Raw genomic sequence first — 72,089 nt, 5'->3', positions numbered from 1 at the left:
AATATGTTGGGCTAGTGCCTACAGTGAGTGCAAAACACCAAAGCAATGACTGCTTATCATCAAAGGTGTCGCCAAAAATCAGGAAAAACAAGAATCTCGCGAATTATCACTTTAATGAAAATGAATGCTCACACCACACCCTGCAATTTGGCATTTGAACCAAAATCCCTCATCTCTTTCACTCTTCAGTTCTAACTATGTCTTCCTTTAATCATGCTGCACACCTGAATAACCCATGTAGGTATGGCCCTAAGTTAATATGCATAAACCATTAAAATACCAAAAAGCCTGATAGTTATTATGAACCTCTTGAATACTAAAACAGGCACAACAAAAACATGCCTATAGTAGTGCAACACAACAAGTACAAACCACCCCTAGGTGCAAATACAGGATATAAGAGAGAAATCATATTCACTGTAACAACTAAATGCACCAGTACAGTCTAGTATGCTCATGGATCTCACTGGCCCCTCTCTGTGTCACTCAAATCCACATCATCGTCATCGTCATCGTCATCATCATCATCATCATCATCATCATCATCATCATCATCACTGTCATTGTCACACTCTTTTCTCAGTGCATCTCTATCGCTTTAATTTGGTCAGAAGGCACAGTAGTCCAGCATATGTCCTTCATCATTTCCTCCTCTTCCTTGTTAAACGACCCATTCCACAGCTTCCAGTGGTCTGACCTGCCTTTCCCACCTTATCAACTGGAAAACATCACCATGGGGAAAATCCACCAGGCGGAATTATGAAACAGTCACCTCCTATTCAGTAAATATGCCCCAGCAGCTCTCGTTTGAACCTTTTTCCGTCCCGATTTTCCTTCTTCTCGGGAAGCTTAGGAGGCTGAGCTTAGGGGGCAGGGAGTGACCGTCGAGCAGGGGCAAGAGTCCCGAGTCCTGTTGTAATAGGAGAGGTCCGCGGGTGACACCCTAAGGTGCGATCAGGAGAGCTCGGTGTAACAGTGTCTGTCCCAGGCTTGGAGCTCCCCGCCTTCTGCACACACCAGCAGGTATGACTCACTGCTCACCTGTGGCAAGCGAACCTGGAAGGGAAAGGAGAGATTATTCTCCCATAGGTGGGAGGTGGAGAAAAATTGGTTTTGAAAATTTGAGGCAGTCATGGAAAAACAGAAAAATAGAGAATAAGAAGGGTTTTTTTTCTCTTGATTAGGGATATACAATCCGGTATATGTGGCCAACTTTGGCCTTTCATTAAAAATCAGGTACTGGCCGGATATTCAGTGTTGTCCATCTCTGATATGATGGATATGATGCATGTACAACAAGACATTTTAATCATATTCTACAGGTATGCATGAATATGTACTATCATTATTATTATTGCTATGGGTTTCAATGGAACGTTTTAGTGTCCCACCTTGAAAAGAATACAATTCTGGGGGAAACACTTTATCACTTATTACATGAAAATGCTGATATTTAAATTGAATATCAGCACAAAATATAGGCATTATTGGAAAAATATTCACATGATCTGCGTCAAAAAGCATCAACATTGGTACTGGTGTTGGCCTGCAAATCATTTGAACCAACTCTGTAGCCAAATTTTGAATTTCATCTCAATTTCATTAGTTGTGTCCATACCCTGTGAAACAGGAGCAGGTGGCGGTGTAGTGGAATCACCAGCGGGTAATGGCAGGCAGGGGGCGCTCTCTCCCTCTGTAACACATTTAAGTCAGGCCAGTGAACAGTCACCGGCTTAGCAGCAACATAAATAGAGGCTGGCCTGTTGGGTAAGGGCTTGGCCTACAGTTGCACACCTCTATTTTCATGACATACATAGAAATTCTCTGTTTGCTTCCTTAGCAAGCCTGGCCTTGGTTACTAACACAACAGTGACAAAGCTTCTGCAAATGAATTAGACAATCAAACAGGTTAAAAGTGTGTTTTTTTTCTCCATCTCAGGCAGAAAAAGAGAATATTGAAAGTGGAGTAAAGAGAGGCTTACATCCCCTGGTGTGTCCATACAGTAGGCAGGCAGAGCAAGAGATGCTGGGCAGATACTCAGCTCTGTGATTGGAGGAGAGAGAGGAACATCAGAGCCCGTGACGCGCGGCGGCATTCAGCCTTGGGGGTGCACTGCTGGGGCCAGCCAGATTTTGCGATAACAAAAAAAGAAAAAGACAGAACCAAAAAAAAAAAAACCAAAACAACACATTTGCGGTGATGAAAGGCATGATCGCGTGAGTCAGTGGGTGAGTGAGTGAGTGTGAAAGGGGAGAGAGAAAGAGCGATGAGGCAGGGGGTGATTGAGGTAAGCCGCCGACTTTCGTGTTGCGGAGCGAGGTACGTGCTTTTTGTTTTCCCCCATGCGGTTGCGTTAAAACGGGAGTTGCGCTCGTTACTCATAACTTTCATCCATCAGTCCGGCGGCAGGAAGACCCTCAACGCTGCATCTTTAAAAAGCTCATGACACTGTATTGATTTATGGAAATGGGCAACCAAGCTCCTGCATACCAAGGCTATTCTTAGAGTGGATATTTATCACCGTGTTCTGACTGAGGGCTCCAACATAAGCAGATGCTGCTGGAGCTGTGCGGCGCTGTGTTTATTCAGAGTGGCTCATATTGTCTGGAACTCATTCCACCTCCCATTTATGTTGTTCTTAAGAGAGCGAGGGCCGTAAAGTAGTCCTTGTGGTTGTGTGGATGTCTGCGCGATTAGGTCATGTTACACAAATACCTGGCATTCTGAAAACAGCGGTATTTTTTTTTTATCAAGTGGGTCAAACTGGTAATGGCAAAATGGAAAAGAAGCCACATCCCTACCTCTATATGGCCTTGGCTCTCTGTGTTTGCCTATGGATTCACTGCTTTTTCATGAATTCACATGGGCATTTGGTGATTCTTAGGCTAAAAACACCCATTTGATTGTTGATTGTTGCACCTTGGCATGCCATAGAGGTTTACTGTAATATTATGAGGAACTATTGTCAGGTTATGCCCATCATAGTACCACGATTGTTCTCTTAATTATCTCACAATGACACTTTCTATGGTGCCACAGTATCAGCTATATTGCCAGATTTATGACAAAACTTATCAGGTCGGTTGTAGCTTGTCATAAATGTGCCATGACACATTCATAAAACATGGCATAACTGCACGTGATAAAAAGTGAAATGGAGGGGAACAATCCAGGCTGCATAGGATAAATGACTATGAGAGGACTGATGGTGATGATGATGGTGATGCAATGAGGAAGCACAGGTGTTAATCCCTTGCCTGTCTCCTTGGGGGCCCTCCAATCCTGGATCTCCCCCTTCAGTCTCTCCATCTCTTTTTCCAGCTCGCAGTATCTCCTCTCTGCTTCCTGTAACCGTCTGGTGAAGAAAGAGGGAAAGAATGTGAGGTTTCAAAGGTTCATCATATCTTCTTGTTGTTGCTTTACTTTACAGCCAAGTGTGGTGAAATGGGAATGATGCAACATGATCGCAATCCACTCTAACTTCATCTATACACATACAGAATTTGCCTGTTTACTATATGGAGCACGTATGATTCTCCCCAAAGCAAGACCCAAGAGACTATAGTGCAACAGAATGAGAGTGACTGACTTAAAATATAACATCGGGGCCACTTTTAGCCTTGTCTCACGTGAACAACATTTATACACTGAGGTTTTATTTTGCTTACAAGTATGCCAAATGTCCACTCTAGTGCTGCCTTCAAGTGACCCAGGAATTTGACTTCAAAGGCCTCGTTCCGCAGAGGGTTGGCACCATTACATTCCCAACTTTCCCCGCAGAAACCTTCCCATAGTTTCATGTGGGACGATTCTTACTGCCATATACTTTCAGAGCTGGTAATAGCAGGTAATAGCATTGTTTGAAAGGATTTATATGTGATTTTGAGAGTAATTATATGTGTATGAGAGTAAACAGACAAATCTCTGGTGTGAAAAGTTTTTGGATGTCCAAAGATCAGGCTTCACTTGTTATTTGTTTCTAGAAATCCAGATTCTACAAACCCTGAACCTTTCCTTTAAGTTTGAATATTAAGAGTTGTGCTATTAAGTAAATATTTGCAAAATCTTAATTTTTAATGATCTACTATTCTGACATGGCATTGCTTTTTTATGTGTGCATTTTGTGGTGTGGAATACATTTCCATTTGGATATGGCTAGTGGATTCATTTAAGGCCAGATTAGATACAAAATGAAAGGCCAAACATCTTCAAATGAGTTGCCTCAGCCCAAAGGAGGTGTCTTTTCACCTCTCTTTTTCAACCACTGTCATTGTAGAAAAATGAAAAAAAAAAAGAATTACGTTTTAAGGCTATATCCAAAAATCCATTAGTGTGGATTTTCCCTTTAGAGCAAGCCTTTCAGACGCTACCTGTGCAAGTCTTCATCAAGTCCTGATATTTGGTCGGTCTCCTCCTCCTCCTCTGTGGTGGTGTGGGTGGATGCCGTAGTGCCTTGCTCCAGGGTTAGAGGGAGCTCCAGCAGGGCGGGCAGGTCAACTGGCAGAGTGGCTCTGAGCTGCCACACTTGACTCTGAAACCCACACCACACTTAGATATCAGGCACAGCGTCAGTGTAATTGGAAGGAACACATATCACAAGCATACATAGCTGTCTAACTAATGCTACACATCATATATTCAAGACATGACACCTGACAAATGGACATATGGAGTCTCTTGACTAGTATACACTCTTTGGGCTAATAATGGCCTTCTCACCAGCTTCTCCGGGGAATAAAGCCTCTCACACTCCCTAAGCCTTCTGTGGTCAATCTGCATCATGATGTCTCGACTGCGGTCGATGGCACCCGTCTGGCTATAAGAGAAAGACCGATTAAACAATACTCATGATGATTCTATGTAAAAGTTAACCTCAGTGGTTTGGGATGGACATGAAACACGTGATACATGAATTTAAGATCACCTGGTGGCTGTGTAAGAGTATCCAACAAAAGCCAAGTGGACGCCAATCGGAGCCCTGTCCATTACATCAGACAGCGTCTCCTGCAGGACACAACACAACATTGCAAATTCATGTGCCTAATTTTCATACCAACAACCACCAGTCAATGTGTCAAGGGCATGTTAAGTGAGTGACCTAAATGGTTCCCATGCTGGCACACTGCGAGCAACACGATCAACAAGTTACCAGAAGTCCATTCATTTCCTACAGAGTTGGTGAGAGAGTTGCATGGTCGACAAGCTTGTCAGCTGAGAAAAGTTGGCCTTGGCTGAACTTTTCATGGTCATCGGCCATCAAGAGCCAATCAGATTTCCGTGGTTCCTTGTTTCCCCACCGATGTGGTTTCATTTCATGTACAATAGTTCTGCCTGGCAAGTGCGTTTCAAAGCTTCCCAGTTCTCTACAACTTTAATTTGAAAGAGTACAGGAATAAAAGTCTCAAAAACGATGCTTGGAGAGCGGTTGCATCCTTTGTTGGGATCCATGGTAAGCTCTGAAGTCATTTTGAGTTGTTTGTTTATTTTTGATCAATGCTACCTAATTTCTGCTTGCTATTTAGCTATGTTAAAGATGCAATTTCATGAAAGGCGATACCAAAGCAGCAAAAATTACATAATTTGTATAAAAACATAGCTTATTTTTCTTGGTCAGAACTTTGTAGCTGCAGACCACTGCATAAATGCAGTTGGGGCCTCTTGCACTGCCCACAATATGTCAAAATAGAGCGACCATCAACCAAGTTGCTCGTAGTGTGTACAAGCAGTTCTTTCCCTTAAGGCACAACTTAGGCTCTATCATGTGTGCATCACATGCAGAGCTGCATTCTCTAAAGGCAATACCATTTCACTCAGACAGTCGTCCAGAACGTCGAAGTTGGAGGTGTCGGTTGCGTTAGATACTTCAGGCAGGAAGGGGGCAGGGTGTTTATGCAGGGAACCCCAGTCTAGTCCACAGAAGAAGGGATGGCTCCTGAAATCACTGGAACCTTTGGTCCCCAGACGAACTTCTCTCTCACAGATGAGGCCAGTGATGAAGGAGCGAGCCTCGTCTGAAATCTCTGGGCCAGATGGAGGGAACTCAAAATACTCCTGGGGATTACAAAAAAAGGACCAAAAATGTTCCTTGAGTTTGGATAAATATATTACATGGCTGCTGTCTATACAACTACTACTCCTTTATATTCTCAAATCCCCAGCATTCTCATTTCAATCGCTTGTTTGTCGACTCTGTATCGGTGTGAGCACAAACCTGAAAGTGGATGATCTTGGCATATGTCTCAGAGATGGACTCTGCAAAGAAGGGCGTGGTCCCCAGCAGCATCTCATAGGCACAGATGCCCAGAGCCCACCAGTCACATTCAGGACCGTAGCCTCCCCCTCCCTCTACTGCCCTCAAAATCTCTGGAGACAAATAGTCAGGGGTCCCGACTGCCAGGGATGAGTGAACCTGCAAAGAAGTCAGTAGAAACATGGATTTTCAAAAGTAGGCCTTTGAATTTAGGGAATGCATGTATTGTTCCATATATCTAGCATTTATTCAATATATATAGTATGTTGTGGATGTGATAGTAATAGCTGATAAAGATGGTTAAAGTAATATACTAAAGTTTTTGGGAGATTGTCCCGTTGGTTTCAACTTTCAACTTTCACATGGGGTGATGAGAACATCACACTAACAATCTACCGGGGACACATGGATGATTTTGGTGTCTATGTTCTCATCTTTGGTGTCTATGTTCTCATCATGAATAATTTTGACCAATGGGCCAATCTCCCAAAACGTTGGTATGAAATACAAAAGTGAAAACAACAAATATGAAGAGATTGAGATTGAGATCCATGACAGTTTGACACTAAGCACAACAATGGTATCTATGTAAATGATTCTATGGGACATATGATATTGACATACATGTTAATACATGGTTTGTTGCAAGTTTTGGCACAGTCTGCTTTTATTGTATTGTATATTGTAGTTTTTCATTAATAATATGAGTCAATGCGGCCCTCAGGGACCCCTCACCATCCCGTCCTCTAGGACCCTCAGACAGGAACCGAAGTCCCCCAGTCTGATATGTCCCTCCGATGTCAGCAGGATGTTGTCTGGTTTGATGTCTCTGTGGAAAATACAGGGGGAGGGGAGTGTTTGCATCTCCAGAGTTCAAATTTCACTAGTTAAGAAGAACATAGCATAGGATTTCTGTAGTTACTAGTTAGTTATTACTCCCTGGGAGCAGTAACTGTTTACACTACTTGTTGTATTACTTTTCCATTACACCCCCAAATGAATCAGCAGATGGGGGCGGGAATTCTCTAAGAAGTAACATCTAAGCTCTTTTCCTATGTGGCGGTCTACCTGTGCACGTAACCCAGCCTGTGGACGGAGTCAATGGCCATGACCATCTCAGCCAGGTAGAACTGAGCCATGTCCTCGGGGATCCGGTCTCCAAACTTACTGAGCAGTGTCAGCAGGTCGCCCCCCACATAGTAGTCCATCACCAAGTACTGAGGGAGCAGGGGACGGACAGGTGAGGAGAAAGAGAAAGAGAAATGAGCTAGAGCTGATGTCGTAGACCTACAGGACATTTTTCCAAGTACATGGCATAACTGATTGGTTCATATATACCAGGTAGTTGTCGTCCTGAAAGGCGTAGTGCAACTCAGTGATCCAACGTCTATCACCCTTCAGCAAAACTTCCCTTTCCTCCTGGTAACACGCTGTCTACGCACAACACAGACAGAAAGACAAATGGATAGCAGCAACAAAAAGGACAGATACAACACTAACGAAGCTGGAAACAAGCTCAAGCACAGTGCGTTCCTTCTGAATTCTGCATACAATAAACCTTGCTGCTTCAATCTTGTGAACTGGATTGTAAGTGTATGTATTTGAGTTTGCGTGTGTTTACCTCTCCTCGCCTCAGCATATCCCACTTGTTCATGATCTTCAGAGCGTACACTTGTTGCGTGCTTAGCATCCTCGCTACAGCAACCTGCAAGTAAGGCAACAAAGAGACATAAGAAGATAAAATCCACAAGAGACATATAGATATAGATATAGCATGGATAAAGCATGCATGCATATCAAAATGATACATTCTTGAATATCAGTGACAGTGAATGAGACATAATTGATGGATATTACTAAGGCCAAGAGTGGTTTGCACAGATTCTCAGGAAGAGGAGGGCAAAAATAATATAGAGGGAAGAGATTTTTCATAAAACAAACAAAAAAAAAAAAGTTTTTTTATTTGTATTTTCTATTCTTCAAATAATTCTTATTATAATTATTTTTTAAATTATTTTTATTCTATTGTTATTTTTAGGTTTTTTTTAAATGATTTTTTATGGCATTTGTGCTTTAACAGAGAGCACAAAGTATAGAGAGTGACAGGAAAAATTAGTGAGAGAAAATGAAATGCAACACGGGTCATGAGCCCAAATCCAAATCAAAACATTGCAAACACATACAGTAGCTAGCTGGCGTCCTACAAGGATGACCCTGAAAAAGAAGCTTTAAAAAATAAACTCTGGTATGTTGGACTCTGCTGACTGACAGAAAGATGATGATTATTTAATAAGGCCTTGAGGAAACAATCCTTAATCCAAATGTAAACAAATGGGTTGCAGAGGCACAGAAAACGACACAAAAATCAACATTTTTTTGGTCTCAAATTGACAGACAGAGGTCATAGTGCAGGATGATTTAAAGCTATTGTGTAAGGACGAGTGCCAATGCAGTCATGTCCAACTACAACAGATTAACTGCAGACAGTATGAAACATGGCTTATAATAAATAAATGAATTGATTTGATTGTTTAAAAAGCCCAGATCAAATATTTTTGTCAATAAAAGAACATTTCCTACATCCTACAATCTGTTTTTGTTGGTAAGCCGTTAATAAAAACGTTCTTTCACAAGTTTTATACAACTGGTGTGAACCCGCTCTCACCTCACTGAAAGTGCCTCGACCAATCACCTTCAGGATGTGAAAGTCGTCTCTGTTGATGCGAGTCTTCTTCACCTGCCTCACCAGGGGCTCCGCTGGGACCGGAAGGGAGGAGAGAGAGATTGTGACTGAAACAAAATTGGACAGTTTTTTTTTACCAACTTCCTTTGATAGGCATCTCTTACGGGACAGTTGAGGTGGAACGGAAGTGAGTTGAACGTGATTAAAACCACTTTGATTATGCAGCACCTACAGCATGTGACTTTCCTGGCCTCTAGAGGGTGCTATATTGTAGTCTTAACTGCAAAATGTGACCGGAAGGTTGCCGGTACAAATCCCTGGACCAGCTGGGAAAATATGGGTTGGGAAAGTGAATGAAAATCTTGTTACGTTCTTAAGTTTCTTAAGGTTTTTTTTCCCCTTCACCAGCACACCCAGACAGTTGTTTTCTCTGGAAGAACAGCACCCGCTTTCTGTTTTGTGCCATAAAGCAATCCAGCAGATTTCCCTCCAAATTCGACCCAGTGGCACACAATGTAAAATGCAAAGTAGAGGCCGATAGAGGCCGACAATCTTCTCGCCGATGGTCTGTTTTGTTTACGATAATTATACAAATGTCTCAAAATGAATGTGGTAATGATTTATTGATATCAAAATACTACACATAGCACCTTTAAGATATGTCACAGACACCTCCTGTAGATAGTAGTAGACTTTCTGCTTGTAAATGCCTCCATACACTGTTAACATTACAGCTTTTGACATTTTGAATAGAAAAAAACTTCAAAACTCTTACAAAAAAAGTCAAGACATGGGCATTCCCATTAAAAACCCATAGCCAGGATGTAGCTCATTGCTCGGTCTGCTCACTTCTGTCCAAATGAATAAACTTTCTGAATTCCCAGAAGTCTCAGAAAGTGAAATGTCTTGCTGCACTTCCTTTCTCAGATATGGCCCTTCCATTTCCCTTTGCCAAACAAACACTTCCATGTACCAGAGCTTTCCGGCCTCCAATAAAATAAAACACGGGTCATGAACATGAACCCGTCAATGTATGCCTTCGGATAAATACTGTAGAAGATCCTACTCACCACACAGATTTCCTCTTTAACAGAGCGACTGTCTGAATTTGAGTCACTCTGCACATCTAAAAATAGCAGCTACCATTTATGAATTGAGGCAAGTTTTCCAGTCCTTTATTTTTATTTTCATTCCCCCACCTCCTCTCACACTGAGAGGAATGCAAGTGAGACAGAGGCAAAGTGTAAACTGTTTTTAGATGGGGAGAGTGAGCAACTTGCAGACACACTTCGTTGCTTGGGACCTTAAAAGCTTCCTAAAGCAACAAGACAATCCTGTGAATAGGATCCTTTATAGACTCCTACTGTGGAGTCCTAATGGGAGAGTAGACTGCAACTGACATGTGACTTGCATTTATCATTAACATTTTACATAGCAAAACATAGATCACAGCAATTTGAGGCCATGCAGACCACTGACCTCTGTCACACGACCACACAAGTCATTTAGTCTCATATTCAGTTTTAAAATCTTATTTTTCTTAAAACAAGTGATACATTCTGCCAGTAAAGTGAGCTAACGCCACTTGTCTCCAGTGCAGTTTCACTTGCTTCAGAAATTTCCTAGAAATTGTCTTGAAACAAGGCAGAATAAGGCAAATCACTCCACTAGGGTCAAGAAAATGACACTTGATCCAATAAAATTCTTGTGTTGCAAGTTGATTTGCATTGGAAACACTTGAAATGATTTAATCCCATCTTCATCATCATCAGCATCATCAATCCAGGTTAGGGGCTTCCCAATGACAAAAAGTGTAGTATTGACATATTATACAATACATATACAATCGAACAAACTACACATATCAGATCAGAGGTGGACCAACATCAGCCCCCTATATCTGCAAACAGATATATCTGCTAATCCTAATGCCAGCGTTCTTCCCTGTGACTCTGGCAACACAAGACTAAGTATCAGGTGGCCCTATATTAAAACCACTTCTACTCTAATGTCCCTCATGTGGGACCATCATTACAAACACATGTTTCACAGCCAAGCTTTGTTCAAACCCACAGAACTTTATTTAAAATTCTAGTCAAGATCCCAAGGTTTCCAAAGATATCAAACATGTCATGCAGTGCAAGGGGCCAACAGCGCTTAGTGGCTCCCCCTAGTGGTTCCCCATTGGGGCCCCTAGATGTTTGCAATGCACAACATCGATAAATCACTCACTCTTGGGCAAAGCTTCAATTAGAGTGACATCACTATTATACCAGGCTGCAGCCTCCAGTAAACATCCCAACACTGGGGGAGAAATGTACCATAGTGTTTGTTTCTGTGCAGGATAGGGACATTTCAGCCCATCCTGTTCTCTGTGCTTCCTGCAGCTGTATCCTCCCCCCCAAAAAGAGCAAGGTCTGTGTGGAAAGGTGTGTGTCTGTGTGTGTATATGTGTGTGTAGGTAGAGGCTATCCTGCGCCTGTGCCTGCACGTGTTTATTCAAGACGATCACCATTAGCGCCCTGCCAACCCCTCTGCCAGCCTCCTAGCTTCACGAACGGAAATTCCTCCCCTCCGTGAAGAAGGGCAGGGGGCAAAGAGAGGAAAATCAAGATGGAGAATGGCTTTTGTCATGGCGATCAGTTAGAAATGAATTTACTGTGGCGTTGGACAGTCGTGCCCTTTCTGGTGACATACACTGAGATGAGAAGCGGCAGATAGACATACAGATGAGAGCAAGAGTGCACATTTAATGTCTCTGTACATAGTTTCCTCCTGGTGTTTCCAACTGTTATTCACATAATGTGCCTCCAGCATGTGGAAAGCTCTAGGGAGTATGAAAAGATTCTCAATGGGACGTAAAAGGATTAGAAACAGATCTGAATAGCTGAAGTGTGTCTTGTGATCGGATCTTATGACTACACTGCAAACTCACATGCTGATGACTAATACCATTCAGAAAATTTGCTCCAATATCTTGTTCTTTATGACTTTAAAATCCTGCAGCTCTCTATTGGATGAGATCAATCCTCATTCCTGGTCAACAGATGTTAAGTTGTGTATGAAACCATGGAAAATACACAGGTTGCTGCTATTTCATTACGTTTCTTGGGGTATTTATTGAGGACTGCAAAGCAATATTAAACACTCAAAGAAACGGTGAATTTAACTGCTTGTCAGTGCAAGTGATAATCATGAGTTGTGCAATACTGAATTCTGTCGGTGTGAGAAATTGGGGCAGCTGAAAGGTGTAAAGCAACAGCAACAACATAAAACAGGAATGAAGTTCAGCATCATCTGAGTGTCTCAAATTCACACACATTTTATGATGTGTGAACTTTTACCAATTCTAGGTTGTTGTTTTTTTGCAGCCAATGATTTTCGCTGTTTTCTGCAACCCTTCACACACACTTTCACTTTTGCAATCAGACACACTGGATACAAGATGTGTCACTAATAGTCAAGAGGCCTTTTAACAATGATAGTATTGTAGGAACTCATTCCAACTAGATATTTCAGTTGGCTTTCAGCCTTTTTCATTGATCATCTTCCTATTTTTATATGATGGCATATAGTAATATAATCAGAATTTAAACCCCTTATTAGTCCAAGTATGTCAGCTGGCAGCACTGGGCCACTGCATGAGATGTCTTAGTTTGAATCATGCCATCATGTTTGCCCTCTGCACATCATTTCAACAATACCTAAGCAGATGAACTGATATCTCCAAGCAAGAATCTGCTTGCATGCCTATCCCCAAATTAACTTCTGAGTCGTCCGATCCAAAATGAGATTGTGTCACTACCTTGTTTAACACACCAGGGCACATAAACTGTCAACTCTATTGGCACTTGCTGTTACTAATGATATCTTTGAGGCCATAACATGGCAAAGAGGAAAAACAGTGATGGAGTCATGGCTAGATCCTGTGAATGTTGACTCTGGCTTTGTACCCATCGGCTGCTTGTCCTGTTTGGAAAGCCATGTAGGGAGTGACAAGACCGTGAGCGACCCAGGCAGAGCGAGCGAGGGAGGAGGGGAGGGATTGACAGAGAGGAAAGGTACATGGAAACACAAGAGTGAAATTGGGAAGTTGGTGAGGATAAGAGTTCGAGGGATTCATATTTGTTTCTAGGATCCTAAGATACTCAAGTTTGTTGACTTGAGCTCAGTGTTCAGCACCGTCATCCCAGAAATGCATCTTCCCTGAGTCTGGCTCAGCTCAAAGTCTCCCATTTAATCCGCCAGAGGATTTCAGACTTCCTCTCATAGTAGATTCTGAACTAGGTTGACCTGGGCCTACGCACTGACCTTCACAATATAGCCCACAACAAAGGTAATCATTGTAAAAGCTTTTTTCCCCACATTAAAATAACAATAAATAAATAAGATATATTATTGTTGTCTGTCTATGACCCTGTGTTTGCGCTTGACTCCCTTCATTTGCCTGAAATTGGCTTTTCAATGATGTTGGGTCATTTTGGGGCGCAGAGCATTCGCTGTGAAAAAAAGGCGGAACACAGTAAGAAACGGAAGTACAGTGAAGCTAAACGTGCAGCAGACGAGACCCGACAAAAGCTCAGTGAACATCGGCAATTATTTTCCCATCAGAAGGTGGGGAAAGGGCTGAGGAGCGACGCAGAGCTAGCTCGTACACCGCTGGACAGGTAGGATGCTAACCAGTTAGCTTTCCTACGTAGCAAGATAGCAGTGCTAGATTATCCCACAGAGTTCAAACCAGGATTATCCGCCAGGCTATGTTAACCAGTGTGATAGATGGTAGTGATGAGATCATATTCGCTTTAGCATAAACTAAACTGTAGAACTTTGCAGGCAGCTCCCTAACATGTTTCTTGAATTGTAATAGTTATGAAAAAGGTCCACCAGGGTCTACACCAGGCAAGCGTTTGTCTGTCTTTCTGGTACCAGCTGCATCAAGTATTGGCACAAACATTGTGTTTGTGGTTGAATGTTTCAGGCTAGATGCCATTTCAAGGAAGACAGCTCATCAAGAACAAGTGTTGGGGCGTGAACCTCTCCCAACTGATGGGGCAGAGGGCAGGACTTTTGCCTTGCTGCCTCAAGGCAAAAAAGTCCCATATTGTAGCATAAAGAAACAAGCATCATATTCCCCATTCATCCCCTGCCTATGATGCTTTTGTGATCCCCGCTAGCTGTGCTAAGCAGATTTGCTCTAAATCTCAGGCCTCCAGTCCGGCTAAACCCAGGAACCTGCTTCATCACCAGTCGGCCGGCCAACTCCCGACACCGGATCCTCATCCCCGGACACATGCTGTGGTTAAATTTGGAAAGTCCCATCACTGGGGACATATGATACCTCCCTTGGCCTCTGGACAATACATGAGTACACACACAGTCACGGTCACATGCATGGACAGATACTGTCAATAGAGAAGAGAGGGAGCGAGCGAGGATTGGATGGGGGTGAAAGTTGAGGGGTTGAGACGTGACAACAGAGGGACACACAGAGCGATGGCAGGCAGCCAGTAGCGCTACAATGGGCATCATTTATGAGCCATTCGATGTGTGTGTGTGTGTGTGTGTGTGTATTTGCCCATAAATTACATAAATGATAGGCATGGCGGGATGACATCAGCTGAAATAGGAGGCTGTGTGCATGTAGTAAGAATGTGTCACTTCTGTTCACGCATCTGTGTGGATTATTGTCCATACATGTATATTTCACATTTGTATGGAGGTGACTCATGGTGGTCTTGGCAAGATGACACCAGTTGAAAACCCCCCAGGGGGTTCTGGAGGGTTGGCAGAAAGTCAGGAGAGGAGTGTTGGCTTACATGACCTTGTGTTGGTCTTCCATTTCTCATAAGCACAGTGTATTCTGGGCCATATCGCTGAGATTGACCCGGGAGGTGTCTAACCTCTGGGCTGCAATGCATCCTGTGCCAAAAACGAAGGGATTTATTTTAGAACCTTTCAGAGCGCTGTAATCCCTAAGAAATGTTGACCTTGTCTGTCTGGTCAGCCAGTGGTTTGAATTGGAATCAATGAGGATCTAAATAGATAGGAGTCATATGCAGGTTAATCGTAATATTACGGCCATCACTTTTTTATTTGTGCCTCATATTACATAATAATATATTGTAGTCAATCGTCATGTATATAGGCCAACACATATTATTTATTTATTTATATTATTTATTTTTTATGCCACATATAGATTCTGCTACAGAACAATTTAAAACATATTTTTTGTTTGGGAACTACAAGATGTGATCAAAATGAAATAAAAAATGTAGAAAATTGTGAGAAGGTATAAAAGTCAAAAGAAAAACGTGTGTCAAATTATCTCTTGTTATTGGGTTAAATGGACTCACTGGTAAATATTTGACGAATACTTCATATCATATATTACTCAGCATATTTGACTCAGACCTCATATCTATTTTGTACTTATGGGCGCTGACTATACTACAATACTCTTGTCAAAACTGTTTTAATTTCATCAATCATTGATTGACATCAGGTCCCTTCAGTGCATGTCACTGGGAGTTTAGGGTTTAAGATGGTCTCTAATTCAGAAAACATGCACACATGGTGGAATCTGTGGTTCACTTAGGAATGGCATTAGAGTGCCGGGCCTGAGGCTTAAAGGATAAAATAAATGATCTCCCTTCTACTTTGTGAAAATACCAAGGGGTAGCTTCTTTTGTTTAATTTACTATGGAAAATTATATTCTATTTTCATCTTTCTATATTTATCTCAGAACTGGACTTCAGTGTGATCCATTAGTGAACCCATGTGCTACACAGTGTTTATGTACTCTGATGGAGAGTCCACTTTACACCCTAAAATCCAATTGACACATGATGGAAAAACCCATTGTCGTAAGAAATGGAGAACTACAGTAATCTTGAAATAAAAGATCATCCAAAGCCTTTAGCTACACCAGCAGGGTGGTCTAGGGGTTAAAGAGGTTGTCTTTCAGCTGAGTGACCCCGGCTCAAGCCTTGTGTCAGCAAACATCCACCCTGCTGAAGTGTCCTTGGGCAAGACACTGAATGAGCCTGACCTCTGACCTCTGACCTCCCTGTGGAGGGCGGCAAGAGAAATGAGAATTTCCCCTACAGGGAGCAATAACGCATCAGATTGTAAATATAAACAGAGAAAGTCATGCTAACTTTTTGTACATGTTACCTGGAAAGCCACGAGAAGCACATACTTTTCATTTTTTCCATCATAGTAATTAAACAGCCAAACAGCTCTCTCTCCCCCGTCTTCCTCTTGTAAGAGTGAGGCAGTTTTGCTCTTGCAGAGTTTATTATCTCTGCTGTCATCCCTTCAGTATGCAAGTGATCAGCTCTGACATTTCGGTCGCTACCTCCTACTTATTGTGTTAATGCAAAATGCAAATGCTTACATACGGTAGGCTACACATACAAATGTGCTTCTCTTAAAAAACTGAGCTAAATTGCCTGCCACTTACTGTCTATTGTTGAGATTGTGAATTCATGATTGAGGTAGAAATGAATCAACAAATGAACACACTCAGATTTATATAACGTAAAGCTTCACTGACCATTTATAGGCAATACAATACGCAGCCGAATGCCAATGTTTAGAAAAAAAATCAATCTAACAGCAGACTAATCGTGCTGACATTTTTAAATCAATCCGCTTCGTTTGGCAACCTGTGGTTAGAGGCCTGTTTCAACTGAAATGGGTGAAACAGCAGAAGTCACTATTGTGTTCAGAGTTCCTTTCATGCTCTCTGGTGTAAACCTCGGGTGGCATAGTTTGAAGCCACTCACGGCCGTGGTTCACAGTGATTTTAGAACAGCTGAGAGGTCTTGTGAGAGGTGTTCTTCCTATTAAAATCCAACCATGACCTGAAGTGGCTTATTGCATTTATAAACCAAGCGTTACACACCATTGTAGCAAAAAGGAAAAACAAAGGTTCAAGAATTTTTTTATTTCTTTAAATGCTGTTTTTCTGCACAGGAATTTAGTTCTTAAACAGCAGCTAAACAAAGTGGATGCAAACTCACACATATCAGTATGAGTGGTATTTTTTGGTCAGTGGATTAATTGATTGTTCTTGAACAGCAGCTAAACAAGTTGCTAAGCGACATGTAAGTATGTACGTATGAGTGGTCAAAGGTGTGGACTCAGCCAATCAGAACTAAGGACTGGAACTATCTGGCATTATATATAAAAAAAAAACCCCATTTCAACACACACACACAAATACACACATATACCCCTGAAAAACAAGAGGAGAGTGCTCACCCCACTGCAGGAAGCCCGACACGTACTTCTCCCTCGCCAGGTGCGAGGCGCAGAACTCCTGGTAGACGCCCACCAGCAGGTCCAGCAGGGTCTGGAGGCCCACGGGCCCCGTGCCCTGGGGGTCCTCGGCCAGGCCCGGCTCCCCGAGGCCGGGGCCCGTCGACATGACGCCCGGCGGGTGAGGAAGGGGGGGGGCCTCTCGCGGGTTCAGCGCCCCGGCGAAACCCCGGTGAACTCCATGGTGCCCGGCGGGCGTCTGGAGCTCCAGTCTTGGGGTTTTTTTTTTTTTTTACGGTAAACGGGCCGAGCTGGATCTCCTCCGAGCCTTTTGGGGTTTACAGTTGCTCCGGGTTTGGGTCTCTCGCACTCTATCACACTTACAGTAACAGCCCACCCTCCCCTATCTTTTTTGGACTGCTCCCCTCGTCCCCCCCCACCCCCTCCCCACCACCTCCCTCTCTGGCTAACCGACCCCTCCCTCCCTCCCTCCTGACCTGTCTTTTCTCTGCACCTACTCCTGCCTGATCACTGTGTACAGTATGGGAGGGTGTGTTTCCCTACGCGTGCATCCTCTTTTTTTTTTTTAACATTTCAGGTTCCCCTTTGGTTTGTCTCTTCTTCTTCCCTTTGCCGTCCACTCTCCTGTCACTCCTGTTTTTCTTTTATCTCTCTATTTGTCTTTATATGTCTGTCCTCTCTCTCTCTCTCTCTGTCTCTCTCTCTCTCTCTCTCTCCTTATTCTTCTCCCCCCATGGCTGTGCAGCATCTGTCAAGCCTGCAATTTCTCTCCAGCGCTGACTCCAGACCTTTTTTGGTGTTTGAGTCTCTCTCAGCCTCTCTCCCTCTCTCTCTTCCCTCTCTTCCCACTCCCCTCTATTCAAAAGTGGCTCCAAACTTTTGACTACAACAATGGAGCCCAGTGGAGAAACTTGTGCTACATGTGTATAGGCTTCAAAGTCTCACTCTTTTCCCCCCTTGAATCAGTTAATTATTATTTTTCATAACCTTGTTTGCTTTTTCTTTTTTTTTCTTCTTTTTTTCTCGTTCTTTTACTTCCCCCCCCCCTGTTACAGAACAAACAGGAACCACTGACCTGAATCAGTGGTAGCCGTTGCTGTGACAGTCATGTTTTGAAGAGCGCAAATCTCTTATTTTGTCAACTGTCCAAAAGGATCTTTTTCGGTGCCTTGATTTTTTTTTTTTTTTTTTTTTTTGGGTCCCCCCCCCCCACACCGTCTCTCACTTTTGTCACCCTCTGCCGCCTCACACCCCCCCTCCCACCCTCCAACTTTATGTCTTCCTCTCCCACCCACACTCACTCACTCACTCACTCTTTTCCAGAGATGCAGCAGTCACCGTCTCCTCTCGCCCAGTTCGCTGCTTCTTAAAAAATCCTCCACTCTCCCGTCTGTCTCTTCATCCGTTTATTCTCTCTGTCCCCCCTTCTCTCCTCTTCTCCTCCTGCGGTGTCTCTCGCTCGCTGGGTCTGTGCTCACTCTCTCTCTCTGTCTCTCTCTCTCTCTCTCTCGTCCCAAACTTTTCTGTTTTGACTTTTCGAGTGAACTGCCTCCTTCCTCTTCTCTCTTTATAAATACACCACAGCTGTCACACAGCACCGCCTCACATTTTCTCTTTCTTTGTCAATCTCTCCGTTTCATTGCATTTAAAACTGCATATTTCTACATCAAACTTTATACAAGCTGTACTTTATGGGAGTATGATTGTGTTTCGTTCAAGCCAGTGAGTGGAACATACACTGACACACATGGAAACATAAGCGTGTGTGTGTGTGTGTGTGTGTGTTTTGTTGGTGTATTTCTGAATCAATGGGCAGTGTGTCCTTGCTTTTATGCAGTTTTTGAGTCACAGATTGTATGAGAGGATACAGTAATCTGACTACAAATAATTGGTCATTTTCATGTTAATGCGAAAAAAGCAGTAATAAGATTAGAATTACTTTTAAGAAAATTGGTTGGATTTGTTGGATGCTTCATAAACATATGAAATGAAAAAAGCCACTTTGATTGTGATATTATAGACCAAAAAAAACATGTTACACAACTTGAAATAATGGATTTAACATGGTTTTGGATGATGATACTAACGCTATTCAAATCATAGCATGGAAAAGTATTTTCAGAAGTGACTGAACACGCATTACATTACTTTGGAGTAACACTCTGTATTAGTGATTACAATTTCAAGCAGGGAGTTAGAAATCGATCATGTATTGCATTTCCCCAACTTTGCATGCAAGTATGAGCACTATGGACGGGTTTGTGCTTTATTATTCCCATGAATACTGATGCACACTCCATACACTGGGGTTTGTGTGGTCCAGACACTGTTTGGCGGAATGATTTGCTATGAAACTGGTGGCTTGGCCGAACTACAGGATTCAACCCTGGGCGCTTTCACCCTGCCAACCACTGATGCATGCCAGGAGAGTAGCATAGGCAAATAATGGAAGAATAATAGACTCTGGAATCACTTCAGTTGTATATTTGTGGCTCATATTATTCAGGTGGATATGTGATCATCAACAAAATGCATTAATATTGCTAGTATTTTCACTTGAAGGCATTCAGAATGTAGATCCCAGCATGATGAGAAACAGTGGTTAGACTTGTATTCATTATAGCTATTTAAAAAAGAGCCATTTTGAATGATTTACCCACAATTTTATTGTTATTTTGACTTGTTCCAGTCTGAACCTAAATCAGCTGTTACAAGATTAAATCAAGTTTACAAGGAAACAGCTTGTGAACAACACTCAAAAAAGTTACAGTACTGTGCAAAAGTCTTAGGCACCCTAGATCTTTTTTAATATAAATGTTGTCTTAGATGTAGACTGCTCTTTATACTTGTGGATATTTAGAAACTTTTCATTTCATCATTTCATTATTTTTGAAAGCACCTTTGCTTTACAGATTTTAATTTTTTTTTTGCACAGTGCTGTAGATCACCTCACATGTGTTCTTTTACTTTTCTCTTGCTTTGCTCGTTGAATTAAAGTAGCTCAGCTGGTGCTGTCAAATAATATTAAGGTCCCATCACACATGATGTCTGAACTGGCTGGATGTCAAGGAAACTTGATTTAAGGTATCTAAATCACCTCAACACCCCCCAGTCTTGACTTGTTTTGGTCTTTTTTTAGTCTCTACTGAGGTCATTTTGTAAGTTTCCCTCATTGTTTTAGCCCCACCGCCTTTTTTTTTTTTTTTTGCTCCACCTGTCTACTGTTCTTACTTTTGTTATTTCAACTTTACCCCACTCTCTAGAAAACCATGGTAATCGGTTATGATTTAACACTTTAATCATTTCTCTTGCCCCCCTCCACAGGGAGGTCAGAGGTCAGGCTCAGCTACAGAACAGCAGCCCTGGAGCTGGTAGGGGGTCAGTGTCTTGCTCCAGGACACTTCAGCAGGGCGGGTGCTTGGCCAACACAGGAACTTGAAACTGGGTCATCCTGTTAAAAGATGCTCATTCAGACCACTAGGCCGAATTAGCAGCAGCATAGCAGAATTTATCCACACTGCCATTTTGAATTTTACTTACTCCTTTTGTTGTACACTAGACATTTGTAAAATGGTAGAAATAAGTTTCTCCTGTACACTTGACCTAACAGTTTCCCTAAAAATACCATGTTAGCATGGTTAGTATTCCTCACGAGAACCAGCTGCTGCTGTCACTTGGTTTCAATGAGGAATGTAAACAACAGTTTTAGGGAAACTGAAGGACAACTGAAGTAACTTTTTGCCACAATGAGAGGTTAGTGTTAGTTGAAGACAAAAAACCCCAACAAAATTCAAAATATTCCTTTAAATAAAAAAGCTTTTTGTTTTATTGGCCAGTATCTAGGGCTTTAAGTAATGGTCAAGCTGTGAAATCAGTTCCAGCTCAGACCAAAGAAATTGAACATACTGATGAATACACTTTTTGTTGTTGCCTGTTCATGTGACCCACCCAGTGTCGGATGGCAAAATCCAGTCCAGTACATGGAAACAATACTGCCCCAAACTGTGCCAGCACCTCCCTGTGGTTGGAACAGAAAATGCCTCTTTGTATCGGCCTACTGAGCATCCCAAATATAAACAGACAGACAGTTAAATTTAATTTAAGTGTCAGTGTGGGTGTGTGTAAAAATAACTAGCATGTAGGCGATTCTCAAGTAGTGTGGTAGAATTTATCCTGGCCTATTTGTACCCACACATCCCCTCAGTTCTGATCCCAGAATATCCCACAAAGACCTGTTTTCGCCCTCAAACCGTGTTGATTGGAAACTCGCTACCTACAATCCTCTTTGATGCCCTATAAGGAAGCCTCTTCCGCGAATCTCATAATCTACTGTGGCATCAACAACTGCGCTGAATGACGGGCAGTTTAGTCCGAGCTATTTCGGGGAGAGCCCTTGGCATTACGTTATGATGCAAAATAATCTGCAAAATGTGATGTATCTGTACAGCCATGACAGCTCACCTGGTAATCTGTATTTATGAGGCCCCGTGTTGCTGCACACTCACATGTTATGTCATGGCTTTGTCTCTAATTGAAGGTGACGCTAAGCCCGTCGGTCTGGAAAGCTGGTTCGCACGTCTATCTGAATGTGCCGTCGTGTGCGTCACTGAATGAGACGCTGTGGGAAAACAGAGGGAGGGGAGGATGGGAGGAGGGGGGAGAGGTTGCTGATGAGAAGCGAGCCGAACCTGTGAGAGGGTTGAGAAAGAGAAAGGTAGAGGACGAGAAAGAGTGTCTGACTTTGATTGGGGAAAAAGTCAATTTCCTCAGCCACTTCCTTTTTTTTGGAGGGAACACGTTTGGACTACCTTCCTATTTTGGTCCACTGGGTCCTTGCCTTTAGGTCCCAGCAAAGATGAGCTGTATTCCTGCCTCACACAGGTAAGCTATAGGTAGTTCAACTCTAGAGAAGTGAAAAGCCAGTCTGGTACAGAATTGGCTTTGATTTAATTCCTATTATATTCTTAACATAATGTAACTACTTGCTCAAACCGCCATAGTGGTGAGAAATTGTAAAGTGTACAATATTGTATTATACTAGTAGAGTACAATGGTAGAAATACAGTCTGATATAACGAAGATACTGTATTTCCCTTCATGGTGAAGGTCTGGGTGACAAAAGTAGATTCAACAAGCTACCAACAAGATTAACGTTTCAAGAGGTTTCCTATACCTGAAACTAAATTTATCAGAACCTCAAATCGGAAATGGGATTACACACCAACAGCTCACCCACTTTGATGGGATAAGCGTCTTGCCAATCATACAGTAGCTCCAATTTCAACAGCGCAGTACACACTTCAAGTCAATACTGCAACTAGAACTAGAACTGTGTGATGCAGAAGTGGATGCAAAAACTCCCCATCGACCCCAGTTAAGCCCATCTTTAAGGAATGCACCAGGGTTATGGCAGATTGGTGAACATAGACACCAAAATCATCCATGTGTCCCCGGTAGATTGTTTGCTCCGGTGCTCCATACTAACACATTAGCATAAACTATGTTAAGCGATAATATGCAACTTAGCTTTATCTCAAAAGTGAGAAAACGGGAGCGTGTAGCAGCTCTAAAGCTAAATTGTAAGCATTTTATACAGCTAAGTCTAGCAGTTTTGTGTAGTTAGTAAAATTTACACAAAATATGATAATACTTTATACTTTTTTGAAATAGCGGGGAGTGCTTTGCCCGTTTCCACATGAAGTGAAAGTAGGCAACGTGTACCGCTAAAAATCACTACGCAGCAGCTGAAATAGTTCCAAAATTAAGCCTGGCTACATCAGCTATATTGAGTTAATGAGATTTCAAGTTTTTAAATTTATGAATCTACAGGCCATATAATAACAAGCAATCTCCCCAAAAACTTGGTGTATTCCTTTACCACCAATCAGAGAGCCCAATGTTCTCTTAATTGCTTCTTCATCATTATCATCCCATCCCATACCCTCTTTTCTTTTCCTTCTCCCTCCCTTCCTCCATCCTACTAGTTGAGGAGTCACTTGTTGTTCAAGCCTGTTATGTCATTAAGTTCTTATTCTTACTTGCAGATTAGCGCAGCGGGGAAAAACGCTTGCCCTGCCCTTCCCCTGCTGCTCTTAACACGTTTAGTCCATGCTACCCAGTTTCTTGCATTGGAACGTGTCTCTGTGGACTTGAGCTAAGTTTATAATCCCTCTGAGATGATGCTGCCTGATCTTAGGTCACGTTTTATGAGACTTTTATATCTGTGAAGCTACGCAGGTTGTAAAAACTCTAAGCAGACCCTGGGTTGGGGGTCAGGAGGGTGGGAACTTTTGAACTTTCGATGGGGCAGCGAAGACTCAAGAGGGATTGCAGCTTGCTGACGTGCAGCATAATTAATAATAATACAGATAATGCAAATGTGGAGTCCTCAATCCAGTTTTGCATAGCAGAGGTTCTCAAAGGTTTTCATGTCACGGACCCCAAATGACTCACACATTCAGTCACGGACCCATATTTGATAAAACTTTGTCCCAGTGACCCAGATTTTTGTTGTTGATGATTTAGTATTGAATTGTCTAACTGTCTACACTGCATGTGGGGACATAATAGTGGTGAGATTGAAATGATTAGAGTAATTGGGATAATTTCTACTGAATTAAATTATTGTAAAATTCAACTATTCCTCGTGTTGCTTGGGAGTCCCTGGGTCCCCCACAATTACTTTCATTGTTCAATGATGTTTTGTCTAAATTAATTCTTCATTTAAAGGCAGTAATCTATTTCAGTTTCAGAGTTTCCCTGCTATTGAATAATGGGGGAGGTGGGTTACAGAGCTGAGCCTGAAAGAATTTCATTAGTCTGGGTTTCAATGGAGAGTTTTAGTGTCCCATGATGGTCTAAATGCTGTTTCAGAGGCTTTTCCAACCTGATAAGAATAAAATTCAGGGGGAAACACTGAATACTCGTAATTTTTTTTTACATGAAAATGATCAAATTTGAAGATATTGAATATTAGCGCATAATATTGGTTATAAAATATTATAATATTGGTATCAATATCAGTCTTCAAAAAGCCATATTGGGCGAACCCCAGTCCTATGTTATAGGACTCATATAGGCCACTCTCTCTCTCTTCAATGTAGCTTGTGTTTTGCTGTAAAATCATTTCAAGGATTAGGCTCAGAGAAGCGATTCATTTTTTCCTGAGAAGGTTCATCTCAAATGTACGTATTACAGATAGCATTTTTGTAATGTTAATCCGCTATTTTTTTTTTTCTGTGTGTTTGTGTGCAGTATCATCACGGTGCTCAGCCAAGTGGATTCGCCCATGGAGGAGAGTCCAGTTCAGAGAAGAGGGAGCAGAGCCTACCAGGTACAATTCACTTCCTGAATCAAGTGTCATTTTCCTGATACTGGAGTGATCTGTCTGATTCTGCCACGTTTCAGGACACTGATGTTGATTTGTATTGGAAACAAGTGGAATTGTCTCACTCCAGTGGCACAATTATTCACTTATTTTAAGAAAAATATGATTTAAAGACTAAATACTAGATTAAATGACTTTGGTGTGGAACTCGCCATACCCTATATAAGACGCAGGGACTTCTCACTAAATTGACAGTCCTCATTTCACATGACAGCTGCCTATTGATCTCTTTCCTCCCCCTCCCCCATCCAGATCTTCCCTGAATGTAACATGGACACAGAGTCGGACACCAGCTCCTATCCCGAGGACTTTCTCTACCGCAGAGAGCGTCTTCCCTCCATTGTCGTGGAGCCCACGGAGCAGAGCGAGCTGGAGAGCGGGGAGCTGCGCTGGCCTCCGCGATGCTACAGGGGCAGTAATGTGGAGGAGGAGCAGGACAGCGCCACTGATCAGACAGAGGGCTCTGTGGATGGGGAGCAGCAGGAGGACATGGAGGACGGGTAAGAACAAGGGTGTTATTACCTCACCCTGCACCCCCATCGCCTCTTACCCTCCCCAGGGTCTCTACTAGGATTTGACCGATACAGGTTTTTGAAGGCTGATACCAATATTTTTGGATTGAAGCTACCGAAAGCCGATATTAGCTTCATTAGCTTTGAATAATGAAGAGGAGGACTTAAATCTGAGGGAGGTGAAGACATAAACAACAGAAGTCAAAATGGAGAAAATGGAGAATTGAATTTTAGTTGTGTCAGAACACCCTTGGTTGTATGATCAGACAAATTTCTGGGAAAAAACTAGCAGAATGTAGAGGGAAGTAATTAGCCTCTTACAGTTTCTGGATGAGTAACATTAACTTTAGCTACATCCTCCATATCAGAATGGGCTCCTCATCCTTTTCTTCAAGCAAAATCAGAGAAAAAATTCGCCAATCCAAATTTTGCTGCCCATTTTCATTTTCAACAATTTTGGTACTTCAGATTAGCTAGCTAACGCTAATTAGAACCTATGTGATTACTATAGGGCCTCAAGGCAATAAAAACTAGAAATTTTAATTTGAAAGTGCAAACTTTTGATATCCACTATAGTGTTATGAATATCCACTTATCCACCTGACTGTATCTTTCCCTTTTCATTGGTGCAGCACTGTTATCAGGAAGGCTTCTATTGGACCGGCCAGTCAAATGTCGTTGTCCCGGCTGACCCCGCCTCCTTCTCCCACCCCCCCTGAGGCCGCCCCACCCTGCCTGAGGAGCTGAACCAGCACCACCCGCATGGACCGGCACCGCCCCCAGATCACTTGAACTGTTGAACACCACAGTCTCTGATGCATGGATTACTGTATGTGTAACTTTTGCATGTCTGACTGCCCCCATACAAGGGATACCTTTTGGGAAGGTTAAGGTGTAAATAATGACCAAATAAGGTCCATTCAAAAAAGTGACCAAAAATGATATTTTTGGATTGATGCTGCTAATAGCCGGTATTTTGTGCCGACATTCAATATCTTTAAATTTGACCATTCACATATGCAGTGTGTTTCCCCCTTAATTTTATTCTTGCATGGTGGAAAAGCCTCTGAAACAGCATTTAGACCATGAGACTCCTTGAATTAAAACCCAGGATACTCCTACAACTACTATTACTACTATTGCTAATAATAATAATTTTATAATAATAATTTTGTACAAATGTGATTTGAGAATATCTATGTAAGGGACAGGGAATTTCCTTCTGGGACTATATGTAAATAGGATCTACAATTTGAAGTTACATGATACCTCTAGTTTTCATTTCAGTATTTGTTGTAAACTACTGCACTTTGCTGCTGTCTGACAGTGTAGAAAGAAGGTAACAAGACTAACTGTAGATACAACTTCCAGTACTTGAGGGTACATTTTTTCCTTTGTGACGCAAATCTCATCCCTCACCAAATGAGCATTTGATGAATGAGTATCTGGGCCAGTTTACTAAACAGTAGCATGTCAGCCTGGCCTGGGCCCAAAATATCTGTTATGGCTGTTACTGTAGTAATGAGAGCCCCAACTGTGTCATGGAACAATGTGGTCATGACGTTACTGGACCAAGTGAAACGAGGACATCTCCATAATTTCCACAGAGTGTAGTTGTCCTGGCCTGTGGAATACAACTTTTTGGGAGATTGGCCCATTGGTCAACTTACATGTTAAGTGGTGAGAACATAGACACTAAAATTATTGTGTCCCCGATTGTTGACTCCATGCTAACAGTTTAGCATATTGAGTGGGTAGCAGTCCCTGCTAGTTCACAACGTTAGATTAGGCCATATTACATATTTTGCGAGAATTTGACAAATCTCCTCTACAAAACTGCCAGACTTAGCAATATCATTTAAAAATTACTTTTATTTACTTTGTAGCTGCTACAAGTTCTCATTTTCTCACTTTTGAGGTAATGCTAGGTAATGCTAGCCGCTAAAGTGTTAGCATGTTAGCAATCTCCCTGATACTTGGTGCTTTCCTTTAAGATAAAAGGAATGAATCATTTCGAGTGTCTGAACTTTTTGGACAGATATGGGTTTTTGAGTTGCTCAATGCATAAATTTTGTGTGCAATTATGTCTACGCATTATGCCTGCTTTGTTCATACATTTTTGTGTGGATTCTTTGATATGCTGAAGATTTATAAAACAGTATTGTGAGTTGGACTATAGTCCCAGGTGGCCAAAACTGAATAAAAATTTAATGCAGAACTCCTTTTCTCTATAGGCCTGGAGCATTAAAATTAGAAACTACTCCTATATTATGTTTCTATATAATCATAATCAACTGTGACGATAACAGTAGGACTATGCACCTTAACTCTATGCACTGCCAAGTCAGTCTAGAGAGCTATTGTTCAAGAATAAAGCCATTTTATTTCCATTTGGCTCTGCTTCATTACCTTTCAAATCTTGCTCGGACTGTGTGGAGAGATCCCGAGAAGCAAAGATACCTACAGTAAATCAACAGTAACCTGAATCAACCATCCACTAGCTCGCACGAGCACTAGCTCCCAGGTGCTGCTCGCCTCGAATTCAAAACACTGATGTTAGCCTACAAAGTGACCAAGATCGGAACGGAGCATCATCTTTGCTTTCTTGTTTAATGTGGCACTCCGAATTATCTGTATCTAGCTACTTACCCTGTTGATGCTTGAGGAATATTCAGTTATTTTACTGTTGCACTAATTGCAAGTCGCTCTGGATAAGAGCGTCTGCTAAATTGTAGCCTAAATTGAAATTCAAAGTACATGAACTGGAGATCTGGCCGGGCCTGAAACTGAAGCCTAGCCTGACCTGCGACGTTCAGGCCGTACGCTGAAGCCCGAGAGCTACTGATTCAAGCCTATCCGTAATATGCAAGTGCATAGGCAGACAATCAATTGAGTTTACACAATGTTTACGTGAATATCAGCTGTAAAAAGTAACAGTACACATGGACCAATATTTAACTTGTAAAAAGGAGACCTGAGCCTTACCCGAGGCCCATAAGTTTATGAGGAAATAAGCCCGAACCCGGCCCTTATCTGCTAATAGCTGAAGGTCCTAACAGACTTCTAACATCCATAAATTATTCCCCAAATGTGTTCAGTATATTTATTCTAACGCTAGATGTATACAGTCACAGAAGTGAGTTTTCCGTAGCAGCAACAACATGCAATTTCATTGTTCTGTTTCTTGACAGGCATGAAAAGGTACAATTTTTTAAAGGGTTAAAAAAAAGCATGTTTTTCTCTGTAAATTAGGGTTAAATTAGAGATTTTACAGAATGAAATATGAAATGGAAAACAGCTAAATTCCATCGCTGTTTGCTACTTCAGCTGCCATGCTGAAGTAGCAAACTTGTATAAATTGTCAGCACAAAGATGACACCTGCTGTTATGCAGCTAGACTGACAACTGAATTTTGAGGGATTTTATTTTAGTGCAGATGGCGTCACATTCATACACACCAATACAGAAATACAGACATCTATCAATCGATTAATTTATTTACTTACATATTTAGCCTACTTATGTGTTTGTTTATTTATTTTATTTTTTATTTAATTGTATTTACTTTCAGTGCATTTATTTGCATCTAATTTATTATTTTTTATTTTCATAACTATTATTTATTTTTATTTATGAGCTTGGAAAATAAGCTTTGCAAAACAATATTGACTGAGACATAATAGCTTTTTTCTCTCCTTTCCCTCTTGACTCTCTCAGCTTGTTTTCGATGATTGATGACTTGACAAGTCTAACAGGTCCATGGTCATTAATTTCACACAGGCGTTAAATGTGGGTGCCATAAAAACCACATGGAGATGGCCTTATTAAGTTACACCACTGACCATGTGATTACAGCAGCTAACCTCAAGGGGGAAGCAGCATAACACATACAGTGTGCAGCTCAGTAACTGTTTTGAAGGTGTCTGACTTGAATAAATTTAACTGAAAGTATTTGGCTTGCATTAACTACAGTATAATATTAGCTTTTGCATGTATGGATTGTTTGGCTAAATCTGTTGGCTGCTCTGATTCTATTTCACATGATGATAACCACCTTAAAAAATATCTAAATAAGGGGAGTGCACACTTCAACAGACATCTCCAAGTAAGTTTTACTTGTTATAATACTGACTAGTCCATACCCGGGGATGCGCATGCCACAACTCCGCAGACTTGCCAAAAATGCGCATAAACAGCGTAAATTTGGGAAAATGGAAGAATCAGCTTCATCAGTCCCTGCCTATGCCAATGCTCAATGCCCATATGCAGTTTCAGATTGATTGGCCAACCCACTGAGGAGCAAAATGGATGCAGACAGACAGACGGACAGATGGACAGAGTTTTCCTCATTTTATAGTAGGATATGATGTGATAATATCATACTGATTTCCAATGGCTCATCTTTAAGGGCTGTTACACCCCACCCTTGGTCGGCCCTATGGGGCAAACAACACTCCACCACTGACCCAAAATAAAACTCTACCGACACCTTTTAAAATACCCAAACCACGGGATTTATTAACATAAAGACATACAAAACAACCAAGAAACTAAATCAAGACTACAAACAACTATCAAAAGACAACGACACTAAATAGAATCCCAGGCTGAGAGACAGCAAGACTAGCAGTCCGCAAACCAGAAGCCTCTCCCTGGAACAGGAGCATTTAACCACTTCCTTTCCTGGGCCAGGTGCACCTCATTGAGGACTGATCAGGTGTAAAAGACCTGGGTGGAGCTATAGAGACAGGAGAGGAAAAGGGACAAACAGCACAGGGAACACATACAGCCGTAACAAGGGCTACACTGATACCCAATATGTGTCAACCAAAATCATCTCTGTGTCTCCAGTAGAAAGTTCTGACCGGTATGCATGCTAACACTTAAGCATACTGTATGCTAAGTAATCATAGTTGACTAGTATTATCCAAAGTTGGTATTGGTTTTCATTCTATGGCCCGTAAATTCATAACTTCTAAAAAACAAAATCTCAATCTTCATCATTAGTGAAGTCCATTACAAATCAACAGCTCAAAAAACTTTAGCTGTCTGGCTAACTCACTTCCTGTGTAAACAAACAAGTTACGCTGGAAGTCTCGCCGGGAAGAGAGATCTCCTGCATTCTTTTTGTTGAATGTGTTTGTTTATGTCTGTTTTATGTCTGTTGTGATTGAAATGAACTAGCCATCCAGCCTTAGAGCTGCTAAAAGATTTCATTTTCTCACTTTTGGGATAACGCTAGTGGTCTATGATCACTTAGCATACTGTATGCTAAAGAGAGAGAGATGATTTTGGTGTCAATCCTCTCGTCACATGTTGGGTAAGGTGACCAATAGGCCAAACTCCCAAAAAGTCACTGTAGTGCAGTGTAGTGTAGTGTCCTTTAATAATTCAATTCTTTAATAATTCATAATATGCCACAGATAGTAGCCTTTATTCTGTCAGTCTTTGCAGCTATGATAAATATTAATCTTGAGAAGATTAGTTTCAGATAAGAATTCAGTGTATCAAATTTCATTTATTCTGTTTATTGTGTGCCCCTATTTGTTCTGAGGGATACCAAGCAGTTACATGAGGTTTAAAACTTCGTCAGCAGCCTAGATGTTTGTGAATTATGATTTGTTTTCTTTCTCTCATACCAAAAAAAAAATAATCAAAGGACACATTTGGGCCTTTGTGCACCAATAGACCAAGGCATACTGTACAGGCCAGACCTCTGGTCAACCCATCAGATGGCAGGCAGTTGACAGGCAGCTGCAAATGCAGTTTTTTAGTCATGCTGACAACGTCCTCCTTCATCGCTCCAGCAAGAAAGTAGAGTTTTGCAAAAAACTTGGCTGAAACAGCATTACAGTACCTGATCCAAAAACTGATCAATGAGCACATTCAGGGTGTCTGCGGGTTTCAGAAAGCAAAATTTAAGACTTTAAAAGACCTTTTTAATGCTACCTGTGAACTGAATTTAAAACCAATTTAAAAACCCAAATATAGAAACAAAGCTGGCAAAAACACACTATTTCTGTTTTATTTCTGTTTGAGAAAGTTCTTAAAGAATGAATGGACATTATAAGAAACACAACATCAGAAAATTATTAAGGGACATGAAGTCCAATTGTGTTTAGTAAAGCAGATAGGATACATATTGTAGCATACTGCTAACCCTGTTCTAAACGAGTGAGTGGACATGCAGTGCAAAGAATCCTGTCATTGCAAATAAGACATTACAAATAAGTAATCTAATAACTGTCTTTAAGACATTCTAATACTTTTTAAATTTAGATAATTTGAGGCTTTTTCAGACTGTTTAAGGACTCTACAGATACCCTGACATTACCATCACCAAGGGGCAGTTCAGGGTTCAGACATAGTCAGCATGGTTTATACATAACATTGCTTGACATTTCAGTCTTTACTTTTCCCTGCAGGACTACATGCTGACACATTCATGGTCAGAATAAGTTACTGTACGCAGCAGAAAACATTTGCTTCATAAATTAAGAAACCCTGACAGGCTACAATGCTGGGAGCAAACTGGCTGAAATTGTTAAAAAAAAAAAAAAAAAGTTTCAGTCTGTTTTCCTCAACAGCAGCTAGAGACAGACTACTCGACTGTTACAGCTACATGAAATGTCTGACATTGGAGCAATTAATGTTGAAGATAATCTGTCCATGTTTCATAAACACTGTGCAGTGCAGTCATGATGTGTGATATACGTAAACTCTTCTCGTTCTCTCTCACATTTTTCAAATTGACTTGAATTTACAGGGGTAGTGGGGGGTGGGGGGTCCCTGGGGAGAAGCTGTCGGAGACTGGGTGACATTTCCCAGGGAGTGGAGAAACGCTGGGCCTCTCTGGCACCAAACCACATTCACAGTTTTGTCTCTTTTTCAAACTTTCGCTCTCTGCGTCCTTTGATGGTTCTGTCTTTCCTTCAGGACTTTCATGGCTGTTACATTAATCCTAGACTAAACATCAGACCCAACTACTCCAATCACAAGACTGCTACGCAATGCCTGACCCTGAGGCTCTGACTTTTCTACAATGTTTAGTAATAATAGTGCAAAGAGTTATACGTTATTATGGGATGCCAACATACACCAATCCAAACGTCAAGCTATGCTAGGCAAGATTTCTATCTATTATCTACCAAAATTACAAACTCAGGTTGCAATAGAGAAGAGCATCCTATCCCTGTTAATTGAGACCCCACAGATTCGCTCTATTTGCCCAAATTAAATGAATAAATGAAATGAATGGTGTCGAATGGTGTCTACTCAGAAGTGACAAATCAAAACTTAACAGCAGAATCAAAAAGTGTCTCCTAAACAGCAGTGAGTGAGTAAGCTCCATCCAGAGAAGGCTAGACTCACCAACAATGGCTGAACCTCTTCACCACCTCCACCCTACCGGACACTAAGAAGAAGAAGACATTTAGGTCCGAGGAGTGCAGTTTACTGATGTCACCCTACATGATTTTTTGGGTAATGAAGTCCTTCAAACTTTCAAAACTTGAAACAGTTATCTCTTGCTGCCACTTGGGGCCGCCAAAGTGTGATGCTGCCCAATGCAGCTTTACATTTTTGTCTGTTACATGTGTGCTAAATTTGATTAAATGTACTTGGCCAGATTAAGAGATGCATTTTTTAGCCATTTGTGGTGCCTCCTAATCATCATCTCTAAAGTGCCTCAGCAGACATGGTTCCCTAGTTGTACTCAACATATAGATCAAATTTCATAATGATGATGATGCATGGAAACTGTCATAGACTTATGGCCAAATGTGATGGATCCCAATCTTTCTCAAGGTAATTGGTTAATGGCAGCCATAATGTTTATCCAACTGGACCAGTTTATTCACCCTCTGTTGCTAGGTAACAATGTTGGCCAGCTTGTTGCTATAGGAATTTTGATAGCACAATCACAGACAAGTACATCATTTTAGACGTCTTGAAACCATGGACTTAGAAGAAGATAATGCTGTTCAACTTATACCTTTTTGAATAAAATAATCATAATCATCATCATCATAATAAAATAACCCTAACCCTAACCCATTTATCTTCTGTTAATTTGAGTATGTATATGTGCAAACAAGTGAGAGGCGACTGTATGTGCAGACGAGTGAGAGGCGACTAGAACAAAGAGAAAGAAAATCCCCCCAAAAATGGAGTGGACCACACCTTAAATTGCCTGCCTGCTGCTTTGTCTGCTGAGGCGCCGGTCTGAAAAAGTAGCTTCAACAGATTTGAGATGTGAATGAAGTGAGCAGAAATAAGAAAACATCAGAAAGGAAGGGGAAAAAATGGGTCAATCACTCTATATCCCCAAAAGTGCCAAAAATAAAAGCCCCTCTGTCTCCCCTCTCTCACCATCACCCTCTCTGTCTCGCTAATCAAAGCCAGATGTATGCGCACGAGGCCTTCATTCAACCTCTTTCTCTTTTTTCTTTCCTCTCTCTCTCTCTCTCTCTCCCCCTCCGTTGCTCTGTTTCTCTTTCTCGGTGTGGGTTTCCTCCTTGGGCTCAGTGCTTCTCTGTTCTCCCCTTCGTCTCCTCCTCCTCCTCCTCCTCCTCTCTTGCCTCTCTCCCCCTCGCTCCCTGGCAAAGCAGGAAATACTCCAGGTTCCTGGCCCTGAAGGGAGCATGTTTCTTCTAACCACTAACAGATGGAGGGATGAGGGAGGGAAGGCAGAGACATGAGAGGGAAAGGATGGAGGCTGGGAAAATGTCTGCGACACAGAGAAAGATTGCGAGATGATAAAGAGCTTTAAATTTTTCAGAAGTGTGACATTTCGTTCTTTCCCCTCAGACCCTTGGTGGCTCACATTAGGCGTTCCTGCTCTCCTTTCCTGTCCTGTTTTCCTCTTCTGTTTCCTCCTTTTCTACTTTAATGAACCGAGGCAGCTGGAACTGAATCTTAATGTCATAAAACAGCCCAACCCCTAGACACTGGTGTACCTCAGCACAACTACTGTACCCATACACCCTTGCTGACACACACACACACACACACACACACACACACACACACTCACACACACACACACACACACTCACGCACACACACACACACATGCGTCCCCTCTTCACCCACTCAATAGGCCTCTTTTTAGAAACAAGACTATGAGGTGAGTGACTTTCTACATGTGAGTGGGCTTGAGTGTGATGGATGAGTGGGCTATGAGGGTGTCTGCTGATTAAGGGTGTTACTGTGTGTGTGTGTGTGTGTGTGTGTGTGTGTGTGCGTCAGCAAGGGTGTGTGGGTACAGTAGTTGTACTGAGGTACATTAGAGACTGAAAGAAGCAGAGAGCTTGTTTATATTATTATTATTAGTAGTAGTACTAGTAGTATTAGTAGTAGTGGTGGTGGTATTAGAAGTAGTGGTATTAGTAGTAGTAGTAATAGGAATAGTAGTGATAATAGTACTGGTGGTGGTAGTAGTACAACTGGTAGCAGTAGTAGTAGTAATATTAGTACTATTAGTAGTATTAGTACTATTAGTAGTATTAGTAATAGCAGTACTAGTACTAGTAAAGGCACTATCACTATTACCACTACTGGTAGTAGTAGAAGTAGCAGTAGTACTAGTAGTAGTGGTAGTAGTGCTTGTAGTAACAATAGTACTAGTAATATAAATATTAGCAGTAGCCATATTAGCACATATGCAATATATAGTAGCCTAGTGACAGCAGTAGTAGTACAGTTAATTCCATTGGTCTGGGTAATATTGAATTTGAAGCAGCCTTAAAGACAAAAATGCCCATCCCATGGATCATGAAATTCAGACTAAACAAAAACAGAGTGAAAACTGAATTAGCTATTCATTGGGTTTTAATCCACTCTTCTGTCCTTTTGGTAACATGCAAGAATGGAAAAATAGACCAACATGGCCACAAACCAACATTGGCATCTTTACCCTTAAACCAACAACCCAACGCTGCCTTCATGACCATAACTTTCCACTTTAATCCCACCTCTTTCTGTCACCTCCCCCATTCCCCCATTCCCTTTCTGCCACACTTCTCAATCATTCAGCACTTCCATCACCAACACCAGGGCTGCTAACTGCTGTGTGTGTGTGTGTGTGTGTGTGTGTGTGTGTGTGTGTGTTTCTCTACCTGTCTCATTGTGTGTGGTCTTCCTGCTGTGTCAGTGTGGGGACAACATGGCCTGGCCATTTGGTAACACCTAGCATGGTGGATAAGGCAGTTTTTCCATGTCAGCAGGTCAAGCCAAACTAATTTTTGGAACATAAGATAGAAGACGAAGAATTTAAATCACTGATTAGTGCAATGGTGAGGCCAGCACAGGCCATACTTGCATTCAATTTTCCAAAGTCCACTAGCAGCTCTTTTTTATATATAATATAGAATATAATAATAAATGACATTATAAGTAAATCAGAACATTAAGGCAATGTCTCAGAAAGGGTTGGTTTAAGCAAGTTGAGAAAGTCGATGCATTGATGAAACCTCCAAAAAAAATAGCTATTGGTTGATTTCATTTTCCAATGTTTTAATTTTAAAGAAACACAAGTATCTTTATGGTACTTTTTTAATAGAAACCTTTTAATTTCATACACTGCATTTTGTCAAATCTAGTACAAAGGAGGAGCTAATAGTAAGTTGGCTAGTGCACTTTAAATGATAATACTGTCAATTACTTACTCAAAGTGACAATGTAACATTAAATACATTCTTTGGGCTAGCAAATTCTTATTAGTCAGCAAGTAGCCTATTATTATATTACTATTATAGCAAAAACTGTAATTTGTTATTCAACTTTTTATACCATGTCATTGTAGAATACTCAGTTGCTCTGTGGGTGGGAGATTTGATCTCTCTAACCATTTCAAAAGATGGTTTGAATCTTGCTACTGCAGTATCTTGCTGGTTTGTGTCTACTGCTACAATATAATGTCAAAGCTTTACATAGTTCTTCGCCACAAATTGTCAGTTCTATCTCCAGTGAGATTTATCTCAGCCACAAATTCTTCAAGAAATGTCTTAGCAGGCCCTTGTACCTAGTGCTAACAATCCACTCCATCACAACTAGTCATTATATTTTCTGTGGTCAGATTTTCACGTTGGCCAAGAAAAATTATTTCCACCCAGAATACTTTTAATAGCTGCATCTTTATGGAGACAAACACAAGCACATACCTTTTCAGGCCCCCTTCAGTAGAAAGTAGACTAACTTTTGGTTACTCAGGTTATATCATTGGATTTCATTATAATAATTCCATAACAACACACCATTTTAGCAAGAACAGTGGATTTCACAGTCCAAACATAAGGAAAGTATGGACCATTTCAGCATTGTAGGCTACTATTTCCAATAATAAGTTCTCAAAGTGCACAGTAATTGTTGCTAATAATAATAGTAATTGATCCTAAAGTTAGAGGGAAACCAGTAGGGGAATGTTGGAGGCATTTAAGCAGATGTAATTCGGCCTTCGTGTCACCCACTGACTAACATGACATTTGCATACAACATTCATAAATACATGAGTATGCTCCCACGTGTGCAGGTGGGTATATGTACACACACTTAAAGGTATATTCAACCAAAAATGTAAGCTGTTCTAATGCAGAACATTAGATCACATTGTCCCTTAGTATGCAAGATATTTTTTGGGTTAACTTGTGTCTGGCAAACAAATGAAAATCGTGAAACACAACTCACTGTGACAGCAAAGACAATGCTATCATGGTCTATGGCATCATGGTCTATCTATCAGGGTGTGGGTGGGTGGGACTTCAAGGGGCCAATATGGCCACTTTAGAGCACCTTATGTCAAAACAAGAGTCATGAGACTTTTAGTAAAACTTAACACTTTATGTACAATTTTTAATCCCATTGTTTGTATTGGTATGCCAACAAAAAGGCTGTACTGATTTAGGGACACTGGAATTTCTTCATTACTTTTTAGGGCTGACCTAAGACCATCCTATCAATTAGGGTAGGCCTAGATAATAGCATTTTAATGTACACTGATTGTTGTATTCACTGTACATTGTAATCCATCACTCTACATAGTCCATAGCAATGTAGCTTATGCTCCTTGATGGGAACCATATAAAACAGGGGGTCTCATAGCCGCCCCGATTTTCTTTACATCCCCTGCCACGACCACATAGTGTCCAGTCTTGCCAGTGTTCCACTTTATACGGTGGTCATTACTTTCAGCGAACCAGTGCGGAAGCGCAGGATCTTCTTCTTAAGGGCATGTGAAGCCTTAATCTTGACAAAGGCCTTGGGCTGCAGAGGGGCTCCTGGTGGGGCAGGGGGTGATGGGAGCGAAAGTTGGGGGGGCAGTTGTTGGGGCCAAACCAGACCCCCACTTTCGTCTGAGTCACTGGACAAAGAGCTGGAATCCGGAGAGTCAGCTTCACTCATGCTGGACTCAGACTCACCCTGACCCGGGTGAGGGTAGTCCTCACTGGGCTGACACAGTGGCACTTGGTCCCTCTCCAACTGGTACTCCATGTGCTGGTGATGGTGGGGGTGCTGGTGGTTGTGGTGGGGGTAGGCATATGATGTGTGTGTAGGGCGAGATTTGCGCGTGCGTCGAGCACAATGGTCCCTTTGGGTTGGAGCTGAAGGGGGTGCCTGCACGGGTGGCTGGTCAGCCTCGTCTTGGCTGAGCTCCAGGGTGGAACGCCAGCGCCGGTAGCTTCCGCTCCCCTGCTGTGGCTTCTTCCCCTTGGATTGACTACTGCGGCTTCCCCCTCCACCACTTCCACTTCCACCACCATCCCTCTCCACAGTATTGTACTTGCGCTCGGGAGCTCTTTGGAGGCTATTCTCTGATTGAGACCGGCATGCCTTCTTCCCTGGCTTCCTAGTGGCGCCTCCTCTGTCTTCATTCAAGCGACACTTCTTGGGGCCGCCTCTGGATCTGGAGTGCTGGATCTGTGGAGCTGTGGGCTGCTGCTCTTGATGTTGGTGGCCCCTTTCTGGAGAATATGTGCTTCGGCTGGGCTTGGGTCCCCCAGAGCCCCTCAGGGAGTTGGAGTGGTGATGGGAAGAAGTTCTGGTGGAGGCTCGGCAGGGATGGGCTGGGATATACTCAGCGTTGACCAGTTGTTCATCAGGTGATGGCAGCTGGTGAGGCAGTGACAGAGGCGGAGGAGAAGGGTAGCTGTGGAAGCGCTGGGGTGAATCAGGCTCACTGTTGCTGGAGTCTTGGTGGGTTTGCAGCACTCTGCAGGATGGATAGTCCAGGGAGGTTGAGCGGGGGGTGTTAACCAGGGAAGGCTGCCTGGGCCTGTGGTAGAGGACTGGCTGATGCTGGGCACTTTGCTGCAGGTGGTGATAAGGGGGTGGGGAGTCTTCAATAAACCCTGTCCCTGGATAACGCTCCTGATCCAGGCTATGGCAAGCCTGTGGAAGCGGTCCCTCTGAACCTTGGGACGAAGTAGGGAGCTCAGGCATCCCTTGAATAGACACCTGCTTGGGTGAATGCTGATCTTCCTTGCGACATAAACTGCTCTGCCTTGCCACAGTGATAGCTCGGGCATCATGTGCCAGGCTAGTGCGGGGCTTTGAGGGGCGTGGGGGTAGGGATCGCCGTTGGATCAATCCAAACATATAGGTCTCTACCTTTTGGGCTTGTTGATAATCCTCCTCAGTAGGTTCAACATCATTCATCTCCCCCAAGGCATCCTCACCCTCTGCCCCCTTCCTCGGGTCCAAGAGCCAGGTTTCCCCTGTCTCTATTTCCCCTGTCCCATCAGTGACGCCCTCCATGGAGGGGCAGGTGGCTAAAAAGGAACGAGGGGCCATGGGGTGGTACCCAGATTCAGGTGGTCCATCTCGATTGGCCATATGGACCTCTCCTGGCAACGACAAAGAAAATTATCAGAATTATACAGTACACCAAATTAGACTTCTATAAGATATACAAAGTTTTAGAACAATACAAGTCCTCAAAATATGATTTTCAAAGAGATATACTGTAGGGTTGTGTCCTAAGTAGTCTTGCTTAGTTTTGCTAAATGGTTGGAGGACAGAACTGCCAAGTGCAATAGGTACTGAAGTGCTCAAACATATCTTCCTCTACGACAGTTCAGTTTATATGAGCGCATATTCACATCCCTATAGCCAAAGAAGAGTTTATGCCACTCCATAATCTGTGATGCCACACCAATTCACAGCTCATTGAGAATGAATAGTAAAATATGGATGAAGTTTTGGCAGCAAGCAAGATGTTTTTCTGTACATATTGGTACCTTTCTTGTTCAGTTACCACCCAATTTGGGTAGTTTTCAACCACACTGCTGGGTGACTATTGGATAGAACACATGTTGGGTTAATCTAACACAGCAAGTTGGGGTGGCCATTTAACCCAGCGGATTGAGTATTCAATCCAAATGTTGCTTCATATTAACTAGAATGCTGGGTTAATTCTACCTCATAAAATACAAAAGGTGGGAAACCCTATAATGCACAAAACAAAAGTTTATTTGCTATAAAGTAGTGCTGAAAAAATACAAGCACTTCAAAGCAATGAATTAACACAAACATAGGCTTGGTATTAGCAAGATAAAAAGAATAGCAGATGTGGATTCTTAAACGGAACAAGTCAACATACTGTACATGAAATGATGGAAGAAACAGACACTGATGTCTGGTTTTGTAGAGTTTTTCTACACAGCAAAAGACACATTGCTTCTTTGGCATTATTGAAAAACACACTTCATTGCCTCGCTAGTAAAGACTGTGCAAAGCGCTACAAATGAATGTTGCATTACTAAATCTAGTTGAGGGGCGGCTGGCAAGCAAGCTAAATGTCTTTGCTACTCAGCTCCTGCCTTGCCAAAATGTAAACAGTCGAGTGCCTTCAAGCCAGGGAAATGGGGTCAGGGGGAAGGGGGGGACGGACTTCAGAGTTAGGGGCACTTCTTTTTTGAAATGCATACGTCAACTTGATGAAGGATTTCAAACTTCTCTCAGCTGAACAGAGCTATATACTTTATTACTTTTGCTCAGCTGCAGGTAAAATTATAGTTGGAATCAAAAAGAAGTTGAAGGCAAAGACAAACTTTATCACAAGTGTGTGATTGTTTTTCATGTATGGTTGATATTGTTTTAATGAAACTGAGTTAAAGAGGACAAAGGCAAAGAAAAGTTTAACTTAAAATCTAACAACTAACAATTACATTGCTTAACTTGAAATGAATATATGATGAAACTGTATTATTTTTGTTTGTTTGTTTATGTTTAGTTTGTTAAGTTTAACATGTCACCATGACTAATTTTGTCTGTTTTTATTTTGTACTTGATATTATTTTCTGTACATTAATACATTAGAATGTACTACTTTAGAATCGCCATTTTAGGGAAAATGGCAACTTTTACTTTTACTCAAATGTTGCAACTACTAGATGCTCATTTGTCACTTTTTTTCTTTCTTTGTAATCCAACACACATTTTAAGCCATCACTGAATTCATTATGGTCAGTGGAATGCACTTCAGTTTCAGCCAAACAAGCTGGTAAAAAATTGCCCCCCACATGGATTGTAGCAGATGAACAATGGCCCTTTAGCACATTTCCCTCCTATCCATTTTATATTACTGTATGAAAACACAGAGTAGTAATTCCAAAGACTCAATACATGCAATGCATTTGAATGGGATTTTTTAATGTAATGTAACACTATAGCTTTTAAAGGGTTTAAAAGTACCCAAACTGCAGTTGAAAAATGACCCAATATTACAGCTTTGTGGGTACTTTTCTGGTTTAATTCCACATATAATTCACAGAAACCACTCACCTGATACACTTCAGCAATTCATTTTCTTTCAATGTACTCCTACACGCATTTCAAACCATGATTGGTCTCACTAGACCCATGTGTAGTTTAATTATGGTCATGTAAAGTCAGTACCATGGGATTGCTGGCTCTGTGATGGAATGGGTGGGATTGGAGGCCATTTCTCATCACAGCGTGCTCAGTTTTGGGCCTCAGCTACTCTACAAAATAATGCTGAGCTGCAGTGATATAGAGGATGCTTTAGCCATTAAGGAAGTTTAATGGATTGGTCTGACTGCTGTTGTTCCTGCCAGGCACTAAACCACATGATCCCTAATGAGCTCAGTGTCTAAAACAGAGAGAGAATCATTGCTCTTGATAATGACTGAGAGTCAGATGGTGTACTGTTTGGGCGCAACTAGACCATACAATGACTATGGCTCCCTTGATACAGAGTGGAGCCAATACAGATCTTTTCCAGAAGTCAGTCCTAAAGTAATTTAAATTAGTGATGACTTAATTAAAGTGTTAGCAGTGTTGAGCAATGTAATTCTGCACATAGATGCAACTGACTAAGCTATGCAAAGACCAGTATATGCATCAATATCTGTCATATCACCACTATAATGTTAAAATGTACAATTATGGCCATAATTCAAGCGGAAATCTGCAAAATCTGTTATTTTTGCGCAGTTTGAAAAAGCCAAAAGAAATCTGACTAAGGTGTTTACATGCCCCAATAAATCAAAAGATTGAGCAAAGGTTAGGCTTACTCCAAATATGACCTTTATCAGATAAATTATACATGACATGAATTTATGTGAAAATGTCTTCACTGGGGGATTCTGATCTTTTTCAATGTGCTGAACATTTTATTTTTTCTTTATTTTGTCAAACAACCTCCTTTTCCTGACAGGCTCAAATATACAAGGTTGGAATGTTGATGCTCTTACCTGAACTGAGTCGGCTGTCCTCCGGATCAGCAGGGGAATCCACTGATTTCACATCTGTGTTCACCTTCAGCTCTGCCACCTGCTGCTCTAAAGACGCCATTATGCCCCATGGAGTACACTGGAGACTGCTCTGGAAGAGAGAAGAGAGACAAGGGATTATGTTCCTTGAGAATACTCACATCAGAATGATTGAAACACACGTACATTCAAAGGATAGATATATACATACACAAGTGTGGTAACACTTTAGTATACACTATTTTGAGTGATAGTAGGCCATTAGCAGTATCCAAAATAAGAAGACTGACCTTTTAGTAATAAAACGTGAGTGGTTTTTATTATATGGCCTGTATATTCATAAAAATGAAATATCATCAGCTCGTTTTTTCTCAACTTTCTATCAACTGTCAGGACATTTGGATAGAGTTGCAAGAACATACAGACACACACACACACACACACACACACATACACATTAAACATGCAAAGGGACAGATGTGCAAATACACTAAGAATTTGCATACTTAAATCTCTGAGTACACACATACATACGGAGCCTATGCCCTCCTCATCTCCCAGGATAAGGGGCAGACACAGAGACCAACAACCTTCACATTCACAGACAGCTACGACCACAAGCACTTATTAACAAAACACTGGAACAATAACACGCCGTTCTCCCTACCCACACACACACACACTCCTGCCTCAGCCAACCAAATGTAAGCTAAAGGACGGGAAGCGAATCAGCTCTAGAGGAGTTTAAGCTGTCTAAACAACAGGCGAGGGATGGAACACAAGAGACAGAAAAGGGAGCGGAGAGAGAAATCAACACCCCACAAGAGATATAGAAAACGCTTTTAAACAAGCCCTCCATTCACAATTCATTTTTCAATCCGTAAATTCAATCAAACTACACCGTCCACTGAATAAAATCGGCTTTAAAATGGACAGAAAGAGACACAGAGATCCACAAAGCACCGTATGGCCAGACAGTCAGCTGACTTCTATAGAACAGCTCACATGTTTAAAACAAACTCACATGTTTCACGTTTCAGACACGCTTCACGTTCGGAGGCTTCCACGAATACCATAACCTGGTTAGCCATGAGAATCAATCAAATGTCAAGCTGTAGATTATTATTCTACCCTATAACAAAAAGAACTATTGTAATTCAATGCTAAATTCTAGAATGATACTATTCAAATATCACAGGGAAAAACCCCCCTATAGTAACATCACAGGAGAATAAATACCATAAAGTATAGGTTACTATAAACTCACTGTTGAGTACCAGGGGAACACTTTAAGTCCCTATAGGAATATTATAGGAATTGTAGTGATTTTTTATTTTTGCTGGTAAAATGATTGAGGATTATTTACACATATATTTTAACAATGTAGTCATATTGCATTTATAAACCTATATCCAGTATAAATACATACTAAAAATTTTTTTACACCCCATAAGGAAATTGCTGGAGAACTGGAGAGTTCTATGGAGAGCATTTTAAAAAATCAATAACTCATTGTCAAATTTATTGTGATACCTTGGACGATGAATAGCCTCTATCTCACATTAAAGTCAGAATCAGAGTTTGATCTGAGAGTTCAAATACATTTTTCACGTGGCCCTAATCCTCTTCCGTATCCTTTAACAATCCTTTTCAGATGGGAAAAAGTATATGTGGCCAAGAGGAGTGCTACAATTACAGGTCAAAACAAGGTGACATATTTGCTGCAGATGGGCCCAGAGGGGGACTGCATTGTGTGTGTGTATGTGTGGGACAACAAGTTTACTTGTTTCCTTGTTACAGCCTGTATATTGTATTATTAAGTTATTCTAGGATCTTCATAATGGTACTTATGTGGCATCTCTATATGGTTCAGTTGCTTACTTAATCTTTGACTAAATCCTCCAACCTATAAGTGTACAGTATATGCAGGTGTACATAGGTGTGCACTATTGGAAAAGGGCCTCAAAACTTCTTGTAGCATCCCTATGTGTGAAAATTTGACACACTACATTTTTAAGGATATTAATTCAGAATTTTGCCATAGGCTCAGCTGCATTGTAATCTAGCATTAGCCACGCATTGACTAATTTATAGTACAATTTATGAGAGAACAGGAGAGAGAGAGATGACTGGCTCTGGGTTTAGACTCACCGACCGACGGTATACACACTGTTAAGTTACTGGAAAGGGATGCACCAGTACGAAGGAGGAGGAGAGGGAGGGGGAGCTCCAAAATCTGTTTTTTGTTAGCTTGGTTTTGTGCATGTAATGTAATATAATACATAATAATATCCTAGGGAAGCAAAATTATACCAGCTCATTGGTTGACTGAATCCCTGAATCAAGGGAACCAAATAACACACATTAACTCCCTTACAAAAACAAAGTTAGAACTGTGTCAGCATAGAGCTGTGGCGAGCCCGGTTCGTTTCACATAATCCATTTTGGGAACATTGCGGCAGCTGGTGCTTCACTGAGACTTTGCCAGACAAAGCAGGCAGGTATCTCAAGACAGGCTAACGACCTCCATTTATCCACTGGGTGCTTTGAAGAAGTAGGGCATGCATGTGAATGTAGAAATGTGCATGTAAGTCTTGAAATCACATCCCTTTTCCTCCCTAGTCACATCTGCCCATTCACTTCAGAAAGTGGATCGGTGTTGCTTTTGGAATGTTACATAAAATAGTGGTTGAAAAGCCTCAGCTGAACATCCAACACTTCTTAACACTTCTGAAACCTAAACTGAAGCTGCTTGGTTGAAGCACAACGTTTTTGGGAGAACTTACCATGATGAGAATATAGACACCAAAATCATTCTTGAGTCACTGGTAGGTCATGGAAGGTCTAACACTTTAGCATACACTATGTTGAGTGACAGTAGGCTCCATACTAACACTTACTATGTTGAGAGATAGTAGGCCATGCTAACACTTTAGCATACACTATGTTGAGTGACAGTAGGCTCCATGCTAACACTTTAGCATACACTATGTTGAGTGATAGCAGGCTCCATGCTAACACTTTTGCACACTATGTTGAGCGGGCTCCATGCTAACATTTTAGCATGCGCTATGTTGAGTGATAGTAGGCTACATTCTAACACTTTAGCATACACAATGTTGAGTGATAGTAGGCCATGCTAACACTTTAGCATACACAATGTTGAGTGATAGTAGGCCATGCTAACACTTTAGCATACATTATGTTGAGTGATAGTAGGCCACTAGCATTATCTCAAAAGTTAGAAAATGAGAACATACAGCTCTAAAGATAAATGGTAAGGAATAGGCCTAAGTCGGGAAGTTTTGTGCACTACCGGGAACTACTTTCCCCATTTCCATAGGAAGTGAAGTGGTGGGTGATGAGACTGTACAGCTAAAAATCACTGCACAGTGGATACGTGCTTGCTCACCTGAAATAGTTCCAAAAATAAATCTGGCTATATCAGCTACATTGAGTTAATGTAATTTCATTTTTAAATTATATGAAACTACATACCATATAATAAAAAACACCAACAACTTTCTAAAGCTCAACATAGTGTAGCCAATGCTAAATGTATGTTAGCATGGAGCACCAGAGAGAACAATCTGGATGATTTTGGTGTTTATGTTCTCATCATGTAACGGGTAAGTTGGCTAACGGGCCAAACTCCCCAAATATCTGGTGTATTCATTTAAGGCCTTCAGCCCACACACAATAAATTGAGTTGGAGAGCTTACATCTGTGACTTTTCAAACATTTAGACAGAGCTGAAAAATGGCGTAGGGAGTAGATACTGGAGCTCACAAGAACACTGACTCAACATACTCTTTGTTTTCCAGCACTATGACTAATTTACAGCAAAGCCATGCTCATCTACAGTATCTTGTGCAGACAAAAATTGTTTCACCCACTTCTCATCACAAACAACCTTTCACATTTCATTTTGAATGAAAGTAAGAGAAAACAATTCCAGTACATACTGCACATTTTCCTCTAAGGTCAATGTTAACAGCAGCAAATATATTCAACTCTATTCAAATGGCACAGGAGTCTGCAAACTAGCTAAATACTTTACATTTTCTGATGTAACATTTTATAAAAAGACCCTTCGAAACATGCAGGCCTCGGCTGCAGTGTGTGTGTGTGCGTGTGTGTGTGTGTGCAAAATTAAGCTGGGCTAATGTCAGGCATGCACTGGATGAAAGGGCCTGTGTGTGTGGGTTTAAGGAGCTACTTATGTGAGACCACACTGGCTCAATGGCCGCTTGTTTCCCCTATGCACACACACACACACACACACACACACACACAAACACACACACACACACACACACACACACACAAAACGACATACCCCCATACACATGCAACTATGCATGGACACGCACAAGCATGCATGCATGCACACACCTTCAGTGCTCTTGAAGCATTAAGCTGTAAGCCCTGCAATCAGGCCTTTAGTGGTTCTACAGAGGTCAAACTACAAAGTGACTGGTCCTACTGTACATATCCCACACAATTAACACTCTCTACAGTCCAGTCCACTTCAGCTCATTGCCCAACATGAATCAAAAACCTCAGACTTGGCAAGGAAGTGTATGTGCGTGGGGGGTGCAGTGTTTTCTACAACTTCCTCCCTTCAACCAGAGAGTGTTAGTGTGAAAGAGAGAAAGAAAGAAAGAAAGAACGAACCAAAGAACAAAAGAAACAAAGAATGAAAGAAACAAACAAACAAAGAATGAATGCAAAGTTAGTGCATTACTTCCCATATTACAGTTTTTTACAATTGGTTACAAACTTTTCTCAATACTGAGTCCACTTTTTCAAAACTCTTCACACTGTTGTCTCTGTGCTCTCTAGTTTTTTGTTGTGTATATAGAGTATATTTTTTGTTGTTATTGTTAATTGTATAAGAAATGTGTACATTGTCTTATTTTACAGTAAACAAAGTTCCCATTACAAAATACAGTAAGAATGGTACCTCTTTATAGAATGTACTACAGTATACTACAGGAACAAGTCATAGGAATGCAACAGGAAAACAGGAAAAGCTTCAATGTGCTTTTTTTTTGCCATAAAATAATTCAAAAATAAATTAGAGTAAATGAAAATTGCTGTAAGAAAAACAAAAGTCAATACTGTAATACTTTGCTCAAAAAACAAAACAAAAAAACAAAACATACAAATCATGTTACAGTAGTCCACCCGGTCTCCTGCGTTTGGCCACATTTTCGTCCACATCACACCTGCTGTATAGGTGGTAATGAGATGGGACTGAGATGGAAATCACCTGTGGTTGGTCTCATTTACATAATTTCAATCAATAATTTTTCACTATTTGTCTCCATAACCATCTTTTTTTTAGGATTTTGAATGTATTTCAATGGAATGGGATGGCAAATTGCTGGTTTGAACTTGTAAATTTGAAAAGAGTATGTAAGCATTTGCAAAATGGGCTGTAGATACACATGGTTTTGCTGGTGGTTGACTTTGAGTGAGAAAAGAATTCAAGAATTTTGAAAGCTGTGGTCATTGAATGTCTTTTGTGTTAAACCAATGCATTTTGTGTTAAAGCAAGGCAAGAGTCAGTCACAGTTTGGTCCGCATAGACTTTGTTGACTCTGTTGTGCTAACAGTGTGAAGAGTTTTGAAAAAATGAGTCTAGCATTGAGACATGCTTGTAACCAATTGTAAAAAAAACTGTAATAGAGGGTTATTCTGAAGCTCCTTCAATAATCATGTGCAGCCATGGAATGAAATGACCAGCACTCTGAATGACTCCATGCATTCAGCACACTGACACTGGGCGACTAATAATACCTGAAGCCATGACCCTCCAGTTCACACAAAGACTGAATTGAACAATGTGCATTCCACAAACACACGCTCTCTAACTGCACTGGAATGCATATCTTCGACAACCATCGACTTATTTTGGCAACAAATTTGATTTGTCAAATGTGGTAAAATGTGATTATGCACCTTGAGGATTCATGTTGAAACAAGGCAAGCAAAGTAACCGCAAATTAATAATGAATTCAGGCATGAAAGATAGCGTTGATATAAGCCACTACTGATTAGGAATGTCAGAATGCAATGACATAAAAGTGAAATGCAGTGCCTCTTTTAATTGTCTATGGAACTTAGCTTTTCATTCACATAGACAAGACTTAAGGCATGGTGGAGCAGTGGGCCGCGCTGAACTGTCTCGAGACTTGCATTTGAATTGGAAATAGCGGCATACGCCCTCTTGAATATGAGCATAGATAAAGTGTGTGTGTGTGTGTTAGCGGCGGGGAGAGTGATGCTTTTGAGAAGGCCCTCTCAATGAAAGGTCATTTCACAGCGGTGTGGTTATACAGAATGTATGTGTGTGTGCTGATAAGCAGGCGCCTTGAACATGAGGCTCCAAAAATAATAATAATAAATAATAAAAAAACTTCAAACCGGATGATGATAACAACCGGCGTCGCCGTGGCAACGAAGCAAGGGCAGTACCTCCAACAGAGAGGTGAAGACAGGGTGGAGGTAGAGAAAGGCCTTCCATTAAAGAGAAAGAAATGAGATAGAGTGTGTGAGAGAGAGGAAAATATATGAGAGGGACAGAGAAAGGAAAACATGCTGGCAGGGAATAATGTTTCAAATTAGTAAAAACAAACAGAGATGGAAAGTGAGACTGAAAACAAAGAGTCCTGCAGCAATCCCCTAAGTGCTTTCAGTCTTTATTTCCTGCAATCAATTATTCAAACCATTACCTGACCCTGTTATGCTACTGAAACACCATTTACCCATTCATACACTCTATCTTTCCCCTAATCAAACACACAAACAGAAACACACAGCTCACAGCCGAACCTGCCATACAGCTGATCATGACAGTTGCTGATTGAACTGCCCTGATTGGAAATACATTATAAGCGCAAAAGCATGGCATGGCGCCAATATACACCAATTTGATTCCTGCAGCAAATCATCTTGAAATTGAATTTTTCGTGTAACACAACTCCAGCACACAGCTCAGAGTGACTCTGGGGAACTGGGATCCTGAGATTTCCTGGCCAGCTTCTCATGTTCTCCTGTTTAGTCTTCACTCCACGCTGCAAGAAGAAGTATAGGCCCATTTGGCTATTATTTAGAGGGAGACTTGTGCACCATGGACACTTTCCTCTCCATCTGTATTTGTATAGGGCCAATATATCTTCTGCTGAGGACTACTTGTTTCTGTGCAACCAATAGAACCAGGCTTCTGGGTGGAGAGAGAGCGGTGCCAGACTTGGGCTTTGTCTTCTAATGCTGCGTACACATTCTGTCAGTATGGAGCAGCCGGCAAACCCGATGGTCATTGTTTCTGAAGAGCAGAATAACGGTAAAGTCCGCCAATTGTTGCGTAAAGTGTTGCCTGCAGACACAATTTGCTGACAAAAGTTGCATTTTCCCAACTTCTGCCATCTGCTATGGTGGTAAAGACAAACTGGATGTTGAAAAATCCAGCAAAATGGATGTGCCCACACACGTTGATGCACCTCCTCCTCTTGTCTCATCTTCCAGCGAAGATAAAGTGAAACGAATAAGCAAGCACTTTCAACATTTTGGAGTCAAGGGAGAAAAAGATGTGCAAATGCGATATGAGATATTCCAGTGGCTTTCCGTTTGTTTACAGCAGGAATCATATTTAATCAGTTTGAAATGAAATGAAATATTGTAAACAATCACACAATTCCATTTAACAGATCAGTTTTTATTTGATCAATGCACACTGAATGGTTGAAGCTCTTGTTCATAATCGCCATGGCAACAAGAAGACAGTTAGCCGTTGACTGCAGTGCTGACCACTATAGCTTTTTTTTTTGGATGGCACCATAATACTGGGCCAAATATGGTTAGACTCAAATTGACCAATGGCCTTGGTATTGCGCCTTCTGATGACGAACAACCGTAAAATTGCAGATCCATGGGACCAGCTCAGGTTTCACACCAAGGTTAAGCAGGCAGTGTGCAGCTGTTGTGCGGCCTATACAGTCAAATGCAAAGTCTGCTGGAAAACGAATGCATTCGAATCAGAGGATTTGGACATTTGATCAGCTGAAGTGAGCAGACTTATGGAGCCATGGTATTTACTGCAAAGTTGCAAGGTGTCAAGTTCTGCACCAAAATCTCTCAGGATCCATTCAGCAACAAACTGTTAAGACTTTAGAAAACTGCCTGTTTAAATTGATTGCTCTTGGTTCATCAATGCTGTAAGGAGCTGTTTCAGGAATGGGAATGACTTCCTCTGTCCATCAAAGAGGGACGATCCCTTCTTGGAAAACTGTGTTGATGACCACAGTATCCTGGAGTGATCACATCATGGCCTGGTCATTTGCTTACAGTTGACTGAAACCAGTCACTGAACACATCCTGGGGCTTATTGTTGGATGTACGGATCCTATGAACATTTTCCCCTGATGTGCACATGGATTGAATTCTGTTTTGCAAATTCTTCTGTTTTATTTTCCGCTCAATCTTTGGTTTTTAGAGCTGTTTCTTCATTGCCTGGATTTCCTTTTGGACCTCGTTGCAGCAGAACTTTGAGAGAGCCCATTGTCTTATGTGGATCAGATGGTTAATCCTGGGCATGAATCATCGTTTACTTGAAGAATCAGATTTTATTAACAATCAGTTTCTGGTACAACTGTACTGTAGATAGCATCTGTCTTGGCAATGGTATTAGAAGAATTGCTTAACTCTGGGCATTGATGTGTGGTGACTCATTTGCCAAATTCCACCAGTCTAAGCCCCATTACAGTTTGTATCTGCTATTTTGAGTGGAGTATCTCTTTACCCACCTCTAGACCCCACACCCACCTACTGTACTGTAGCAAGCTGTTGTGATTTGTAGAAAATGGTATAACTACTCCCCAGACCAATGGGGGTCAAACCTTCTCACAGCAACATGAGAATGGTTTCTGGTTCCTTGTCATAATAACTTGAAACTTCTCTACTAGGGATGGGACAATATATTGGAATTCAATATATTGCAATGCCAAAATGTGGCAATACGTATCGTGGGGCAGAAAATTAATTGCGGTATTAGCTACATTTAATTCTGCTGTAGTAATGAGACACTTGACCATCACAATTTCACAAGCTCTCCATCCAAATTATATTATTTGCATTTTGTAATGACATTTTTAAATTGTTCTTTACATTCTAGCAAGCCAATACCATAGCTAGAAAGATTTGTGGCTCAGAAATAAACATATTTCTGCACAGAGTGTCAGACTTTGGTGTAATTGAACTTTTATTTATTACATCGTATCGTGGTTGTATTGAATTGTGAATGCCATACCGTGTATGAAATCGTATCGTGAGAAAAGCATATCGTTCCATCCTTATTCTCTACTCTATTCATGAGATGTCTCAAATTTGAGACAGGGGAAAGGCAGGGGGATGTGTAACAACTTGACTCTGATTAGACTTGATTGCAAGTTTTGGTGGTAACCATGATAAATACAGTGAGGTCTGTGGCAATCATGTCTAAACGCATTATGGACTCGTAGTAATGAGTATGTTTTCTTTGGTCCCTGGCACCCCTCAAATTGCCCAGCTGTGATTTAAAGTAGCCAAGTGGTGGTTTTTGTCTTGGAGACCTCACAAGTGATACACACACACACACCCACACACACACACACACACAAACACCCCACCCCACCGGTGCCTTTAACAACTAAAGACATGGTAGTGTGTTTGCGCCACACAGCAAGGTGCGAAACGCAAGCAAAACACATCCATTACAATTGTGTGTGTGTGTGTGTGTGTGTGTGTGTGTGTGTGTGGCTCTGGTGACACTTGGCCACACAGCTGCAAAGGTCTCCACTTGAGAGTTACAGTACAGGCTTCAAGATGAGATGACACCACACACACACACACACACACTATGAACACATACACAAACATACCACATGTACACATGCGCTTATGGTGCTGGGAGCTGCCCAGTAAAACCACAGTCTTCTACTGTCGGCCACTGAGAAGCCCCACTGGAGCAGTTGGGGGTTCAGTGACTTGTTTGGGGGAACCTCAGCAGTAGTTGTTGAGAGTGTGTGTGTGTGTGTGTGTGTGTGTGTGTGTGGGGGGGGGGGGGTTACTCATTCACTTTCCCCACCCATGTTTTCCCAGCCGGTCTGGGGTTTGGACTGTCGACCCTCTGGTCACAAGCCTGCTTATTGTTAATACTGTTATTAACTTATTGTATAGTATGTATAGTATGTATATGATATAGTAAACAAAGTATGTACATGAACTAGTATAGGATGTATATGTGTGTATATATATATGTAGTATGAGGCTTGACTGTGATAAAGAACTAATCCTAACTAAACAAGACTAAATGGCACTAGACATATATTTCAGGCATTTACCTAATGCTGTTACCCAGATCATCTTCCATCCAATAATAGAACAAGCATAAATCCTGGATCACCATCATTACATGTCAGCCAGACGTTATTAACATTATTATTCTTATTATTGTTGTTGTACTATGCCTAACACACACAGCAGAAGTTTTCATTCGATACTTCAACTTGCCCTCTCATTCCTCCCCTGTGGTACAGGAGGCCATAGTGAAGGCTGCGCTGCTTTCCCAGCTGCTGTCTGCTGTCACATGGCTGTCAGCAGCACAGGCCTGGGAATAAATAAACATACTCTCTCTCTGTCGCTCTCTCTCTCTCTCTCTTTCTTTCTTTCTCTTTCTCTCTTACACACACCCACATATTCTTTCTCTGTCTCACTCTCAGACACAACCTCTGTCTTTCTCTTTCTCCTCCATCACAGACAGTGTACTCTCCCTTCCTTCTTCTTTGTCCTTCTTGCTTCTTTTTTGTGGCATGCATGCATGTGAACACACACACACACGCACGCGCACGCACGCACACACACACACACACACACACACACACACAAACACTCACACACACACACACACACACACACACACACACACACAGATGCAGATAAGCAGCAATTGGAACAGAATGATATGTAGCCTAAATAATGGCCTATTTGAAGTATGACCAAAATTTACAATAGAAAAAAGAAAACAATAAAACAGCAAGCCCACTGCGGCTGTGATGTTTAACAAACAAAACGAATGAAAAAAACAACAACACTTAACGTGCCAGAATTTAATAATGTCTCACATGAAGTCCAAGAGACCAGGACAAATAGGAAGCCCAAGCCATCAACTGACAGCAGTATCAACAAGGTTAATCTGTTAATCTTCTATCAGAGCAACACATGGCCACACATTCCAAAAATGTAAGTAACTACCCTTGACCATGATACCATATTGTTGTTGTTGCTGCTGCAGTGTTTCATTAGGAAACCACAGGGTGCATGCTACACTGCAAAAAATCCATCCATCTTAACAAGTCATAAAATAAGAGATCAATTCTGCAGAAGGGGTGAGATAATTCTACTTGATTCCACTGCAGTTTCACTTTTTTTTTGAATATTTTCTCCAAACAAGTCTCAACATCTTGAAACAAGGCAGAATAAGGCAGTGTGAAATTATCTCACCCCATTGGCAGCCATTTTCATTTGTTTAAAAAAAAAAAAGGATTAAAGGATTAAAAATACGATTTTACAATTTAATTCTGGACTAAATGACTTAATAAGGTGATCTGTGATATCCAATGTTTAGCGGACTACTAAAAAATATAATCTTGGTAAATTACAGATTACCTGTCTTTACTAAACAGTCAGTTACTGCTTGCTACTAGAAAGCCCAAAGGCCAGTTTCATGAGTTGAGCATGGCAGTAACACAGGGTTAGAGGGTTTGATTCCCACTGGTGCCACCCATGCACTCATGGGTATTGTGAGGCACTTTGGATAAAAGCATCCACTTAATGGAATATGTATGTTATATTATGTTAAACCACTGTAAATGTGTACAAGACATACAAAAAATAAGGTGATAGACAGCTGCTTGTAATTCAGCTGACAACAGGCCAATCAGGTCATCCAAGGACTGGCAGGAAATCACAGAGGCAAAGGACACTGAAGAGACTATTCCAGGCAAAGCAACACCAAATGCAGACAATGAAAGACACAGAGCATCCTGCTAGAAGAGGCCCTCAAGATGTCTGAGGCAGAGAGGGAGCAACTGGCCTCAGAAGTAGAGAGAGCGAACGCTGACAGTTCATCTGCCAAACAAGCTTCAACTGCAGTCTGCAGAGAGGGACTCAGACAAGCCCTTGTGAAGGCTGAAGGTCAGAAGGTGAAGCATGGAGAACATCACCCTGAGGGAAGAAAAACCTTGAACAGCCACCAAGAAGCTCCAAAACTGCCTGAAAACCCCGGGGAAGTCTTGGAGGGAGCGTAACAACCCATTCCACACCCTGACTGAAAGGCCTCCTACTCACTACTTCTTTGTCATGGTTTGTTGTTCTATTGCACTGCAGGACTTCCTTATGGAGTAGGACCTAAAGTGGTTTTGCGAAAGTGGCCTATGCTTTAGTCAAAGATAATAGTTTGAAAATTCTCTTTGATAATGACTGATAGTGGGCACTAATCAGAGGTGGTAGAAGTACACAAATTCCCTACTCAAGTAAAAGTGCAAATACTCATTTAAAAATATACTCTGGTAGAAGTTGTACCATTTCAAATCATTTACTCAAGTCAAAGTTTACAAGTACGTGGACTTAAATTTACTTAAAGTATAAAAGTAAAAGTCGTTCTCTAAAAAAGTAATTTCTAATGTTCTAAACTGGTTTTCTGTTGAGTGTTCCTCTGAATCCCAGATGAGAAAGAGTCTGCAGCTCAAATCACGAACCCGAACCCTAGCAGCTGAATTCACTAACGTTAATTCTCTCTCTTGTTGCTTCTCTCTTCTTTGTGTTGCTTCTCTCTGTCCCTTTCCCTAATTTTTGGTGTCGCTTTGCTGAACAAGCAGCCAATCACATCTGGTTCTTGATCAGCTGCTTCCGGGATGGAAGCTTTCCGATGCTGAAAATAAAATTGTTTTAGAAAATCCGTTGATGATTTCCCGAGAGTAACGAGTCTGTTTTGAAAATGTAGCGAGTAGAAAGTACAGATTTTTCTTTTGAAATGTAGTGAGTAAAAGTAAAAAGTCTTCAGCGAAAGAAAGACTTGAGTAAAGTACAGATACTTGAAAATCTTACTTAAGTACAGTAATTAAGTATTTTTACTTTGTTACATCCCACCTCTGGCACTAATGTGATATGACGAAGACATTGTTCAAACTTAACCATAGTGGGAGGAAAAAGGAAATCCTTCATGGTTATTTTACGCTTATAACGAGAAGTTTTGTGAGCACGCGAGTGAGAAGTACTTTCTGCCAACAATCCAGAAGTAGAAACAGCACTATGGAGGTGCACTAAATACCAATAGAGTTGATGTCTAAGTGGACAAAAGAGCACAGTCAACAACAAAATCATAGGTCAAGCAAAAAAAGTAATTTGTATGAAAATGGTGCTCATCAACTTGTTAGAAAGAGGAACACAGGTAAAAGAAGGTTTAGAAAAAGGACTTTGAACACAGGTGAAAAAACACTGCGGTGAATTGAAAGATGCTTGATAATCAGCTGTTGAGGATTAGAACTGTTTGCTACAGGCTACAGTCAACATTTGCGGCAAGTGAACAGCTGTTGTCAAACAGGTGAGCCCACGGAACCTGGGAAACAAGCTTTTCCCAGAAAACAAGAATGGTCTTATCTGTGTACAGATACAGATACAGATATGTAGAGTCCATATCGGTGCCCACCAACTGTGATGTCTATTAAAGGATACACACGGTTTTTGTGAACTTCTAAAAGGTTATCTTGCACACAACTTGTCAATGGCAAAGTGCTGCTCTTAAAGAAGTCTGTATTCAGGATGGAATCAGTAGCTCTGATGGTAATAAGGTCAGGGAAGCTAAAAAAAAGTCAGTTTTATGCGATCTTCATGCAACGAAGATATTCAATAGATGATCAATATTCGTGATGTAAGATGGGAAGACACGTGGTTCAGCTGATGTGTGCTTTCAAATTGTAATATCTCTTTTTTCTTTTTTTCAGAATTTCAGATTACATCATCAACAATCAGCTTACATCATCCAATGATTACAGTTACAATTACTTGCCAACACGAGTGGCAACCTCATGGTCTTATAGAAGTCCGGCCAGTTGTGAAAGTGTCCCTCATCAGTGCACAGAAAACAGGCCTTCAGTGTTTCCAAGCTCACATCTGGCCATGCAGACAGGGCCTAATGCAATTTGAAATTATATATCTCATGACATGTTTTAAGAATTAAACAGTGGTCTGTCTGAATGGGGCGAGAAAAAACAGACGTGAGCGAGCAAACATCTCACAAACACCGGTATTTCCCATTAACATTACCGTGGAATTTAGAACCCGTCATGAGAAAAAGTGGGACATTCAAGGAATTTTGCAATTGCTTGTGGTACACTTGGCCTTGCTGCATTGTACATACACTTCACAGATTGAGAAGATTTCCAAATTCTCCGGGCAGATGAAATGTCTGAAGAGTCAGCCATAGCAGTTCTGAATCAAGGTTTAGGATCAGGTTTAGGATCAGAGCCAGAGCCACTTGTCTTTCTCTGACGGTAAGCTTCTGTATTAGATGTTTCTATAGCGTCTATGCTTTGGAAGCCCTTAATCTCTACTAGACAATCAGAGAGCTTGGGTCATGTCCAAATCTCGGTAAAAAAGCATTACACAGGACTCATGGTACTTAAAATATTCCTTTGTCATGACTTGGAGAAAGTCCATTTTGTTTCATTAGGAACATCTTGCATTGCTCACGGTCACGGACCCTAGGAGTGGTCAGTTCCTCCTTCTTTGTATCCACTGTGTCCCTTTTCAGGAATGTATTTCTCACTCACCACTGCTGCACAAGTCTCATATAGGTCAAACTAAGCTGAATCATACCTGGTTGCCTTTCACACAAACTGGTATACTTTGGAAAGAGAGAGAAATTGCCCGGAAAGGTCTCCAGAGGCAATCTCACGGTCATTCTTGTCATCAATACAAATTAAACACGCGAGTTGACAGCAGACAAACAAAGGCAACAATGAACAAAGTTGCCCTTGTGCCCCATCACCAACAGAGCAGCATCACTGGAGAGGAAAGGCCAAGTATCTATAGATGTCTTTCATGGACTGCTGTTATGTTGTTGCCAACTTTGTGGGTCTTGCTACTGCACTGCGAATCTGGTGTGGCATCTACTGCATCTAGATTTGATATTTTGTGTCTTCCAAAGCTTTTTCCCATAAAAAAAACACAGAAGCTTGCCAAACTTGTCACGTACTCTCGAGTTATTACTCAAAATCGTAATAATTTGCATGGATGCCTTACTTTTAATGGGTTTTGTTATGAATAAATACAATTGTGCGCTGGTCTAGCTTCGGTCCGTGGGACTTCAAGAGAAACCATCTGAATAGTGAGTGAATAAATGTAGGTTATTGTAGCGTTCACACCCCTGATTTGAAATCCAGCCTGTTGCATCCGTGCTTGTAGCTAAGAAATGTGCTGCTAGGTCTCTAACTGTAGATGCAGATTCAATCCTACACAATCTGCATTATGATGATATTATGGCGTAATATTTCCAGATACAATATTTCATTACATGCCCAAATTGTTTGGTATTTGCTTGCAGGGATTCAAACTTTTGCAGGGCCTCTGACTCAGTCCTTTAAACTACACAGTATCATCTGCAGAGGATACAAAGCAGACGGAGAACAGGTCCTAGGCAGCATAGCTAACGGAAAGTAGGTTATTTTTTTTTGGAAATCCGACTTGTGGTTTTAAAAAGTGTCCCAAATGGTTGGACATAATCCACTCCAAATCTGGACTTGGGAGCAGAAAAAAGGTTTGCATTGTTGAACCATGACCTCAGGTTTAAAGTGAGAATTTATCAAGGTTCAAGTGAGAACATTCCCAAATACAAGCAGTGGGGATGTCCAGGTGATCCATTTTCTTCACCATGAAATAGATAAGAGAACCGGAGCCCAGAATCCACCGAATTTGCCCTTAAATGGTAACGTGTGCTCTTTGCACTCTGAGATAGGGGCCCCATGATTTCGCATGTACTGTTATTCATAACTACACAGTGAGGTCAATGACAGGCTGAGGTTTTGTTTTAATTTTCCTCATACATTCATACTGAGTGCATGAAATTTAGATTAACATCTAATCCAGTGGTTCCCAAAAGGGGGTCCGGGGACCACCAGGGGTCCTTGAGGAGGTTCCAAAATGAGAAATAGTTTTAATTGCACTGTTGTTTCACTCCCTAGAAGTTAGCATTATAGGAAAATGTATAGGAATGACTGTTCTGATCACAGGTTCCACTCCCCAAATACAGAATATATAGTCATAATAGTTTCTTCTCTTAGGACCTTCTCAAATCAGGAGTCCTTGGTCGAATGCAGATCAATTTGGTGGATCCTTGATGATCCACGAGCATACACACTGTTAAAACTGTACTGTGTCCTATATCCTTTACATCCGCAAGTTCGCAAGACACTCACAGTATCGCACTTTAATATAAGAGAACCCTCCAACAAAGCGAAACTTACTGTCTGAAGCCGGAGGCCATAGTCGTCGCCGCCGTTTGGTGCGTCCGAGGCGCAGCGCACCGGGCGGAGGGCTCCCCAAGCCGGCCGGCCGGGGAGCGGGGAGTCGCCGAGGCAGAGCGCGCTCAGCACCCGGCACTCCTGCCTCTGTTTCAGCAGCTCCAGCTCGCACAGGCCGGCCAGGCTGGCCTCCAGCCGCTCCTTACTCCGACTGCGCTCCGCTTTCATGGGCAGAGAAAACGCTGGGAACATGACTCCAAAGGTCCCCGTTAGTTCTTGCAAAGACATCGCGTAGCTCCTCCGCTCCCTCTGTTTTTGTTCTTTACTGTTTTCCCTACAAGATGAGGCTAAATAAATCCGTTTGCGTTCACTTGAGTTATTGTCTGGGTACATACAGTAGAGCGGCACCGACTGGAGGCTTCAGCTGCTAAAGCCACCGCTGCCGGACCCATTCCCCTCCTAAAGCCTGCATGCGCACTGCTGTGCAATCTCACTTGGACAGCTGTGAGCGCAGCCTGCAAGGGGGATGCAGCCTCATGCTGGCTCTGCTGGCCCAAAATCCGCCCAAAATCCAAGTAGTTCATATTAATCCCATACTATAAAATGGAATAAAGTACAATAAAATACAGAAAATCAATGAAAATTAACAAATAAAAATAATCAAAACAAAACAAACAAAAAACTAAGAAATGAAAAAACGATATTTACTATATGATAGCCTATACTTATATACTAAAATCACTATAATTGTCCCATAATATTCATAGGGTTTTTATTCATAGTGTGTTTGTGGTGCTCCATACTTATTCATTTGAAGTATATTTTAAGTGGCCAAAATATATATTGGATATACTTGATATGTGTCAACATTTATATATATTTATCTATATACAGTATATTGGCAGTTTCTTGTATGTTTTGAGATATGTGCATGTCAAATATAGGCTACATAAAAATACAATATGTTTGATTTGGGATGTTCATACATAACTCCAGGAGATGATGCATTTACTCTGTATGCTCTGAAGACTGACTGGGGAATGAGCTTTCAGCAAAAGAAAGAAATGGTTGTAAAAATCCATTGAAGAGCGCAATACGAACAAAGAATGGTAGGTTTGATAAGTGTTGGGAAAGTCTACAGCAGAATGTGTAGACTTACCGCTGGGTATTAGCCCTACAAGCACGCCACCTAGTGGTGATGAGTATGTACAGCACAAAAGAGAACTATTTAGCTGGAATACATATTACATTTTACTGTAACGTGCTCTCAGAAACTATCCAATTCACTTACATTTCTAATGGAATAAAATTCCTTGGTAAAGACATTTCACAAATACGTCAAAATATGTTAACAACAAATATTATATCTGAAAGTATGTTCAAAATATATTTTGGATATACTGACATATATGTCCAAACGTACTTTGATGTACTGTAACTCAAAGTACACTTGGAAAGTACATCATCTATATATACGGTACAATGCATAAAAAATATATATCAATTATATGGCCATGCTTTGTGGGATGGTGGGTAATTATTCTTCATTCGTCAGGATCTTTTCAGTTTGCACAGATTCTATTTTCTTGACACTTTTCTTGTGCAGACTAAAGACTCGATCACTGAAAAAAAAAACAGAGTGAATGACGACATTTAGTATTGGTGCAATTGCAGAAAAGGGAAAATGCTCAAAGGAGACAGGCTAATACTGACTAAGCCTCTTTTATTCCAATGATAGGCTGGCTGCAGTCAGACATGAGTCAACAAATGACAAATTCACACACATTTAATTCGTTTTTTTGCCTTTTATTCATCCTTCCATCTCCACTCCCAGGCCTCTTGGATCATTATTTTCATTTAACATTTATTTTTCTCCCTCAAACCACTGCCAGCGTGGTTTGAGGCCTTGTAATCTGTATACACTAGAACTATACACAACATATACATTACAGTATCATATCTGTATAAATATTTTGGACTCATATATGCAGATCAAAATAGGTTTCCAAAGACAGTTCAGGTATTTTAAGCACACACAGGAGTATACAACGCTACACCACCAAGTGAACTGGATGATGGTGAAATGAAATGGAAGAGGTGTGTGTGTGTGTGTGTGTGTGTGTGTGTGTGTGTGTGTGTGTGTGTGTGTGTATGTGTGTGTGTGTGGAGTGAATGCTGAGAGTTGAAGATGAGATTAAATTCTTGGGATTGCCATGGAAACTTGACTATGATTATATCCAATTATGTTAGATCTGACAAAGATCAATAGTTCAAGCTGAAGCTTTTCTTGTTCAGATTTTCTGCTAAATTCTATTTTTGTTTATTTGAATGGCCACAACATTAAAAAAAATTGTCACCTCAAACTGTCGCATATATTCATAACTGTACTGAATAACACTGCTACTGAATCCATATTCCAAGTAAGTGGTGAAACTTCAAACTGCACTGAACTTGAGTTTCGAGGTCTATTATAGGGTCATATACAGTGTTTTTCCACACCCATGCTTTAAAATAAAATCGAATTATACATGAATGAGTGCTGAAATGATACTTATCACTAGCATTTATAGGAGAGCCATGCATTCCGTACAGAGAAGCCACTTTTCAAATATTCCAATATGGTTTCAGTGGTATTATACAGGAGATTCCATTGAGAAAACAGTCATAGGAAATCATGAGCTCAAGGTAAATCATAGGTTCTTCATCTGGACAGCGACTGCAATTGAACTGTCTTTTTTAGAAATGGCTTAGAAGTAAATTAGGAAAACAGGTCAATGTAGCACCGGAAACCCTCTGATTTGGGTTGCAGCTTTGAGGTTGCAATGTAGCGATCACTTCGATAATGTGCAAAGTAGAAATTAACGTGTTGCATTGCACTTCATAATGCCATATTGTGTTTGCCATTGATTATTTTTGCACACATAACGAGACCTACACTTTTCTTGAAGCCTAAGACAGTCAAGTTTTTCACTAAATGGCCTTTTGACGAGGCTTTTTGTTAACACGTCCTTCATTGTGGATGTTTATACAGAATACATGAGGACAATGGGAAAGCTCTTCAGAGTGGATGTACAATCATGGAAAAGAGAAATAAATAGTTATGAAAAAAGTCACAATTGTCAAACGCTGCCAAATCAATACCCCATCCACTCACATCTTTTGGAAGACAGATGTTGTTTATAATGCTGACACTTGCTTCACATTCCTGCAATGTCTTTTAATGCCTTCTCCCTCTACACAAATAGAAGTTAAGAAATACCTGCCCCAATATTCTCTGCACTTTTACATTTCATTCTTCCAGCTTCAAGCATTTTCCAACAGGAGAGTTCACAGTATTTCAGATAGAATGTCCTTGTATGATCGGCTTTCTTGTATTTGGCTGCCTATCACTTCTAAACCCCAAACCCAAATGTGTGTGAAGCCTGACACCTAATGGTGAAAAGTAGGGAACTGAACTGGTCATCTGCTATGGGCTGGTCTTTGGTGCCAGATGATGTCACCACCTGTACTCAATAGAAGATGACATCACCTGGCAACAAAGACCAGCCAATAGCAGATGGCAATTTCAGGAGCATGCTTTCACCATTAAATGTCAGGCTTTACACAAATTTGGGTTTGGGGTTTAGTTCCTCTTTAAGAAGTTTGCACTTCTCAGTACCCACTGGACGAATATGTTTCTTTCTTGGTCAAATTGGACATTTTAGAAGATTACTCATGACAAATAGTAATAACACTGGTCATTAAAGGGCAAATCTACCTTTAAACCATCTTGAAACCACTGTATCAAGATTTTTTTCCATCAACATCCGGGCATTTTTGACATTTTGTGAAACATTTGAATGGATTGGCTTTCGTCATAGGGTCATGAAACATTTTCTACAGGTTGGACACACTGTCAGCAGCAGCAGTACAAGTAAAAATCAAAATATCATACTCAGAGATACCGGATTTCTGCAGGACACTGACAATATGCCATTGATCTTGGACAGTTCAGTCATCATGTACAAACATGAAGAAGCCTTGCTCACAATAAACAAACCTATTGGCTATTGACAGCAACTAGGAGACAAAAATTCTGGACACAGGTTGTCCTACTGGGACGTGGACACATTTTCTGGTTAATAATATTGTTAACACTGAAGTAAAGCTCCTTTTGAATGAAAAAGCTAAATGATTAAAGAACACTGGTATTCTTGCTACTTCACTTTATGTGGAAATAAGACCCTTGGTAACAAGACCCTAACACTGGCAATGTTTTCCACATAAAGTGAAGTAGCAAGAATACCAGTGTGCGCAAGTAAATTTTTCATGATTTACGACGCACAGCCTCCTCTGAGAAGCTGGAATAGGCCACACATAGATCTGCAGACTGTTTCATAAACCAGCGTAAAAGCTAAAACAAACATTCTGTGATTCCACAAAGTCAATGAACTCTTTCTTATAGGGACAGCATTAGAGTTGTTACAGAATAGATTGGAGTTTTGCTTAGCATAACATTTCTCAGAGACAGAGCTGCTCTGGAGGCAGAAACCATTGAGAGTTTAACCTCAACCTCAACACCTAGTTAAGGGAGCCTCCTCCCTTACCCCCTGTCTTTTGCCAAAATATTATGAAGCCAAGTGTTCTTGCTTCTAACTGGGAAAAAACACAAAAAATGCAATCTAGCCATACTAAGTTATCCAGGTAAGCTAGTTAGCTAGCCTGCTGACCCATGGCCATGAATGAATGAAAAACAAAGTCACTGCCATTTATATTTCTAATTTACTGTATATTTTGACCAGAATTCCTTCTTTGCCATTCAACTTTGACAGTTAGCTAACTGAAAAACTGTGGTTCTTTGGCTCCGCCCATTAAGGTTTAACTCAACCAATCAGATTATTTCTGCCTCTGAGATATGACTGTAGGAACTAAAAGTCCAGTCTGCTGTTAGAAAACAGCACACATGAATGATATCTGAAGAACGTAATATGGTAGAAGGGTAATATACAGTACATTCAAGTTCATTGCATCTGTCATTTACTTTGGGGCCAGACTACTGGCCTACAGTACAGTTAACCCAACGCAGAACATTTTTTCCCAAAATGTGACAGCCACACATGAATTGATACAACACAAAAGTGGCTTAAATAAGGATAAGTATCCAAAATAGGATAAAGATGTAACATTAGTTGTTGACACATGAATCTTGGCAGCGATGGAATAGTGGAGATGTCTATAAGCAAAACACTTAAAACACTGAAACAACATTAATGGTTGGCTGTGAACAAAACATTTCTTTTTCCCCTTGGCAACACATTAGGAAACTTGGTACTGTGCCACCTTCGACTAAGCATGCCTGCTTTCCCATACATTCTCACTGCTGCAAATCAAGTTCTCCTTATCAACACGTCACTAAATCAAACCGCAGAGCAATGCTCTAGCCATAGTATAGAATATTTTATGCCATAGAAAACATAAACATACAACATAGAAACACAAAACTATGGCATAAGCTCTCAGGGAGACCAGCCCTGATTCGCCTAATATGCCCGGTAAAAAGTAGCCCTGACTGCCATATATACTTCTTAAAAATCCCATATGAGATACTTATCCATACACACACACGCACACGCACGCACACGCACACACACACGCACGTACACACACAAACGTATATATACTATTATATTTTTGATTCCTCATGGTTCTATTCCACAAATGATGGGTTGAAATACTGCAAGCTGATTGTGGATTTATTACAGTCCCTTAGCATGTTTCCCAGTTTCAAAGGTGGAGTAAAAAGGGATACTGCAGCTCTCGGAGTTCCTCAAAGGTGCTCCTGGAAGGAAATCCCTTCCTTGTTTATATATATATTTTTTGCTCCTCTTACAGTGAATGCACATATTATTCCAATATGGATTTTCCCTGTAAAAAAAAACCCATAGGAAGCCAGAAAAATTGCATGCTTTGAGTCAGTTTTGATCTTTGATACTGTAATAAAATAAAATAAAATAAAACTTTGCAATGCAACATTCTCTGAAAAGGAGGACTGTGGAGCCGGGATGGGTAAATGAATAAGAGCAATTAAGCCGAAGACGAGCCCTGCCACAGCGCTTCGTTTCCCAGGATGCATTGTGGTGCACTCTAGTCCAGGTAGATGAGGTCACTTCAGTCAGGTGTCTTGAAGAGGTATGAACCCCCGCTGACTAAATCCCTGTCCTCTTCTCTCCATCCACATGCTCACATGTTTGATTCTGTCTCCAGGCTCAGTAATGGGAGGATAAATATTGCACATCGTGTCTATGCCTTTGCTTGGGATTATCGATCAGTGATATTGATTCCTTTTCTCCTCCGACTCGGAGCTGTGGTCCCTGAGGCCGACGCCTTTCTGGAGGTTAAGTAGGGAGTTCTTCATCTGGGAGGGAGGGCATGGGAGAAATGGGTCAGACTGTGATTGAATATCAAAAATGAAATATTAAAGCTGCACTATAGGCAAAATTCTTATGAAGTAATCCAGCCGTTTTATGAGTCTAAATCACAACGTGGCGATTCAGCTGACATGAGGGTGAGGAGATAATGAGTGAATTTTCATTTTGGGGTGAACTATTCCTTTAACGACCCTTTGAGTTTTTTCCCCCCGTAGAAATGAATGGCAGAGAGTGAACGGTGACATCTGCTTCTAAAAGATGAACTCTTTCTAATGGATTCAAACTTTTTTAATTTTTCAAGCTTAAGCAAGCACACTTCCAGGATCTGGACCACAATGACACAAAGAAAACTGATTTGTTAAAATGTAAAAAAAAAGAAAAAGAAAATGGAGAATCAGAATAAAGAACCCAGAGAGGTTCTTAGAAACACCCTGACCTGCTGTCTCACCTCGTCTAACAACAGCACCGACGACTTGATGATCTCCTTCCATTTCTGCAGCTCGTCGTCGTGGTAACGCTGCTGGGACTCCAGCAGTTGCGCCCACTCCAGCTGGGTCTGGGGATGTTTGCTGAGGAGACACATACGTATATGCTGTACATGTAAACACAAACACACACAGGGCAGCAGTGTGGCTTGGTGGTTAGAGAATCCTTCAACCTGAGGATCCATGTTCAAGCCTCCAACTTCTAGCTTCAATTTCTGTTTAATTTGACAGACTATAGCTGGTGGCAGCTTTGGTTTGTCTGTGAAGTTTAATGGGTTGTGACTGACAGAAGGCGGGTCCTAATGCCACCACAGAGAATGTTAGCTATTGGTTGAAAGTTTTATTTTTGAGAGGAAAATGCAGATATCCCTGACCCAGAAGCAGTATCTTGCCTCTTCTTGTTTACAAGCAGAGACCAGATTCCCGAATGTGCACATTAATACATACCTGAATAATTACATTAATATGAAATGGTGAACAGAACTTGTTTCAAAATGTAAATGTTTATAGCTTGATATTAGTGTTCTGATTGTTGGCGTCTCATTCACAGTGATGGATTACCTTTATGGACTGAATTAGAAGTCTCTGGAGTTGTTTTCTATGCCATTTGGAACTGAGTGGGAGTGAGTGACGCATGGCAAAACTGATTTAAATTTTTTTTAATTGTGGCGCATGCATGTAAAAACAGCCAGAATTAACATTTAAGGGATGGAAAATGTAAAAAATGAGCCAAAAAAAAAAGCAAGCTGGAATTATCCTTTAACTTTCACTGATTTAACCTAAAAATAACCTTTTTCCCCCAACCAGAGATGTCCTCACAAGACTTATTCTGAATTTTATAATCTTTTGGAAATATTTGTACCAAATAGAAAAAAAAAAAAATCTTATGTATTTGCAGGCACACGCAAGCATACAGAGTTAACACTCCAGCCTGAGCACAATGTGAACTTCTTTTTAAACCGCCTTCTCTAAATATCCAAACATGCTGTTACCTCTCTTGTGGTCTCAGGCCCTGCCAGGCGGTGAGACTCTGTGTGGTGTACTCCAGCATCCACAGCTTGTAGAACAACATCATGTTCAGAAACACCAGCAGTACCAGGCTAGAGAACAGTGGAACAGTGGAAACCCCTCAGTCAGATTGTTCAAGAGAGCGTCACTCAGTATGTCGCTTAAATGCTACTTATTGGGATGAAATCAGGTCCGTCAAAAATATCTGGTATGGCTGAAATGAAAATACCTTATACAGATCCTATGGGATGCAATTGAAGACAAGGACAGAGGAAAAGAAACAGGTAGATTACAGCTTACAGAACAGCAAAACAGAGAAAGACAGAAAGTAGCATGCCTCCTCTAAAGTTCCCTTACTGTAGTGATAGGAGAGTGGGGAACAGAGTATATCAAACTAATATATGGTATTAGATGTCTTAGAATGACACGCACATACAAAGAGAGCTGGCTCCATCAAAATAGATGAATGTATGGATGCAGTGGGTGAAATGTACAACTTGTTCAAATTATTACATTTAGAGCTGCAACGATTAATCGATTAGTTGTCAACTATTAAATTAATCACCAACTATTTTGATAATCGATTAATCGGTTTGAGCAATTTTTTAAGAAAAATAAGTCAAAATTCTCTGATTCCAGCTTCTTAAATGTGAATATTTTCTGGTTTCTTTACTTCTCTATGACAGTAAACTTAATATCTTTGGGTTGTGGACAAAACAAGACATTTGAGGACGTCATCTTGGGCTTTGGGAAACACTGATCCACATTTTTTACCATTTTCTGACATTTTATAGACCAAACAACTAATCGATTAATCGAGAAAATAATCAACAGATTAATCGACAATGAAAATAATCGTTAGTTGCAGCTCTAATTACATTTGACCGTTTACATTTTAGGCATTGAGCTGATAGTCTTATCTGGAGTAACTTATAATGGACACATCAAGAAATTCCAAATACAGAGGCCAGAAATATTTTATTTTAAATCAAACCTAGTAAGACAACTCCATGAAAATCTCTTTGGCAACAGTGTCCACAGACAGTTACTCAATACTGTTGGGTGATAATGTTATGTTGCGATGTTATGATGTTATTCCTTCTCCCAGTACCGAGTAGTGTAATGGATTACTATTTCATAATATTACAGTTACCAATCATCAATGTGTTACTTTTGGAATATCCCCCTCTTACTATCAGACTGAAGAGGAATTATCCTAGAACTGTATCCCATTGACATCCCCTGATTTGTTTTCTTCATAATTAACCATTGTCTTCGTATACTGAGATAGCTTAGATAAGAAATGGCAGAAAAGTTGACTTTCACTGGGTGGAAGAATACCCACTACTTTCATTTTTAGGAGAAACAGGAGAAACTGAGTTATCCTAATTCCTGAGGGTAAGAGAGCATGCAATTGGCAATTATGACAGCTGAAAAGTAATAAAATGAGGAGTGTAATGAATTACTGCTTCCAGGAAGTAATATGAAAGCAATGAGATCACTTTTGAAATGAGTCATAAAAAATAATGCATTATGTTTTTGTTGACAGCATTACTCACACAAGGCTGATGAGGAGCAGCAGCTTGGAGACGCTGTAGAGCGCCAGGCCTCCTGGGGCGTCGGGGATATGTCTGGTCTGTGTTGAACCTGAAGCAAGATAAGACACCACTTCCCATCAATATGACCGCATTTCTACATGACTTTTTAAAGGTGCTACGTGTGGCATTTTGTGTTTCTCTCCCTGGCATCTTTGTCTTTACTGAAGAGGAGAAACATGTTGAAAGTGCAGAGGAAGAACAGCACCCTCTTCCTGTTCTGTGCTGCAAAGCGATCTAGCAGATTTCCCGCCAAATCCGACCAGGTGGCACGCAATGTAAAATGCAGAGCAGAGGCCGGTAGAGGCTGGTTATCTTCTCTGGTCTTGTTTTATTTACAATAATTATACTAATGTTTCATCATTATTTCATCTCAAAAAGTTAAACTGTATTATCTGCACTCTCAAAAGTAACAATACTTAAGTGCTGCCAAAGTTCAAGTATAGTAGTAAGTGCAGAAACCCATCCTCTCCCGGCAATCTTTGAAAAGAAAATTGCCCATGTGCATAAATATTTTTTGCTAGTTTTCAGTTTAGCTTTTTACACATCCTTATTTTTTTTTTATTCATATTTTCTTTCATATTCTCATATTTTCACATTGTTATATATTTCATGCATCTCTATATTTTTATTTATGTCATAAAAATGAGAGTGAAAATGAAACCTATGATTTACTAGTTATTCATACATATTCTCTAATTGGGAATTAAATTATAATGAAATTAACTATTCTGCGCTTGTCTAGGTACACCCTGGAAACTCCACAGAGACCCCTGGTAGTATATTTATATATATACGTATACTTAATAGTTGAAGTGAAAAAAAAAAGACATTTTAACTCTATGGGTGGGAGAAACTACTCTAACTTTGTCAACAGATGTCAAGTCTACCTTCAGTCCTACAGTATTTCATTGATCCTGGCCTGTTGTCACCCCCAACCCACCCCCTGCTGCTTACCTGCCACGTGCTTGATGTGGTGGATGTCCTCCTCATCGTCCTCAGGCGTGGTGACGGGGCTCAGGGCCTCGTCCATGTGGCCCAAGGGCCTCAAGTGATGGACCAGTGGTCGTTTCCTCCTCCTAACCGCCTTGCCCTTGGGGCTGTGGGGCTCCATCAGCGCCGCGTCCAACTTGCTCAGCTCCAGCTCTGGAGAGAGGGGAGAAGCCAGGACGATTGGTACAATGACTGGAATACCACATGGTCCGAGGAGCCAAGATTGAGTTTCTTGAATTTCATGCTATGCTGAGGGTGAACTGAAAAGGGTAGACTGGAACTTAAAAAGACTTAAATGGCTGAATCTAGCTGCCATCATCACATGTGAGGGATGGACGAAGAATCATCCCATCCGTTCTTATGTCCATCATCATCCTCACATGCAACACAACTGAATGGATTTTGATGAAAATTTGGGAAATGATGCATCTCACCACTGGACAGTTTTTTTCCTGTTGCATTGTTTTCTGCTTGGTTAAGGAGTTGAGATGGACTTAAGGTTACAGAGGGTTGATACACTGATGATACCTTGGTTTACTTCACAATTCTCAACAACATTTTGGATTTTAGTGAACTCTTTCATCTATCTTTGTCTTTAACTGTCAAGTCCAAGTTGCCACAACATGCATGGGAATGTTACCGGCTATGTAGTACAATTTCTCTCCATTTAGTTTTTCATTATGTCACGTCAAATGTTGTGTGTGTATTGTAGCACTAACCTAAGTGTCTAAAGTACTCGTCCAGGCCACTCCAGAAGTTTCTTTCAATGAAGCCCTTCACAAGCCCCCATGGCTGCTTCCTGTAACGGAGTTCTGTCGATACCCTGCAGGACACACACACACACACACAAAAACGAATGAAAAAACTAAGAGTTAAACTGCCTTGGAGACATTATAAACTTGACAATTTTGATGTCCATTTAGCAAGCTCCAAAGTATGTGGAGAGCAACATCCTGTTTCATGTTTTGACCCCATACTCTTAATTACATTGGATCTGAAATGACCCAATGACTCACTCAAAACACAGCTTGCTTTGGCCATAAAACACACAAGAGAGTCAAATATCGTCCCTCACCTTAGACGGCACTTGTTCTTGGCCACCCTGGTGAGCATGTAGCGGTTGAGAGTGTAGAAGTAGTCGTGGTAGGGAACGTCATGAGCTATCACCTCCGCATCGATGATATAGCACTCATTCTCCTGGCTGGCCTTGTACAGAGTCTGAACACACAACAGAACAGAGTCAGATGCAACTTTCAACTGACAAAAGCAAGTATGTCCACTATTTATATTAGTGACCAAATTCCATGAATTAAGGCTCATTCAATTTTATAGGAGATCCATCTAACATCTGCAAAATTCTTGTTTTTTTTATTTTGGCGCCACCTTTGGTGATAAGCGGTTATTGCTTTGGTGTTTTTGCACATAATGATAAAAGACACTCAGTGTAGACTGTGGACTTATATTTCTTCTACATTGTTACATTTATTCCAAACAAACCGCTTTTGTTGCTTCCGTAAACATAAAACAAGGATTTTTTTTTAGAACAGCAAATGTAAAATCTTTCATAAACTGGCTATAGATTGAATCTCTATTGTATGGTATCAATCGGTGATAGAGAGTAACAGACATTTATTTATAAGAAAAACCGGCAGATTATTACTTTAAAGAGTTTGATCAAAATGCATTTTTTGATTCAATAATTAATAATTCAAGCAAAATTATTTATCGACCCCTTTTATGTGATAAACCATTTTAAAGCTCTGAATGCAAAGATCAACGGAACCCACGGTGTGCCTCTTTTCCCATGTTGTATCACATTTTTTTTCACCCAAAAATGATATTGTATGTGTTTATACTTCAGTAAAGCTTCCAAGTCGTCATTGTATCTCGAGGAAGATAATAACACTTTTGCTGAGTCGTATCCTGCGGTGGCCCACTGATGTCCACCAACCTGCGTCTCGGTAACTGTGGCCGTCTTGGGAGCCAGGGGGTTAGTGAGGGCGATGGTGTACATGATCTCTCTGGTCTGGTTGCCGTCCTGCTCTTTCCTCCACGGGTGATACACCACATCTGCATGAGAAAAGACGCTCATTGAATTGTAGGTTTCCATTTGATGAAAATTCAACGCTTGTGTTGCGCTCTGATACTGTGTCTAATGAGGAGTAACAGGATTTCATTCCGTTTCAGCCAAAAGGTGACATCCAGGAGCTTGGCATGGCATTTTCAAAAGATATGGTAATTCTAATGAGGTTTTGAGGTGTTCAATTTATTGTCAGCTACATCGGAAACCATAATTACAAAATGGCAATCAGCACAAAACGGCCACGAAATATCAATGTGCTGAAGCTGGAGGCCTGAGCTATTAACTTATATTATAGAAAGAATGGATATGACAAAAACACAGCCATTGACCTTAAACAGAAATCTATTTGATGAGCTCATGAGTGACAAATATTTTACCACTGCAAAAAATCCATCTTAACAAGTTACTGAATATAGTGTTGACTCTTAAAATCTTTTTTTTCCTAAAACAAATAAAAAAAAAATCTGCCAACAAGCTGAGATCATTTTACTTGTTTCCAATGCAAACTTGTTCCCATTTTTTAAATCAAGAGTCATTTTCTCGTTATGAGTGGAGTGATCTACTTTGTTCTGCCTTGCTTCAATATAAAGTGAAACTGTATTAGAAACAAGACAGAATTAGCCCCAGTGGCAGAATTTCTTTTAGTTGTTTTAATAAAAAATATGAACCAGAAGGATTTGTTAAGATGCAGTGCAAGACTGAAAGCCGATACCAACACTTGATGGAAGATTTGACATTAAAAGATTTAGAGAAAGAGGAATGGACAGAAGGAAATAAAAGGTGGGAAGCTGGGAAGAAAGGAATTAAGGAAGAAGGAGCGGTTTGAAGGAATGTAGGATGAGTAAAAGTAACAGAGGAGGACAAGAAGGCGAGATCCATTTCCCGCTCTGCATGAGCCTGGACAGACAGGAGGTTGGAGATCCTGTATTCGGCGTGGAGTTTACCTGAGAACCTCCTCTGCTCCAGAAAGTCCCTCATGAACTGAGACTCGGTGAAGAGGATGTCGTACAGCTTGTCCACGCTGAACTTGTACACCTCGTTGATGTATTGCTTGCCGTTCAGGTCCTCGTGGAAAGCCTGCACCTCGCCTGCTTGAGCACAAACAC

General features: G+C 41.0%; 3 protein-coding genes across 3 annotated transcripts in view; all 3 read right to left on the bottom strand.

Moving 5' to 3' along the window:
* Positions 1 to 17,578, bottom strand: part of LOC139658074 (myotonin-protein kinase) — an 18,005-nt gene extending 427 nt beyond the window's left edge. The window contains exons 1-15 of the mRNA XM_071536102.1: positions 17,204 to 17,578; positions 8,917 to 9,008; positions 7,873 to 7,956; positions 7,590 to 7,685; positions 7,320 to 7,468; positions 6,987 to 7,080; positions 6,213 to 6,410; positions 5,804 to 6,052; positions 4,926 to 5,005; positions 4,721 to 4,817; positions 4,372 to 4,532; positions 3,259 to 3,356; positions 1,983 to 2,044; positions 1,619 to 1,693; positions 1 to 1,056 (exon numbers count right to left, since the gene is read on the bottom strand). The exon at positions 1 to 1,056 is cut by the window's left edge and continues 427 nt beyond it. Of these exons, the coding sequence (XP_071392203.1) occupies positions 955 to 1,056; positions 1,619 to 1,693; positions 1,983 to 2,044; positions 3,259 to 3,356; positions 4,372 to 4,532; positions 4,721 to 4,817; positions 4,926 to 5,005; positions 5,804 to 6,052; positions 6,213 to 6,410; positions 6,987 to 7,080; positions 7,320 to 7,468; positions 7,590 to 7,685; positions 7,873 to 7,956; positions 8,917 to 9,008; positions 17,204 to 17,369 (1,803 nt within the window). The 5' untranslated portion in view covers positions 17,370 to 17,578 and the 3' untranslated portion in view covers positions 1 to 954. The remainder of the gene's footprint in view (positions 1,057 to 1,618; positions 1,694 to 1,982; positions 2,045 to 3,258; positions 3,357 to 4,371; positions 4,533 to 4,720; positions 4,818 to 4,925; positions 5,006 to 5,803; positions 6,053 to 6,212; positions 6,411 to 6,986; positions 7,081 to 7,319; positions 7,469 to 7,589; positions 7,686 to 7,872; positions 7,957 to 8,916; positions 9,009 to 17,203) is intronic.
* A 19,274-nt stretch (positions 17,579 to 36,852) lies between these two features.
* Positions 36,853 to 58,700, bottom strand: LOC139658080 (dapper homolog 3-like). Its single transcript, XM_071536111.1, has 3 exons — positions 58,416 to 58,700; positions 41,833 to 41,962; positions 36,853 to 38,961 (listed from the first exon to the last, which is right to left on the bottom strand). The coding sequence occupies exons 1-3, from the start codon at positions 58,698 to 58,700 to the stop codon at positions 37,286 to 37,288; spliced, it is 2,091 nt and encodes a 696-aa protein (XP_071392212.1). The 3' UTR covers positions 36,853 to 37,285.
* A 6,016-nt stretch (positions 58,701 to 64,716) lies between these two features.
* Positions 64,717 to 72,089, bottom strand: part of LOC139658073 (protein Aster-B-like) — a 9,238-nt gene continuing 1,865 nt past the window's right edge. The window contains exons 3-12 of the mRNA XM_071536101.1: positions 71,928 to 72,071; positions 70,852 to 70,970; positions 69,976 to 70,118; positions 69,620 to 69,723; positions 68,865 to 69,053; positions 67,872 to 67,959; positions 66,542 to 66,553; positions 66,297 to 66,404; positions 65,268 to 65,388; positions 64,717 to 64,806 (exon numbers count right to left, since the gene is read on the bottom strand). Of these exons, the coding sequence (XP_071392202.1) occupies positions 64,717 to 64,806; positions 65,268 to 65,388; positions 66,297 to 66,404; positions 66,542 to 66,553; positions 67,872 to 67,959; positions 68,865 to 69,053; positions 69,620 to 69,723; positions 69,976 to 70,118; positions 70,852 to 70,970; positions 71,928 to 72,071 (1,118 nt within the window). The remainder of the gene's footprint in view (positions 64,807 to 65,267; positions 65,389 to 66,296; positions 66,405 to 66,541; positions 66,554 to 67,871; positions 67,960 to 68,864; positions 69,054 to 69,619; positions 69,724 to 69,975; positions 70,119 to 70,851; positions 70,971 to 71,927; positions 72,072 to 72,089) is intronic.

Source organism: Centroberyx affinis, unplaced genomic scaffold (assembly GCF_046629955.1).
Source record: "Centroberyx affinis isolate AG114_WGS23_722 - 3 ecotype Tasmania unplaced genomic scaffold, CSIRO-AGI_Caff_v1 ptg002826l_1, whole genome shotgun sequence".
Taxonomy (NCBI): domain Eukaryota; kingdom Metazoa; phylum Chordata; class Actinopteri; order Beryciformes; family Berycidae; genus Centroberyx; species Centroberyx affinis.
Note: the sequence above shows the minus strand (reverse complement) of the source record. Positions and strands in the feature narration are given on the sequence as shown.

Bases quoted from the DNA above. Each gene is read 5' to 3' on its own strand.
- LOC139658080 (XM_071536111.1), bottom strand. From the start codon at position 58,700: ATGTCTTTGCAAGAACTAACGGGGACCTTTGGAGTCATGTTCCCAGCG. The intron at 41,963-58,415 runs GTAAGTTTCGCT...TCTCTCTTCCAG, and splicing joins ATGGCCTCCGGCTTCAGACA to AGCAGTCTCCAGTGTACTCC. The intron at 38,962-41,832 runs GTAAGAGCATCA...TGTCGTTGCCAG, and splicing joins GGACAGCCGACTCAGTTCAG to GAGAGGTCCATATGGCCAAT.